Here is a 72,089-nt window from a genome sequence, read left to right on the forward strand (position 1 = left end):
ATAACATCAAAACCCTTCATGGGCATGACAACAAAAGGAAAAGGAAGCCTATGGTCAGCGACCTCTATATCACAACCTCTAACACCATGTTTTAAGATCAACTCACCACCAATAGGCGATACCACACAAATAGGAGATGCTAACTGTGCTAACTCCAATTCCAAAACAGATGCAAATGCAGCAGATACAAAAGAATGAGATGCACCCGTGTCAATCAACACACTAGCAACCGAGTTGCAAAACAGAAAAGTACCTCTCACTACCGATGGAGCCGGTACTAAATCCTGCACGGTAACAGCATACACGCGCCCTGTAGGCCCCATGTAGGAACCCACATTTTTCGTCTTAATCATGTTTATGAGCATCTGTATGATTATGGCTTGTTAAGCTTGCATGTGTATGTTTGTGACTTGTTCTGCTTAAGTGAGTGAGATCCATGCCTTGTTTTGATGCCTTTGTGATTTGTCTAAGTGTTGTGTACTTGCCTTGCTCCTTCCTTGATGTGAAACCTAGGTCACGCCTTGCCTAAGTTATGGTTAGCCGATGTTATGCCAAGCCTAGGTTACGTTACGCCTAGACCATTCCGAGCCGAGGTCATCCTCAGCCTAGAAGTATCTTGGAACCCCTTTGTTGACCTCCATCCTTGCTTTGACGCATTGGCCGAGATGTTACCTTTGCACCCAAGTGATCTCGTCCTGGAGTGGTATGACCTAGACCGAGGTGTGGCACATCTAGGCCAAGATGTGGCACAGCTTAGTCAAGTGTTGTCCTTCCTAGCCGAGGTCATTGTCACCTTAGTTGCCGAAGCCCTTTTGTTAGCCGATGTCACCCCTTGCCGGAGTGCCTTTCCAGGTAGCTTGTTAGATACGCCTTGTTATTAGCCGATGTCATTGCCTCGTCAGAGAGCCCATACCGCTTTACTTGTTGAACACCCTTTCGCCATGCTTTGTCTGGTCTGTCAGCCACCTTTTCAGGGAAAACCCAACCAGTCGCCGTCACGTGTCCCCGCAGAGGGTTAACCCCAGAACCGGGTAAGGGAAACTATCATTTGGTATCATAACCTTGCCTTTTAGAGAGAGAAGCTCTAGGAGGAAGAAGAAGTTTTAGAGTGAGAAAGTAAGTCTTCAAGCTTGATTCCAAGAGATCGAAGCGTTAGATTCGTGTATTGAGGTTAGATCCTTGGCTTACTCTTGTTATTCCTTGTGTTTATCTAACTGCATTGCATGATCGAACCTATTCTGCACGTCATGCATTAAGTTGAAACTGATTTTAGAAAGAGAAAATAATGTTCATACGTTCTTGAAGAAAAAGTCTTGTTTTGATCCGAAAGCTTTCATAGAGAATCATGTTTTCGTGTTTATTTCCGCAAGAACTTCAAGTACGGGTACCCAGGTCCATGTTTTCAAACTCGTAGCATGAAAATCCTAGATTTTGTAATAACAGGTTGTAAATGAACATTCATAATCTTCATGTTTTCGTACTCATGTTCTTCATGTTCATCAGCAGAGGGAAACCCAGAGTTTCCCGACCTCTTTTCCTTGCATGTGGCCCTCGGGGACACACCTCGGCAAGGAGGTGTGGAACCTCAGCCTAGACCTGGTTAGTGCCCAGCATGTTTTTCCGAGATCATTGGTATACATATGAAACTTGTTTGAAAGTGCATTCAATAGGCTTTGCCATGTGTTTGTAGGACTTGGGCTTGTCTCGACCCTGACGTTTGAAGAGCTATGTGAGTGGTATTTTTAATAAGGCTATGTTATACTTGTTTTGATAAATCTCGTTTTGCTTTGTTTTGATGAGAAGTATTTGATTTAGCATGAATGACTATCCCTATTTGTATATCAAACACTATCTTGTTTTGATGACATGTCTTGAAAGTCCTTAGTGCCAGGGGACTATAATGCAACTGCACTCTTGTCTTGAAAGTCCTTAGTGCCAGGGGACTATAATGCAACTGCACTCTTGTCTTGAAAGTCCTTAGTGCTAGGGGACTTTAATGCAACTGCACTCTTGTCTTGAAAGTCCTTAGTGCCAGGGGACTATAATGCAACTGCACTCTTGTCTTGAAATGTCATCGCCCCTTGTAATATGTAGATGTTCTTAACATCCAAGGAACTTGAAAGACCGGCAACGAACTTGATTTTTCCCCTTGATTGTAAAGTATGCTATGTATTGTTTTGAAAGAGATCTTGGATATCAATCATGCAAAAAAAAAAAACCTTTATTTCTAATATCATTCACTGAGTATCCAAGCTCACCCTCTCTATATATATGTAGGTGATGAACAAGAAGGCAATGAGGCCTAGACGTAATGTCGATATGTTTTTGGGTGCACTGCTGACCTGTTTTGGGATTGCATTTTGTACCATCTTGAAGATCATGCTTCTTAGCTTATATTTCATGTGTACTTGTATACGTCGGCTTGAGAAGCCTTTTGGTCAAGATGTATTTTGTATCTTATTTCCTTATTGTATTTAAGTTTTAAGACTTTGTAAAAATGCATGTCATTCCATTGGACTTATGCACAGCTCTCATGGACTACTCCGATTTTTTGTATATATTGCTTCCGCACTTGTAAGCCCCATATTTCATACTCTAATTGTTTGTGATTTTTTGTAAGTCGGCCTTCGGTAACCTCGGATTACTGGCCATCACGCCGCCAAACTACTAGGGGCGGTTTGGGGACGTGACACCCCTGATCTACCTGCTCACCTCTAGGAGCATGCGACTGCTGCACTGACTGGGACGACGAAGCCCCCGGATTGGCCCTCGAGGCCTGCACAGACTGAGCTGGCTGAAATCCCTGCGTCTGTCTAAAACCAGACGCTCCTGAAGTGGCACTCAACTGTGGGCAAAACCTCTTCAGGTGCCTAGGCTATCCACACTGATAACAAGACAAGGGCTGCCCCCTGCCCAAACTCTGACTCTGCGGTCTAGCTGAAGAAGAAGCAGCTCTCTGACCCCCACCCTTCTGCGGGCAAACTGAAACCTTGTGACCCAGCTGGCCACACTTGTAACAAGCAAACTCCCCCTGATTGCCTCTCCCCGAGCCTGCACTCGGCACTGGAAAGGTCGATTTAGAAACTGCACCCTGAGGCTGCTGAGGGTTATAACCCCTCTGTCTCCTGCCATCACCCTGACCATCCTGGCTCCTCTTGGAGCCCCTCTGCTCTTCCTCCTCTTCCTGCATCATAATTTCCATATGAGCAGCAGCATCTACCAGGTGTCTATACTTTCGGATGTAAGACCCACCAACTCTCAACTTGAGGCCCCGCCTCAACTTCCGCTCAAACTCATAGCAACGGCGTTCCTTAGACGCCACCAGTTCAGGTGCAAACCTGGACAGGCTGGTAAAAGTAGCCTCAAACTCGGCCACTGACAAGCCCTGCTGTTTAAGCCGGCTAAACTGATCCCTCAGCTTCTCCCTAGCTGCTGCAGACAAAAACCTCTCCTGGAAAGCATTTATAAACGCATCCCATGTACCCCCAACACGAGCCTTCTCGTACTTCCACCATTGACCCGCATCTCCCTTCAGCTGGAAGGATGCCAAGGTCACTTTCAGTGCTCCGTCCTCGATGCCAAGCATCTCGAACGTCTTACTCATTTGCTCTAGCCACTCATCAGCCTTCAGTGGCTCCTTCGGATCCCCGATAAACTCATCCGGATTAGACTGGAAAAACTCCCTCTTCAAGAAAGAAGGCCCTGCCTCAGCTGCCTGATTCCCAGCTCTAAGAATACCCAAAGCCCCTGCTATCTCTTGTGCCAAGGAACTCATAGCCTGTTGACCCGCTGGCTCAGCCACATTGGCCTGGCCAACTCCTTCCTGCACTGCCGGAATATCATCCGGTAAGGGTACTTCCTGCCTCGCAGGCCTACCACGCCTAGCACCTCTTCCTCGTCCTGACATCCTAATAAAGGTAATACAGAACATTAGCACATTCACAATGTGCCAAAACTAAACACTCACGTCCTAATGCATGGACAACAGTAATTCACTCCACGTAAGCACATAAACACATAAGCACTTACGAATTTCATTTCCGGATAATGATAGTCCCGAGGCGTTACTAGAGTTCCGGTTAGAAACAGCATTGATCAAGTGCTTTTCCAGCAAGACTCCCAGAAACTCAAGGATCCAATCAACATCCTAGAAACTACATTCCATACCCACATAGTCACATAAACATGTTATCAATAAAGCACGTAACATATGACACTACATCTAAGTCTCTATCAAGCGAGACAAACCCATTGTGATACTAATCACTTCCCACGTACCCAAAGTATTCGAACCCAGTACGCTCTGATACCAAGTTGTAACGCCCTCAAAATAATAACATTAAACCATCAATTAAGACATTCATTGACATACAAAATATCCACATTCTTCTATTAATCAGAGTTTCATTACAAAAGTATTACATGTTAACAACAAAAGCAAAGTTCCCTACGGGCTTACAGCTTTCCAAGTTAACACTTGGTTACAACAAAAGAGTGCTAACTCATCTACACATTAAGCCCTCGGCTTGAATATACATGTAATACATCAAAAAGGAATTTAAACAACAAAAATCTGCCCGCCTCTAGCCTCCCAAGCTATGTCCTTGGAGGTGGCATGCTACCTGCACCTGAAAATGATATTCCCATATAGGGTGAGCCACAGCCCAGTAGAAATACACTAAACCAACCATGAACAATGACTAAAAGATTAGCAATTGATAGATGGCCAACACTGATACATCCACATAAATCACATTTTTATGTCAAACGACTTATGAGTCCAAGTTACTTTTCATTTTCTCTTTTTCAATAGATAAGCATATTAGCTCTATCACCATCACAACAGATATGTATAAGAACTATATCCCACATTCACAGATAAGCATATAAGCTACATCCACATTTCACAAAGATAAGCATATTAGCCCTATCTTCACTTCTCTAGACAAGCATATGAGCTGTATCTACACTTCTCAAAGATAAGCATATGAGCTCTATCTTCATTTCTCTAGACAAGCATATGAGCTGTATCTACGGAGTTCATCCCCCATCTCCTCCCAACACTATCCGGTTTAGAGGTACATCCCCCATCTTCCCCTAAACCGCGGAGTACATCCCCCATCTCCTCCTCTACACATAACGTATACAAACACATTAGTTCTATATACAATCACTCAATACATACAGTTAATGTATTCTATCAACCGTCAAATTCCATGACACATTCCATTGATTAGTTTTCATTTGCCTAATCATCATGCATTGTCTACAACAATCACGACTGTCCTCCACCAATAGCCCAAAGCAGTTATTTCTAAGCAGAAAATAAATGCACAAATGGATATTCAATCAACATTTCAATTCGGTGAGTGATAAATAATTCAACTACACCCTTTAACCCCATGCATTCCCAATCTCAACAATCCCATTTCATTTCTCACAATTAATTATCCCAATTAATCAAACAATATAATTAGGTCATTTTCCATAATTAACATTACAACCCTTAGGTCTCATTTTCATCAATGATTCAACATTTATTCCATTTCTCTATGCCAAACATGCATCTAGGTTTATTATAAATAAAACCCCAACTTTTGCAAAGTAACACAAAAGCCCCAAACTTTCACAAAATTACCCAACCAACCCCAACATCTCAAAATACTAAAATTTAGAGACAAAATCCATAGAGAGGAGTAGGATATCCCTACCTCAAATCCGGAGCCCCAAGGGAGAAGATAACAAAACCCAACGTGCTCCAAATCCCGAAATTTTCAGATTAAAATGTAGCCCTCGACGATCAACAACTTTTTTGTAAAGGCCAAAGATGAGCAAATCACTCCTACTTGATCAAATCTAAGAGATAAGGGCCGGTTTTAGAGTGAGAAGCTCTGAAAATGGCTTTTTGGAAAAGTAAGAGAGAGAAAAGATCTTGAAAAAGTGATCCAAAAGTCGGATCTCGGACTTATATAAAAGTTTCCCCGCTCGAGCGTCCAAACCCCCGCTCGAGCGTCACTCACAGACTCCCGCTCGAGCGTCAACAATCCCGCTCGAGCAGCGGATACACACTCCCAGAACTTTTACAGAACCAGGTATCCGCTCGAGCGTCAACCCTCCCCGCTCGAGCGTCACACACAACATCCCGCTCGAGCGTCAAAACTCCCGCGCGAGCGCAGAACACTGCAGAGGAGATACTGGAAGATGGAAAACTACGCTCGAGCGTCGAAAACCCCGCTCGAGCGTGAAGGCCAAAATCTGGGCAACTACTTATGGTTTCTAAACTCAACCAACCTGTAACAAACCTGCCCAACACTTCCTATAACTCAAATACAAAGTAAGAAAGGATGTAAACAAGATAATGATCAACTACCAACATCCACGGACACATGTCCGGGTCACTATACAACAAGGGTAAATCCGGGATCGCTATACTACAAGAGTTGACTGACTTGCTTTATGTTATTCATTTACAATACATGGTAACTTTGTAAGGTTATTTTTAATTTTACTATTATTATTTTTATTTTTATTTTTAAATTTGATGGAGTATGACATACTGTGCTATTCAAGTTTGAAGTCACTAATGTGATTCAATAGGGCTTGATGTTGGTGTACACAATGCTGCTCTGTCACTCTAAAAATAAGTTTGTGATTGTAATATTGAACATAGAAAATACGTAAATGATCTCTTTCCAAACATCAATCGGTTTTAGGTGGGATAATAGAACTTGAAAGTGATTTGAGAGTCCAGTTGTTATCATGAGAGCCTCATTACGAGGGAGAGATTTTTTTTATGATACTAATATCATACTTACCGTCTCCTTTTAGAATGATGGTAGAATAAGTAAGAGTTAATTACCTAAAAGTTTAATTTATAAATATTTATGATAGTCTAGGTTTTATCTAAAAAATTTTAAACTAATAAGCTATATTTAGTAAAATTGATAATATTATCAGTTTTTCTTAATTGAAAAGGTCATGGCTGATTATGGATTGTCATGAATTTCTGTTTCTATATTTTATTACACGTAACTTCTTGGAAATCACCATTTTTACCTAACATCTATATAATAAGACAGGATGGTTTTTGAAAATATGTAAAATGTATCAGAGACACACTTCATTTGAATGGTTTAGATCAATCCTAATGAATATCTAACGGTTGACAGTAATTTGTTTTCCGCCCAAACACACTCTACTCTCTCTCTCTCTCTCCCACGTCTCCTCCCATTTCATCCTTATCTTTATCTCCCTCTTTGTTCCTCTTCTTTATCTCTCCCTTCACTCCGACTGGCTTCAATCAAAGCAGAAAAATATTTCAGTTTTAGATTTTGCCTTCAAAGGCTTGCGAAGAAAGCAGAAAAATATTTCAGGTCAGATTCTCATTTCTGTTTATCATCATCTCCTGTTCTGAACATTTTGGGACTTTTACTTTTTTAAAGACAACTCATTTTGTGTGCATATGTCCTGTTTGTGTCTGTCCATTATTTATTTATTTTTTGTTTCATGCTCTGTGCTGTGAGTTTATAGTCAAGAATAACCACCGTCTTGGCGAAGGAAATTGAACCAAAATCCATTAGATTCGGAGAAGAAACTCGAGTCAGATCAAAGCGTTTCACGGCCAATGCGGTCGCGACCAAATTGAATCCTCTCTTGAGATGGAGATGGATCGACTCCTCCAGATTTGATCAGAAGCGTTTGATCAGGAAACATGCACCTGGACATAGAACCGCACTTTCGTAATTCAGAACATCAACTATTTCAAAACCACTGCCATATATTAATATTCTTACTGGCTTGACATGTGATGTATGAAAATGTCTAAAAACTAAAAAGCCCCAGGTTAGTAATTTGTTTACTTTTTTTAATAATTTTTTTTGAAATGGCGTTGTTATTAATTAATAGTTTAGTATTTGATCGCCTTAATTTCGTATATTGTATATCATTTCCATTCTATCTTGACTTCGTCTTTGATAGCTATAACTTCAGGAAAAAATAATTTGGGGGAAATTGAAAATGGAATTTAGCTATATTTTATATCATTTCCAATCACATGAATTAAACCAAAGGGTTTTCAAATATTTCAGGTGAGATTCTCATTTCTGTTTATCATCATCTGCCATATATTCATATTCTTACTGGCTTGACATGTGATGTATGAAAATGTCTAAAAACTGAATATCCCCAGGTTAGTAATTTGTTTACTTTTTTTAATAATTTTTTTTTTTAAATGGTGTTGTTATTGATTAATTAGTTTAGTATTTGATCGCCTTAATTTCGAATATTTTATATCATTTCCATTCCGTCTTCACTTCGTCTTTGATAGCTATAACTTCAGGAAAAAATAATTTGGGGGAAATAGAAAATGGAATTTAGCAATATTTTATATCATTTCCAATCACATGAATTAAACCAAAGGGTTTTCAAATATTTCAGGTGAGATTCTCATTTCTGTTTATCATCATCTGCCATATATTCATATTCTTACTGGCTTGACATGTGATGTACGAAAATGTCTAAAAACTGAAGAGCCCCAGGTTAGTAATTTGTTTACTTTTTTTAATAATTTTTTTTTGAAATGGTGTTGTTATTGATTAATTAGTTTAGTATTTGATCGCCTTAAATTCGTATATTTTATATCATTTCCATTCCGTCTTGACATCGTCTTTGATAGCTATAACTTCAGGAAAAAATAATTCGTGTGAAATTGAAAATCGAATTTAGCTATATTTTATATCATTTCCAATCACATGAATTAAACCAAAGCGTTTTCAAATATTTCAGGTGAGATTCTCATTTCTGTTTATCATCATCTGCCATACATTCATATTCATACAGGCTTGATATGTGATGTATGAAAATGTCTAAAAACTGAAGAGCCCCAGGTTAGTAACTTGTTTACTTTTTTTAATAATTTTTTTTTTTGAAATGGTGTTGTTATTGATTAATTAATTTAGTATTTGATTGCCTTAATTTCGTATATTTTATATCATTTCCATTCCGTCTTGACTTCGTCTTTGATAGCTATAACTTCAGGAAAAAATAATTTGGGGGAAATTGAAAATGGAATTTAGCTATATTTTATATCATTTCCAATCACATGAATTAAACCAAAAGGTTTTCAAATATTTCAGGTGAGATTCTCATTTCTGTTTATCATCATCTGCCATATATTCATATTCTTACTGGCTTGACATGTGATGTATGAAAATGTCTAAAAACTGAAGAGCCCCAGGTTAGTAATTTGTTTACTTTTTTTAATAATTTTTTTTTGAAATGGTGTTGTTATTGATTAATTAGTTTAGTATTTGATCGCCTTAATTTCGTATATTTTATATCATTTCCGTTCCGTCCTGACTTCATCTTTGATAGCTATAACTTCAAGAAAAAATAATTTGGGGGAAATTGAAAATGGAATTTAGCTATATTTTATATCATTTCCAATCACATGAATTAAACCAAAGGGTTTTCAAATATTTCAGGTGAGATTCTCATTTCAGTTTATCATCATCTGCCATATATTCATATTCTTACTGGCTTGACATGTGATGTATGAAAAGTCTAAAAACTGAAAAGCCCCAGGTTAGTAATTTGTTTACATTTTTTAATAATTTTTTTTTTTGAAATGGTGTTGTTATTGATTAATTAGTTTAGTATTTGATCGCATTAATTTCGTATATTTTATATCATTTCCACTCCGTCTTGACTTCGTCTTTGATAGCTATAACTTCAAGAAAAAATAATTTGGGTGAAATTGAAAACGGAATTTAGCTATATTTTATATCACTTCCAATCACATGAATTAAACCAAACGGTTTTCAAATATTTCAGGTGAGATTCTCATTTCTGTTTATCATCATCTGCCATATATTCATATTCTTACTGGCTTGACATGTGATGTATGAAAATGTCTAAAAACTGAAGAGCCCCAGGTTAGTAATTTGTTTACTTTTTTTAATAATTTTTTTTTTGAAATGGTGTTGTTATTGATTAATTAATTTAGTATTTGATTGCCTTAATTTCGTATATTTTATATCATTTCCATTCCGTCTTGACTTCGTCTTTGATAGCTATAACTTCAGGAAAAAATAATTTGGGGGAAATTGAAAATGGAATTTAGCTATATTTTATATCATTTCCAATCACATGAATTAAACCAAAAGGTTTTCAAATATTGCAGGTGAGATTCTCATTTCTGTTTATCATCATCTGCCATATATTCATATTCTTACTGGCTTGACATGTGATGTATGAAAATGTCTAAAAACTGAAGAGCCCCAGGCTAGTAATTTGTTTACTTTTTTTAATAATTTTTTTTTGAAATGGTGTTGTTATTGATTAATTAGTTTAGTATTTGATCGCCTTAATTTCGTATATTTTATATCATTTTCGTTCCGTCCTGACTTCATCTTTGATAGCTATAACTTCAAGAAAAAATAATTTGGGGGAAATTGAAAATGGAATTTAGCTATATTTTATATCATTTCCAATCACATGAATTAAACCAAAGGGTTTTCAAATATTTCAGGTGAGATTCTCATTTCTGTTTATCATCATCTGCCATATATTCATATTCTTACTGGCTTGACATGTGATGTATGAAAAGTCTAAAAACTGAAAAGCCCCAGGTTAGTAATTTGTTTACATTTTTTAATAATTTTTTTTTTTGAAATGGTGTTGTTCTTGATTAATTAGTTTAGTATTTGATCGCCTTAATTTCGTATATTTTATATCATTTCCACTCCGTCTTGACTTCGTCTTTGATAGCTATAACTTCAAGAAAAAATAATTTGGGTGAAATTGAAAACGGAATTTAGCTATATTTTATATCACTTCCAATCACATGAATTAAACCAAACGGTTTTCAAATATTTCAGGTGAGATTCTCATTTCTGTTTATCATCATCTGCCATATATTCATATTCTTACTGGCTTGACATGTGATGTATGAAAAGTCTAAAAACTGAAAAGCCCCAGGTTAGTAATTTGTTTACATTTTTTAATAATTTTTTTTTTTGAAATGGTGTTGTTCTTGATTAATTAGTTTAGTATTTGATCGCCTTAATTTCGTATATTTTATATCATTTCCACTCCGTCTTGACTTCGTCTTTGATAGCTATAACTTCAAGAAAAAATAATTTGGGTGAAATTGAAAACGGAATTTAGCTATATTTTATATCACTTCCAATCACATGAATTAAACCAAACGGTTTTCAAATATTTCAGGTGAGATTCTCATTTCTGTTTATCATCATCTGCCATATATTCATATTCTTACTGGCTTGACATGTGATGTATGAAAATGTCTAAAAACTGAAGAGCCCCAGGTTAGTAATTTGTTTACTTTTTTTAATAATTTTTTTTTGAAATGGTGTTGTTATTGATTAATTAGTTTAGTATTTGATCGCCTTAATTTCATATATTTTACATCATTTCCATTCCGTCTTGACTTCGTCTTTGATAGCTATCACTTCAGGAAAAAATAATTTGGGGGAAATTGAAAATGGAATTTAGCAATATTTTATATCATTTCCAATCACATGAATTAAACAAAAGGGTTTACAAATATTTCAGGTGAGATTCTCATTTCTGTTTATCATCATCTGCCATATATTCATATTCTTACTGGCTTGACAGGTGATGTATGAAAATGTCTAAAAACTGAAGAGCCCCAGGTTAGTAATTTCTTTACTTTTTTTAATAATTATTTTTTGAAATGGTGTTGTTGTTGATTAATTACTTTAGTACTTGATCGCCTTAATTTCGTATATTTTATATCATTTCCATTCCGTCTTGACTTCGTCTTTGATAGCTATAACTTCAGGAAAAAATAATTTGGGGGAAATTGAAAATGGAATTTAGCTATATTTTATATCATTTCCAATCACATAAATTAAACCAAAGGGTTTTCAAATATTTCAGGTGAGATTCTCATTTATGTTTATCATCATCTGCCATATATTCATCTTCTTACTGGCTTGACATGTGATGTATGAAAATGTGTTAAGACTGAAGAGCCCCAGGTTAGTAATTAGTTTACTTTTTTTAATAATTTTTTTTTTTGAAATGGTGTTGTTATTGATTAATTAGTTTAGTATTTGATCGCCTTAATTTCGTATATTTTATATCATTTCCATTCCGTCTTGACTTCGTCTTTGATAGCTTTAACATCAGGAAAAAATAATTTGGGGGAAATTGAAAATGGAATTTAGCTATATTTTATGTCATTTCCAATCACATGAATTAAACCAAAGGGTTTTCAAATATTTCAGGTGAGATTCTCATTTCTGTTTATCATCATCTGCCACATATTCATATTCTTACTGGCTTGACATGTGATGTATGAAAATGTCTAAAAACTGAAAAGCCCCAGGTTAGTAATTTGTTTATTTTTTTTAATAATTTTTTTTTTTTGAAATGGTGTTGTTACTGATTAATTAGTTTAGTATTAGATCGCCTTAATTTCGTATATTTTATATCATTTCCATTCCGTCTTGACTTCGTCTTTGATAGCTATAACTTCAGGAAAAAATAATTTGGGGGAAATTGAAAATGGAATTTAGCTATATTTTATATCATTTCCAATCACATGAATTAAACCAAAGGGTTTTCAAATATTTCTGCTGAGATTCTCATTTATGTTTATCATTATATGCCATATATTCATATTCTTACTGGCTTGACATGTGATGTATGAAAATGTCAAAAAACGGAAGAGCCCCATGTTATTAATTTGTTTACTTTTTTTAATAATTTTTTTTTGAAATGGTGTTGTTATTGATTAATTAGTTTAGTATTTGATCGCCTTAATTTCGTATATTTTATATCATTTCCATTCCGTCTTGACTTCGTCTTTCATAGCTATAACTTCTGGAAAAAATAATTTGGGTGAAATTGAAAATGGAATTTAGCTATATTTTATATCACTTCCAATCACATGAATTAAACCAAAGGGTTTTCAAATATTTCAGGTGAGATTCTCATTTCTGTTTATCATCATCTGCCATATATTCATATTCTTACTGGCTTGACATGTGATGTATGAAAATGTCTAAAAACTGAAGAGCCCCAGGTTAGTAATTTGTTTACTTTTTTTAATAATTTTTTTTTGAAATGGTGCCGTTATTGATTAATTAGTTTAGTATTTGATCGCCTTAACTTCGTATATTTTATATCATTTCCATTCCGTCTTGACTTCGTCTTTGATAGCTATAACTTCAGAAGAAAATAATTGGGGGGAAATTGAAAATGGAATTTAGCTATATTTTATATCATTTCCAATCACATGAATTAAACCGAAGGGTATTCAAATATTTCAGGTGAGATTCTCATTTCTGTTTATCATCATCTGCCATATATTCATCTTCTTAGTGGCTTGACATGTGTTGTATGAAAATGTGTAAAAACTGAAGAGCCCCAGGTTAGTAATTAGTTTACTTTTTCTAATAATATTTTTTTTTTGAAATGGTGTTGTTATTGATTAATTAGTTTAGTATTTGATCGCCTTAATTTCGTATATTTTATACCATTTCCATTCCGTCTTGACTTCGTCTTTGATAGCTTTAACTTCAGGAAAAAATAATTTGGGGGAAATTGAAAATGGAATTTAGCTATATTTTATATCATTTCCAATCACATGAATTAAACCAAAGGGTTTTCAAATATTTCAGGTGAGATTCTCATTTCTGTTTATCATCATCTGCCATATATTCATATTCTTACTGGCTTGACATGTGATGTATGAAAATGTCTAAAAACGGAAAAGCCCCAGGTTAGTAATTTGTTTATTTTTTGTAATAATTTTTTTTTTTTGAAATGGTGTTGTTATTGATTAATTAGTTTAGTATTAGATCGCCTTAATTTCGTATATTTTATATCATTTCCATTCCGTCTTGACTTCGTCTTTGATAGCTATAACTTCAGGAAAAAATAATTTGGGGGAAATTGAAAATGGAATTTAGCTATATTTTATAACATTTCCAATCACATGAATTAAACCAAAGGGTTTTCAAATATTTCTGCTGAGATTCTCATTTCTGTTTACCATTATCTGCCATATAATCATATTCTTACTGGCTTGACATGTGATGTATGAAAATGTCAAAAAACGGAAGAGCCCCATGTTATTAATTTGTTTACTTTTTTTAATAATTTTTTTTTGAAATGGTGTTGTTATTGATTAATTAGTTTAGTATTTGATCGCCTTAATTTCCTATATTTTATATCATTTCCATTCCGTCTTGACTTCGTCTTTCATAGCTATAACTTCTGGAAAAAATAATTTGGGTGAAATTGAAAATGGAATTTAGCTATATTTTATATCACTTCCGATCACATGAATTAAACCAAAGGGTTTTCAAATATTTCAGGTGAGATTCTCATTTCTGTTTATCATCATCTGCCATATATTCATATTCTTACTGGCTTGACATGTGATGTATGAAAATGTCTAAAAACTAAAGAGCCCCAGGTTAGTAATTTGTTTACTTTTTTTAATAATTTTTTTTTTGAAATGGTGCTGTTATTGATTAATTAGTTTAGTATTTGATCGCCTTAACTTCGTATATTTTATATCATTTCCATTCCGTCTTGACTTCGTCTTTGATAGCTATAACTTCAGAAGAAAATAATTGGGGGGAAATTGAAAATGGAATTTAGTTATATTTTATATCATTTCCAATCACATGAATTAAACCAAAGGGTATTCAAATATTTCAGGTGAGATTCTCATTTCCGTTTATCATCATCTGCCATATATTCATATTCTAACTGGCTTGACATGTGATGTATGAAAATGTCTAAAAACTGAAAATCCCCAGGTTAGTAATTTGTTTACCTTTTTTAATAATTTTTTTTTTTTGAAATGGTGTTGTTATTGATTAATTAGTTTAGTATTTGATCGCCTTAATTTCGTATATTTTATATCATTTCCAATCTGTCTTGACTTCGTCTTTGATAGCTATAACTTCAGGAAAAAATAATTTTGGGGAAATTGAAAATGGAAATTAGCTATATTTTATATCATTTCCAATCACATGAATTAAACCAAAGGGTTTTCAATATTTCAGGTGAGATTCTCATTTCTGTTTATCATCATCTGCCATATATTCATATTCTTACTGGCTTGACATGTGATGTATGAAAATGTCTAAAAACTGAAAAGCCCCAGGTTGGTAATTTGTTTATTTTTTTTAATAATTTTTTTTTGAAATGGTGTTGTTATTGATTAATTAGTTTAGGATTAGATCGCCTTAATTTCGTATATTTTATATCATTTCCATTCCGTCTTGACTTCGTCTTTGATAGCTATAACTTCAGGAAAAAATAATTTGGGGGAAATTGAAAATGGAATTTAGCTATATTTTATATCATTTCCAATCACATGAATTAAACCAAAGGGTTTTCAAATATTTCTGCTGAGATTCTCATTTCTGTTTATCATTATCTGCCATATATTCATATTCTTACTGGCTTGACATGTGATGTATGAAAATGTCAAAAAACGGAAGAGCCCCAGGTTATTAATTTGTTTACTTTTTTTATAATTTTTTTTTGAAATGGTGTTGTTATTGATTAATTAGTTTAGTATTTGATCGCCTTAATTTCGTATATTTTATATCATTTCCATTCCGTCTTGACTTCGTCTTTGATAGCTATAACTTCAGAAGAAAATAATCGGGGGGAAATTGAAAATGGAATTTAGCTATATTTTATATCATTTCCAATCACATGAATTAAACCGAAGGGTTTTCAAATATTTCTGGTGAGATTCGCATTTCTGTTTATCATCATCTCCATATATTCACATTCTTACTGGCTTGACATGTGATGTATGAAAATGTCTAAAAACTGAAAATCCCCAGGTTAGTAATTTGTTTACTTCTTTTAATAATTTTTTTTTTTTTTGAAATGGTGTTGTTATTGATTAATTAGTTTAGTATTTGATCGCCTTAATTTCGTATATTTTATATCATTTCCATTCCGTCTTGACTTCGTCTTTGATAGCTATAACTTTAGGAAAAAATAATTTGGTGGAAATTGAAAATGGAATTTCGCTATATTTTATATCATTTCCAATCACATGAATTAAACCAAAGGGTATTCAAATATTTCAGGTGAGATTCTCATTTCTGTTTATCATCATCTGCCATATATTCATATTCTAACTGGCTTGACATGTGATGTATGAAAATGTCTAAAAACTGAAAATCCCCAGGTTAGTAATTTGTTTACCTTTTTTAATAATTTTTTTTTTTGTGAAATGGTGTTGTTATTGATTAATTAGTTTAGTATTTGATCGCCTTAATTTCGTATATTTTATATCATTTCCATTCCGTCTCGACTTCGTCTTTGATAGCTATAACTTCAGGAAAATTTTTTTTTGGGGAAATTGAAAATGGAAATTAGCTATATTTTATATCATTTCCAATCACATGAATTAAACCAAAGGGTTTTCAATATTTCAGGTGAGATTCTCATTTCTGTTTATCATCATCTGCCATATATTCATGTTCTTACTGGCTTGACATGTGATATATGAAAATGTCTAAAAACAGAAGAGCCCCAGGTTTGTAATTTGTTTACTTTTTTAATAATTTTTTTTTTGAAATGGGGTTGTTATTGATTAATTAGTTTAGTATTTGATCGCCTTAATTTCGTATATTTTATATAATTTCCATTCCGTCTTGACTTCGTCTTTGATAGCTATAACTTCAGGAAAAAATAATTTGGGTGAAATTGAAAATGGAATTTAGCTATATTTTATATCACCTCCAATCACATGAATTAAACCAAAGGGTTTTCAAATATTTCAGGTGAGATTCTCATTTATGTTTATCATCGTCTGCCATATATTCATATTCTTACTGGCTTGACATGTGATGTATGAAAATGTCTAAAAGCTGAAGAGCCCCAGGTTAGTAATTTGTTTACTTTTTTTAATAATTTTTTTTTTTTTTGAAATGGTGTTGTTATTGATTAATTAGTTTAGTATTTGATCGCCTTAATTTCGTATATTTTATATCATTTCCACTCCGTCTTGACTTCATCTTTGATAGCTATCACTTCTGGAAAAAATAATTTGGGTGAAATTGAAAATGGAATTTAGCTATATTTTATATCCCTTCCAATCACATGAATTAAACCAAAGGGTTTTCAAATATTTCAGGTGAGATTCTCATTTCTGTTTATCATCATCTGCCATATATTCATATTCTTACTGGCTTGACATGTGATGTATGAAAATGTGTAAAAACTGAAGAGCCCCAGGTTAGTAATTTGTTTACATTTTTTAATAATTTTTTTTTTAAATGGTGTTGTTATTGATTAATTAGTTTAGTATTTGATCGCCTTAATTTCCTATATTTTATATCATTTCCATTCCGTCTTGACTTCGTCTTTGATAGCTATAACTTCTGGAAAAAATAATTTGGGTGAAATTGAAAATGGAATTTAGCTATATTTTATATCACTTCCAATCACATGAATTAAACCAAAGGGTTTTCAAATATTTCAGGTGAGATTCTCATTTCTGTTTATCATCATCTGCCATATATTCATATTCTTACTGGCTTGACATGTGATGTATGAAAATGTCTAAAAACTGAAGAGCCCCAGGTTAGTAATTTGTTTACTTTTTTTAATAATTTTTTTTTGAAATGGTGTTGTTATTGATTAATTAGTTTAGTATTTGATCGCCTTAACTTCGTATATTTTATATCATTTCCATTCCGTCTTGACTTCGTCTTTGATAGCTATAACTTCAGAAGAAAATAATTGGGGGGAAATTGAAAATGGAATTTAGCTATATTTTATATCATTTCCAATCACATGAATTAAACCGAAGGGTTTTCAAATATTTCTGGTGAGATTCGCATTTCTGTTTATCATCATCTCCCATATATTCACATTCTTACTGGCTTGACATGTGATGTATGAAAATGTCTAAAAACTGAAAATCCCCAGGTTAGTAATTTGTTTACTTCTTTTAATAATTTTTTTTTTTTGAAATGGTGTTGTTATTGATTAATTAGTTTAGTATTTGATCGCCTTAATTTCGTATATTTTATATCATTTCCATTCCGTCTTGACTTCGTCTTTGATAGCTATAACTTTAGGAAAAAATAATTTGGTGGAAATTGAAAATGGAATTTCGCTATATTTTATATCATTTCCAATCACATGAATTAAACCAAAGGGTATTCAAATATTTCAGGTGAGATTCTCATTTCTGTTTATCATCATCTGCCATATATTCATATTCTAACTGGCTTGACATGTGATGTATGAAAATGTCTAAAAACTGAAAATCCCCAGGTTAGTAATTTGTTTACCTTTTTTAATAATTTTTTTTTTTTGTGAAATGGTGTTGTTGTTGATTAATTAGTTTAGTATTTGATCGCCTTAATTTCGTATATTTTATATCATTTCCATTCCGTCTCGACTTCGTCTTTGATAGCTATAACTTCAGGAAAAATTTTTTTTGGGGAAATTGAAAATGGAAATTAGCTATATTTTATATCATTTCCAATCACATGAATTAAACCAAAGGGTTTTCAATATTTCAGGTGAGATTCTCATTTCTGTTTATCATCATCTGCCATATATTCATATTCTTACTGGCTTGACATGTGATATATGAAAATGTCTAAAAACAGAAGAGCCCCAGGTTTGTAATTTGTTTACTTTTTTTAATAATTTTTTTTTTTGAAATGGGGTTGTTATTGATTAATTACTTTGGTATTTGATCGCCTTAATTTCGTATATTTTATATAATTTCCATTCCGTCTTGACTTCGTCTTTGATAGCTATAACTTCAGGAAAAAATAATTTGGGTGAAATTGAAAATGGAATTTAGCTATATTTTATATCACCTCCAATCACATGAATTAAACCAAAGGGTTTTCAAATATTTCAGGTGAGATTCTCATTTATGTTTATCATCGCCTGCCATATATTCATATTCTTACTGGCTTGACATGTGATGTATGAAAATGTCTAAAAGCTGAAGAGCCCCAGGTTAGTAATATGTTTACTTTTTTTAATAGTTTTTTTTTTTTTTTTTGAAATGGTGTTGTTATTGATTAATTAGTTTAGTATTTGATCGCCTTAATTTCGTATATGTTATATCATTTCCATTCCGTCTTGACTTCGTCTTTGATAGCTATCACTTCTGGAAAAAATAATTTGGGTGAAATTGAAAATGGAATTTAGCTATATTTTATATCCCTTCCAATCACATGAATTAAACCAAAGGGTTTTCAAATATTTCAGGTGAGATTCTCATTTCTGTTTATCATCATCTGCCATATATTCATATTCTTACTGGCTTGACATGTGATGTATGAAAATGTCTAAAAACTGAAGAGCCCCAGGTTAGTAATTTGTTTACATTTTTTAATAATTTTTTTTTTGAAATGGTGTTGTTATTGATTAATTAGTTTAGTATTTGATCGCCTTAATTTCGTATATTTTATATCATTTCCATTCCGTCTTGACTTCGTCTTTGATATCTATAACTTCAAGAAAAAATAATTTGGGGGAAATTGAAAATGGAATTTATAGCGATCCCGGATTTACCCTTGTTGTGTAGTGACCCGGACATGTGTCCGTGGATGTTGGTAGTTGATCATTATCTTGTTTACATCTTTTCTTTCTTTGTATTTGTCACGCCCCCAAAATAAACCCATAATAACCATAACATTAACATGCATTTATAAAAGAAAACGAATCATTTGAGTTATTCATCAGAGTATTCTTATTGAAAGACATCACATGTAACATCCTGCATCATCAAATAAATGCCCTAAGGGCTTACATCTTTCCAAGCTAACACTTGGACACAAAAAGGATGAGTACAACTCATTTACAAGTTAAGCCCTAGGCTTGAATGTTTACATGAAATCTCACAAATAACAAAATAAAACATATAACTAAAGACAAGTCTTCAAAATCCCAAACATCAAATCCTTCCAGGCTAAGTCCGTGGAGGTAGCTTATCACCTGAACCTGAAAATGATGTTCCCATAAAGGGTGAGCCACAGCCCAATAGAAAAATACTAAACCAAATATAAGCATTGAATAAAGCTATAGCATTCAATAGATGGTTAACCAAGATAATCAATTTTATCATTAAACAGTCTTATGACACTAATGTCTAAGACACATTTCACTTTCCATTATTATCAACATGGCTCAGAACCTGGCCAAACTTACAACAGTGAATTATATATCATATTCACATTACTTCCAATATCAACAAACAAATGAGACTCATGCTCATATCAAAACACTTCATACTTCCCATTTGATACACATTTTAGTGCTGTATCAATAATCATGTAAAAACACTTCAATAGAATAAGCACACATAAAAATGGTGCTAATGGAGTCCATCCCCTATCTCCTCCCAAACAAAATCCGGTTTAGAGGTCCATCCCCTATCTTCCCCTAAACCGTGGAGTACATCCCCTATCTCCTCCCACACAAAACAATATATGAAAATGCAATGCTCAATCAATACACGTATTTTCTGTATTAATGCAATAGTCAAAATTAATAACTTAACCAATGTGATTAGTTTCAGTTATTCCTAATCCACATGCAATGTCTACAACAATCACGACTATCCTCCACCGATAGCCCAAAACAATTATTTCTAGACTGGAAATAAATATAATAACAATTCAATAGGCGAGTGGTTTAAATTATCCAACTACACCATTTAATCAATGAATTCCTCAATTTCATGCATTTCCCCAATTTCCTTAAATTAATTATACAAATTAATTTATTAATACAACTAGGGTTTTTCCCAAAATTACCAAAGTACTCCCAACATATCAAAATACCAAAACTTAGAACAAAACTTATAGAATGGAGTAGGAAATCCTTACCTTGAAGTGAAGAACTCGAATGGATAAGATGAAGATGAAGACCCAAATTCCAAAGTGCTCCAAACCACCAAACGTTCAGATTAAATGGAAGCCCTCGACTCACTCTAACTTTTTAACAAAGGACTTAGGGTAGAAATACACTCTAAGTAGATCAAACCTAAGAGAGAAGGTGTGTAGGGAGAGGGAAAAGACGGTTCTAGGGTTTTAAAATCAAAAAGGAGATGAAAAATGATCCAGAAAGTCGGATCTCGGATTTTTATACCAGTCGCCCCGCTCGAGCGTGGAAACCCCCGCTCGAGCGCCACTCACAGATTCCCGCTCGAGCGGCCAAACTCCCGCTCGAGCGGCGAATGCACACTCCCAGAAGTTTTTTGCAGACAGGTCCCCGCTCGAGCTCCCAACTCCCCGCTCGAGCGTCACTCACGACTTCCCGCTCGAGCGTCCAATCCCCCGCTCGAGCGGCCAACACTACACAGGAGATACTGGATGGGTGTATTTCCCGCTCGAGCGTCAAAACCTCCGCTCGAGCGGATTAGCAAAAATCTGGGCAACTAGACTTGGTTCCTAAGCTCAACCAACCTGCTCCAAATCTTCCCAACACAACCCAAGACTCAAAATAAGAAAATAATGAATGACAACAACAATTATACAATGACGGAATCTACGGAACCTAAGTCCGGATACAATAATCAAATGGGAAAAGACCGGGGTCGCTATAGTATTTGAGTTATAGGATGTGTTGGGCAGGTTTGTTACAGGTTGGTTGAGTTTAGAAACCATAAGTAGTTGCCCAGATTTTGGCCTTCACGCTCGAGCGGGGTTTTCGACGCTCGAGCGTAGTTTTCCCTCTTCCAGTATCTCCTCTGCAGTGTTGTGCGCTCGAGCGGGAGTTTTGACGCTCGAGCGGGATGTTGTGTGTGACGCTCGAGCGGGGAGGGTTGACGCTCGAGCGGAGACCTTGTTCTATAAAAGTTCTGGGAGTGTGTATCCGCCGCTCGAGCGGAATTGTTGACGCTCGAGCGGGAGTCTGTGAGTGACGCTCGAGCGGGGGTTTGGACGCTCGAGCGGGGAGACTTTTATATAAGTCCGAGATCCGACTTTTGGATCACTTTTTCAAGATCTTTTCTCTCTCTTACTTTTCCAAAAAGCCTTTTTCAGAGCTTCTCACTCTAAAACCGGCCCGTCCCTCTTAGATTTGATCTAGTAGGAGTGATTTGCTCATCTTTGGCCTTTACAAAAAAAGTTGTTGATCGTCGAGGGCTACATTTTAATCTGAAAATTTCGGGATTTGGAGCACGTTGGGTTTTGTCATCTTCTCCCTTGGGGCTCCGGATTTGAGGTAGGGATATCCTACTCCTCTCTATGGATTTTGTCTTTAAATTTTAGTATTTTGAGATGTTGGGGTTGGTTTGGTAATTTTGTGAAAGTTTGGGGCTTTTGTGCTATTTTACAAAAGTTGGGGTTTTATTTATAATAAACCTAGATACATGTTTGGCATAGAGAAATGGAATAAATGTTGAATCATTGATGAAAATGGGACCTAAGGGTTGTAATGTTAATTATGGAAAATGACCTAATTACATTGTTTGATTAATTGGGATAATTAATTGTGAGAAATGAGGAAATGAAATGGGATTGTTGAGATTGGGAATGCATGGGGTTAAAGGGTGTAGTTAAATTGTTTATCACTCACCGAATTGAAATGTTGATTGAATATCCATTTGTGCATTTATTTTCTGTTTAGAAATAACTGCTTTGGGCTATCGGTGGAGGATAGTCGTGATTGTTGTAGACAATGCATGATGATTAGGCAAATGAAAACTAATCAATGGAATGTGTCATGGAATTTGACGGTTGATAGAATACATTAACTGTATGTATTGAGTGATTGTATATAGAACCAATGTGTTTGTATACGTTATGTGTAGAGGAGGAGATGGGGGATGTACTCCGCGGTTTAGGGGAAGATGGGGGATGTACCTCTAAACCGGATAGTATTGGGAGACGATAGGGGATGAACTCCGTAGATACAGCTCATATGCTTGTCTAGAGAAGTGAAGATAGAGCTCATATGCTTATCTTTGTGAAGTGTAGATACAGCTTATATGCTTATCTGTGAATGTGGGATATAGTTGTTATATATATCTGTTGAGAATGTGGATATAGCTTATATGCTTATCTGTGAATGTGGGATATAGTTTTTATACATATCTGTTGAGATGATGATAGAGCTAATATGCTTATCTGTTGAAAAAGGGAAAATGAAAAGTAACTTGGACTCATAAGTCGTATGACATAAAATGTGATTTATGTGGATGTATCAGTGTTGGCCATCTATCAATTGCTAATCTTTTAGTCATTGTTCATGGTTGGTTTAGTGTATTTCTACTGGGTTGTGGCTCACCCTATATGGGAATATCATTTTCAGGTACAGGTAGCATGCCACCTCCAAGGTCATAGCTTGGGAGACAAGAGGCGGGCAGATTTTTGTTGTTTAAGTTCCTTTTTGATGTATTACATGTATATTCAAGCCGAGGGCTTAATGTGTAGATGAGTTAGCACTCCTTTGTTGTAACCAACTGTTAACTTGGAAAGTTGTAAGCCCGTAGGGCATTTTGCTTTTGTTGTTAACATGTAATACTTTTGTAATGAAACTCTGATGTGTAGAAGAATGTGGATATTTCGTATGTCAATGAATGTTTTATTTGATGGGTTTAATGTGATTATTTCGAGGGCGTTACAGAATTTAGCTATATTTTATATCATTTCCAATCACATGAATTAAACCAAAGGGTTTTCAAATATTTCAGGTGAGATTCTCATTTATGTTTATCATCATCTGCCATATATCCATATTCTTACTGGCTTGACATGTGATGTATGAAAATGTCTAAAAACTGAAGAGCCCCAGGTTAGTAATTTGTTTACTTTTTTTAATAATTTTTTTTTGAAATGGTGTTGTTATTGATTAATTAGTTTAGTATTTGATCGCCTTAATTTCGTATATTTTATATCATTTCCATTCCGTCTTGACTTCGTCTTTGATAGCTATAACTTCAGAAGAAAATAATTGGGGGGAAATTGAAAATGGAATTTAGCTATATTTTATATCATTTCCAATCACATGAATTAAACCGAAGGGTATTCAAATATTTCAGGTGAGATTCTCATTTCTGTTTATCATCATCTGCCATATATTCATCTTCTTAGTGGCTTGACATGTGTTGTATGAAAATGTCTAAAAACTGAAGAGCCCCAGGTTAGTAATTTGTTTACTTTTTTTAATAATTTTTTTTTGAAATGGTGTTGTTATTGATTAATTAGTTTAGTATTTGATCGCCTTAATTTCGTATATTTTATATCATTTCCATTCCGTCTTGACTTCGTCTTTGATAGCTATAACTTCAAGAAAAAATAATTTGGGGGAAATTGAAAATGGAATTTAGCTATATTTTATGTCATTTCCAATCACATGAATTAAACCAAAGGGTTTTCAAATATTTCAGGTGAGATTCTCATTTCTGTTTATCATCATCTGCCACATATTCATATTCTTACTGGCTTGACATGTGATGTATGAAAATGTCTAAAAACTGAAAAGCCCCAGGTTAGTAATTTGTTTATTTTTTTTAATAATTTTTTTTTTTTGAAATGGTGTTGTTACTGATTAATTAGTTTAGTATTAGATCGCCTTAATTTCGTATATTTTATATCATTTCCATTCCGTCTTGACTTCGTCTTTGATAGCTATAACTTCAGGAAAAAATAATTTGGGGGAAATTGAAAATGGAATTTAGCTATATTTTATATCATTTCCAATCACATGAATTAAACCAAAGGGTTTTCAAATATTTCTGCTGAGATTCTCATTTATGTTTATCATTATATGCCATATATTCATATTCTTACTGGCTTGACATGTGATGTATGAAAATGTCAAAAAACGGAAGAGCCCCATGTTATTAATTTGTTTACTTTTTTTAATAATTTTTTTTTGAAATGGTGTTGTTATTGATTAATTAGTTTAGTATTTGATCGCCTTAATTTCGTATATTTTATATCATTTCCATTCCGTCTTGACTTCGTCTTTCATAGCTATAACTTCTGGAAAAAATAATTTGGGTGAAATTGAAAATGGAATTTAGCTATATTTTATATCACTTCCAATCACATGAATTAAACCAAAGGGTTTTCAAATATTTCAGGTGAGATTCTCATTTCTGTTTATCATCACCTGCCATATATTCATATTCTTACTGGCTTGACATGTGATGTATGAAAATGTCTAAAAACTGAAGAGCCCCAGGTTAGTAATTTGTTTACTTTTTTTAATAATTTTTTTTTGAAATGGTGCCGTTATTGATTAATTAGTTTAGTATTTGATCGCCTTAACTTCGTATATTTTATATCATTTCCATTCCGTCTTGACTTCGTCTTTGATAGCTATAACTTCAGAAGAAAATAATTGGGGGGAAATTGAAAATGGAATTTAGCTATATTTTATATCATTTCCAATCACATGAATTAAACCGAAGGGTATTCAAATATTTCAGGTGAGATTCTCATTTCTGTTTATCATCATCTGCCATATATTCATCTTCTTAGTGGCTTGACATGTGTTGTATGAAAATGTGTAAAAACTGAAGAGCCCCAGGTTAGTAATTAGTTTACTTTTTCTAATAATATTTTTTTTTTGAAATGGTGTTGTTATTGATTAATTAGTTTAGTATTTGATCGCCTTAATTTCGTATATTTTATACCATTTCCATTCCGTCTTGACTTCGTCTTTGATAGCTTTAACTTCAGGAAAAAATAATTTGGGGGAAATTGAAAATGGAATTTAGCTATATTTTATATCATTTCCAATCACATGAATTAAACCAAAGGGTTTTCAAATATTTCAGGTGAGATTCTCATTTCTGTTTATCATCATCTGCCATATATTCATATTCTTACTGGCTTGACATGTGATGTATGAAAATGTCTAAAAACGGAAAAGCCCCAGGTTAGTAATTTGTTTATTTTTTGTAATAATTTTTTTTTTTTGAAATGGTGTTGTTATTGATTAATTAGTTTAGTATTAGATCGCCTTAATTTCGTATATTTTATATCATTTCCATTCCGTCTTGACTTCGTCTTTGATAGCTATAACTTCAGGAAAAAATAATTTGGGGGAAATTGAAAATGGAATTTAGCTATATTTTATAACATTTCCAATCACATGAATTAAACCAAAGGGTTTTCAAATATTTCTGCTGAGATTCTCATTTCTGTTTACCATTATCTGCCATATAATCATATTCTTACTGGCTTGACATGTGATGTATGAAAATGTCAAAAAACGGAAGAGCCCCATGTTATTAATTTGTTTACTTTTTTTAATAATTTTTTTTTGAAATGGTGTTGTTATTGATTAATTAGTTTAGTATTTGATCGCCTTAATTTCCTATATTTTATATCATTTCCATTCCGTCTTGACTTCGTCTTTCATAGCTATAACTTCTGGAAAAAATAATTTGGGTGAAATTGAAAATGGAATTTAGCTATATTTTATATCACTTCCGATCACATGAATTAAACCAAAGGGTTTTCAAATATTTCAGGTGAGATTCTCATTTCTGTTTATCATCATCTGCCATATATTCATATTCTTACTGGCTTGACATGTGATGTATGAAAATGTCTAAAAACTAAAGAGCCCCAGGTTAGTAATTTGTTTACTTTTTTTAATAATTTTTTTTTTGAAATGGTGCTGTTATTGATTAATTAGTTTAGTATTTGATCGCCTTAACTTCGTATATTTTATATCATTTCCATTCCGTCTTGACTTCGTCTTTGATAGCTATAACTTCAGAAGAAAATAATTGGGGGGAAATTGAAAATGGAATTTAGTTATATTTTATATCATTTCCAATCACATGAATTAAACCAAAGGGTATTCAAATATTTCAGGTGAGATTCTCATTTCCGTTTATCATCATCTGCCATATATTCATATTCTAACTGGCTTGACATGTGATGTATGAAAATGTCTAAAAACTGAAAATCCCCAGGTTAGTAATTTGTTTACCTTTTTTAATAATTTTTTTTTTTTGAAATGGTGTTGTTATTGATTAATTAGTTTAGTATTTGATCGCCTTAATTTCGTATATTTTATATCATTTCCAATCTGTCTTGACTTCGTCTTTGATAGCTATAACTTCAGGAAAAAATAATTTTGGGGAAATTGAAAATGGAAATTAGCTATATTTTATATCATTTCCAATCACATGAATTAAACCAAAGGGTTTTCAATATTTCAGGTGAGATTCTCATTTCTGTTTATCATCATCTGCCATATATTCATATTCTTACTGGCTTGACATGTGATGTATGAAAATGTCTAAAAACTGAAAAGCCCCAGGTTGGTAATTTGTTTATTTTTTTTAATAATTTTTTTTTGAAATGGTGTTGTTATTGATTAATTAGTTTAGGATTAGATCGCCTTAATTTCGTATATTTTATATCATTTCCATTCCGTCTTGACTTCGTCTTTGATAGCTATAACTTCAGGAAAAAATAATTTGGGGGAAATTGAAAATGGAATTTAGCTATATTTTATATCATTTCCAATCACATGAATTAAACCAAAGGGTTTTCAAATATTTCTGCTGAGATTCTCATTTCTGTTTATCATTATCTGCCATATATTCATATTCTTACTGGCTTGACATGTGATGTATGAAAATGTCAAAAAACGGAAGAGCCCCAGGTTATTAATTTGTTTACTTTTTTTATAATTTTTTTTTGAAATGGTGTTGTTATTGATTAATTAGTTTAGTATTTGATCGCCTTAATTTCGTATATTTTATATCATTTCCATTCCGTCTTGACTTCGTCTTTGATAGCTATAACTTCAGAAGAAAATAATCGGGGGGAAATTGAAAATGGAATTTAGCTATATTTTATATCATTTCCAATCACATGAATTAAACCGAAGGGTTTTCAAATATTTCTGGTGAGATTCGCATTTCTGTTTATCATCATCTCCATATATTCACATTCTTACTGGCTTGACATGTGATGTATGAAAATGTCTAAAAACTGAAAATCCCCAGGTTAGTAATTTGTTTACTTCTTTTAATAATTTTTTTTTTTTTTGAAATGGTGTTGTTATTGATTAATTAGTTTAGTATTTGATCGCCTTAATTTCGTATATTTTATATCATTTCCATTCCGTCTTGACTTCGTCTTTGATAGCTATAACTTTAGGAAAAAATAATTTGGTGGAAATTGAAAATGGAATTTCGCTATATTTTATATCATTTCCAATCACATGAATTAAACCAAAGGGTATTCAAATATTTCAGGTGAGATTCTCATTTCTGTTTATCATCATCTGCCATATATTCATATTCTAACTGGCTTGACATGTGATGTATGAAAATGTCTAAAAACTGAAAATCCCCAGGTTAGTAATTTGTTTACCTTTTTTAATAATTTTTTTTTTTGTGAAATGGTGTTGTTATTGATTAATTAGTTTAGTATTTGATCGCCTTAATTTCGTATATTTTATATCATTTCCATTCCGTCTCGACTTCGTCTTTGATAGCTATAACTTCAGGAAAATTTTTTTTTGGGGAAATTGAAAATGGAAATTAGCTATATTTTATATCATTTCCAATCACATGAATTAAACCAAAGGGTTTTCAATATTTCAGGTGAGATTCTCATTTCTGTTTATCATCATCTGCCATATATTCATGTTCTTACTGGCTTGACATGTGATATATGAAAATGTCTAAAAACAGAAGAGCCCCAGGTTTGTAATTTGTTTACTTTTTTAATAATTTTTTTTTTGAAATGGGGTTGTTATTGATTAATTAGTTTAGTATTTGATCGCCTTAATTTCGTATATTTTATATAATTTCCATTCCGTCTTGACTTCGTCTTTGATAGCTATAACTTCAGGAAAAAATAATTTGGGTGAAATTGAAAATGGAATTTAGCTATATTTTATATCACCTCCAATCACATGAATTAAACCAAAGGGTTTTCAAATATTTCAGGTGAGATTCTCATTTATGTTTATCATCGTCTGCCATATATTCATATTCTTACTGGCTTGACATGTGATGTATGAAAATGTCTAAAAGCTGAAGAGCCCCAGGTTAGTAATTTGTTTACTTTTTTTAATAATTTTTTTTTTTTTTTGAAATGGTGTTGTTATTGATTAATTAGTTTAGTATTTGATCGCCTTAATTTCGTATATTTTATATCATTTCCACTCCGTCTTGACTTCATCTTTGATAGCTATCACTTCTGGAAAAAATAATTTGGGTGAAATTGAAAATGGAATTTAGCTATATTTTATATCCCTTCCAATCACATGAATTAAACCAAAGGGTTTTCAAATATTTCAGGTGAGATTCTCGTTTCTGTTTATCATCATCTGCCATATATTCATATTCTTACTGGCTTGACATGTGATGTATGAAAATGTGTAAAAACTGAAGAGCCCCAGGTTAGTAATTTGTTTACATTTTTTAATAATTTTTTTTTTAAATGGTGTTGTTATTGATTAATTAGTTTAGTATTTGATCGCCTTAATTTCCTATATTTTATATCATTTCCATTCCGTCTTGACTTCGTCTTTGATAGCTATAACTTCTGGAAAAAATAATTTGGGTGAAATTGAAAATGGAATTTAGCTATATTTTATATCACTTCCAATCACATGAATTAAACCAAAGGGTTTTCAAATATTTCAGGTGAGATTCTCATTTCTGTTTATCATCATCTGCCATATATTCATATTCTTACTGGCTTGACATGTGATGTATGAAAATGTCTAAAAACTGAAGAGCCCCAGGTTAGTAATTTGTTTACTTTTTTTAATAATTTTTTTTTGAAATGGTGTTGTTATTGATTAATTAGTTTAGTATTTGATCGCCTTAACTTCGTATATTTTATATCATTTCCATTCCGTCTTGACTTCGTCTTTGATAGCTATAACTTCAGAAGAAAATAATTGGGGGGAAATTGAAAATGGAATTTAGCTATATTTTATATCATTTCCAATCACATGAATTAAACCGAAGGGTTTTCAAATATTTCTGGTGAGATTCGCATTTCTGTTTATCATCATCTCCCATATATTCACATTCTTACTGGCTTGACATGTGATGTATGAAAATGTCTAAAAACTGAAAATCCCCAGGTTAGTAATTTGTTTACTTCTTTTAATAATTTTTTTTTTTTTGAAATGGTGTTGTTATTGATTAATTAGTTTAGTATTTGATCGCCTTAATTTCGTATATTTTATATCATTTCCATTCCGTCTTGACTTCGTCTTTGATAGCTATAACTTTAGGAAAAAATAATTTGGTGGAAATTGAAAATGGAATTTCGCTATATTTTATATCATTTCCAATCACATGAATTAAACCAAAGGGTATTCAAATATTTCAGGTGAGATTCTCATTTCTGTTTATCATCATCTGCCATATATTCATATTCTAACTGGCTTGACATGTGATGTATGAAAATGTCTAAAAACTGAAAATCCCCAGGTTAGTAATTTGTTTACCTTTTTTAATAATTTTTTTTTTTTGTGAAATGGTGTTGTTGTTGATTAATTAGTTTAGTATTTGATCGCCTTAATTTCGTATATTTTATATCATTTCCATTCCGTCTCGACTTCGTCTTTGATAGCTATAACTTCAGGAAAAATTTTTTTTGGGGAAATTGAAAATGGAAATTAGCTATATTTTATATCATTTCCAATCACATGAATTAAACCAAAGGGTTTTCAATATTTCAGGTGAGATTCTCATTTCTGTTTATCATCATCTGCCATATATTCATATTCTTACTGGCTTGACATGTGATATATGAAAATGTCTAAAAACAGAAGAGCCCCAGGTTTGTAATTTGTTTACTTTTTTTAATAATTTTTTTTTTGAAATGGGGTTGTTATTGATTAATTACTTTGGTATTTGATCGCCTTAATTTCGTATATTTTATATAATTTCCATTCCGTCTTGACTTCGTCTTTGATAGCTATAACTTCAGGAAAAAATAATTTGGGTGAAATTGAAAATGGAATTTAGCTATATTTTATATCACCTCCAATCACATGAATTAAACCAAAGGGTTTTCAAATATTTCAGGTGAGATTCTCATTTATGTTTATCATCGCCTGCCATATATTCATATTCTTACTGGCTTGACATGTGATGTATGAAAATGTCTAAAAGCTGAAGAGCCCCAGGTTAGTAATATGTTTACTTTTTTTAATAGTTTTTTTTTTTTTTTTGAAATGGTGTTGTTATTGATTAATTAGTTTAGTATTTGATCGCCTTAATTTCGTATATGTTATATCATTTCCATTCCGTCTTGACTTCGTCTTTGATAGCTATCACTTCTGGAAAAAATAATTTGGGTGAAATTGAAAATGGAATTTAGCTATATTTTATATCCCTTCCAATCACATGAATTAAACCAAAGGGTTTTCAAATATTTCAGGTGAGATTCTCATTTCTGTTTATCATCATCTGCCATATATTCATATTCTTACTGGCTTGACATGTGATGTATGAAAATGTCTAAAAACTGAAGAGCCCCAGGTTAGTAATTTGTTTACATTTTTTAATAATTTTTTTTTTGAAATGGTGTTGTTATTGATTAATTAGTTTAGTATTTGATCGCCTTAATTTCGTATATTTTATATCATTTCCATTCCGTCTTGACTTCGTCTTTGATATCTATAACTTCAAGAAAAAATAATTTGGGGGAAATTGAAAATGGAATTTATAGCGATCCCGGATTTACCCTTGTTGTGTAGTGACCCGGACATGTGTCCGTGGATGTTGGTAGTTGATCATTATCTTGTTTACATCTTTTCTTTCTTTGTATTTGTCACGCCCCCAAAATAAACCCATAATAACCATAACATTAACATGCATTTATAAAAGAAAACGAATCATTTGAGTTATTCATCAGAGTATTCTTATTGAAAGACATCACATGTAACATCCTGCATCATCAAATAAATGCCCTAAGGGCTTACATCTTTCCAAGCTAACACTTGGACACAAAAAGGATGAGTACAACTCATTTACAAGTTAAGCCCTAGGCTTGAATGTTTACATGAAATCTCACAAATAACAAAATAAAACATATAACTAAAGACAAGTCTTCAAAATCCCAAACATCAAATCCTTCCAGGCTAAGTCCGTGGAGGTAGCTTATCACCTGAACCTGAAAATGATGTTCCCATAAAGGGTGAGCCACAGCCCAATAGAAAAATACTAAACCAAATATAAGCATTGAATAAAGCTATAGCATTCAATAGATGGTTAACCAAGATAATCAATTTTATCATTAAACAGTCTTATGACACTAATGTCTAAGACACATTTCACTTTCCATTATTATCAACATGGCTCAGAACCTGGCCAAACTTACAACAGTGAATTATATATCATATTCACATTACTTCCAATATCAACAAACAAATGAGACATATCAAAACACTTCATACTTCCCATTTGATACACATTTTAGTGCTGTATCAATAATCATGTAAAAACACTTCAATAGAATAAGCACACATAAAAATGGTGCTAATGGAGTCCATCCCCTATCTCCTCCCAAACAAAATCCGGTTTAGAGGTCCATCCCCTATCTTCCCCTAAACCGTGGAGTACATCCCCTATCTCCTCCCACACAAAACAATATATGAAAATGCAATGCTCAATCAATACACGTATTTTCTGTATTAATGCAATAGTCAAAATTAATAACTTAACCAATGTGATTAGTTTCAGTTATTCCTAATCCACATGCAATGTCTACAACAATCACGACTATCCTCCACCGATAGCCCAAAACAATTATTTCTAGACTGGAAATAAATATAATAACAATTCAATAGGCGAGTGGTTTAAATTATCCAACTACACCATTTAATCAATGAATTCCTCAATTTCATGCATTTCCCCAATTTCCTTAAATTAATTATACAAATTAATTTATTAATACAACTAGGGTTTTTCCCAAAATTACCAAAGTACTCCCAACATATCAAAATACCAAAACTTAGAACAAAACTTATAGAATGGAGTAGGAAATCCTTACCTTGAAGTGAAGAACTCGAATGGATAAGATGAAGATGAAGACCCAAATTCCAAAGTGCTCCAAACCACCAAACGTTCAGATTAAATGGAAGCCCTCGACTCACTCTAACTTTTTAACAAAGGACTTAGGGTAGAAATACACTCTAAGTAGATCAAACCTAAGAGAGAAGGTGTGTAGGGAGAGGGAAAAGACGGTTCTAGGGTTTTAAAATCAAAAAGGAGATGAAAAATGATCCAGAAAGTCGGATCTCGGATTTTTATACCAGTCGCCCCGCTCGAGCGTGGAAACCCCCGCTCGAGCGCCACTCACAGATTCCCGCTCGAGCGGCCAAACTCCCGCTCGAGCGGCGAATGCACACTCCCAGAAGTTTTTTGCAGACAGGTCCCCGCTCGAGCTCCCAACTCCCCGCTCGAGCGTCACTCACGACTTCCCGCTCGAGCGTCCAATCCCCCGCTCGAGCGGCCAACACTACACAGGAGATACTGGATGGGTGTATTTCCCGCTCGAGCGTCAAAACCTCCGCTCGAGCGGATTAGCAAAAATCTGGGCAACTAGACTTGGTTCCTAAGCTCAACCAACCTGCTCCAAATCTTCCCAACACAACCCAAGACTCAAAATAAGAAAATAATGAATGACAACAACAATTATACAATGACGGAATCTACGGAACCTAAGTCCGGATACAATAATCAAATGGGAAAAGACCGGGGTCGCTATAGTATTTGAGTTATAGGATGTGTTGGGCAGGTTTGTTACAGGTTGGTTGAGTTTAGAAACCATAAGTAGTTGCCCAGATTTTGGCCTTCACGCTCGAGCGGGGTTTTCGACGCTCGAGCGTAGTTTTCCCTCTTCCAGTATCTCCTCTGCAGTGTTGTGCGCTCGAGCGGGAGTTTTGACGCTCGAGCGGGATGTTGTGTGTGACGCTCGAGCGGGGAGGGTTGACGCTCGAGCGGAGACCTTGTTCTATAAAAGTTCTGGGAGTGTGTATCCGCCGCTCGAGCGGAATTGTTGACGCTCGAGCGGGAGTCTGTGAGTGACGCTCGAGCGGGGGTTTGGACGCTCGAGCGGGGAGACTTTTATATAAGTCCGAGATCCGACTTTTGGATCACTTTTTCAAGATCTTTTCTCTCTCTTACTTTTCCAAAAAGCCTTTTTCAGAGCTTCTCACTCTAAAACCGGCCCGTCCCTCTTAGATTTGATCTAGTAGGAGTGATTTGCTCATCTTTGGCCTTTACAAAAAAAGTTGTTGATCGTCGAGGGCTACATTTTAATCTGAAAATTTCGGGATTTGGAGCACGTTGGGTTTTGTCATCTTCTCCCTTGGGGCTCCGGATTTGAGGTAGGGATATCCTACTCCTCTCTATGGATTTTGTCTTTAAATTTTAGTATTTTGAGATGTTGGGGTTGGTTTGGTAATTTTGTGAAAGTTTGGGGCTTTTGTGCTATTTTACAAAAGTTGGGGTTTTATTTATAATAAACCTAGATACATGTTTGGCATAGAGAAATGGAATAAATGTTGAATCATTGATGAAAATGGGACCTAAGGGTTGTAATGTTAATTATGGAAAATGACCTAATTACATTGTTTGATTAATTGGGATAATTAATTGTGAGAAATGAGGAAATGAAATGGGATTGTTGAGATTGGGAATGCATGGGGTTAAAGGGTGTAGTTAAATTGTTTATCACTCACCGAATTGAAATGTTGATTGAATATCCATTTGTGCATTTATTTTCTGTTTAGAAATAACTGCTTTGGGCTATCGGTGGAGGATAGTCGTGATTGTTGTAGACAATGCATGATGATTAGGCAAATGAAAACTAATCAATGGAATGTGTCATGGAATTTGACGGTTGATAGAATACATTAACTGTATGTATTGAGTGATTGTATATAGAACCAATGTGTTTGTATACGTTATGTGTAGAGGAGGAGATGGGGGATGTACTCCGCGGTTTAGGGGAAGATGGGGGATGTACCTCTAAACCGGATAGTATTGGGAGACGATAGGGGATGAACTCCGTAGATACAGCTCATATGCTTGTCTAGAGAAGTGAAGATAGAGCTCATATGCTTATCTTTGTGAAGTGTAGATACAGCTTATATGCTTATCTGTGAATGTGGGATATAGTTGTTATATATATCTGTTGAGAATGTGGATATAGCTTATATGCTTATCTGTGAATGTGGGATATAGTTTTTATACATATCTGTTGAGATGATGATAGAGCTAATATGCTTATCTGTTGAAAAAGGGAAAATGAAAAGTAACTTGGACTCATAAGTCGTATGACATAAAATGTGATTTATGTGGATGTATCAGTGTTGGCCATCTATCAATTGCTAATCTTTTAGTCATTGTTCATGGTTGGTTTAGTGTATTTCTACTGGGCTGTGGCTCACCCTATATGGGAATATCATTTTCAGGTACAGGTAGCATGCCACCTCCAAGGTCATAGCTTGGGAGACAAGAGGCGGGCAGATTTTTGTTGTTTAAGTTCCTTTTTGATGTATTACATGTATATTCAAGCCGAGGGCTTAATGTGTAGATGAGTTAGCACTCCTTTGTTGTAACCAACTGTTAACTTGGAAAGTTGTAAGCCCGTAGGGCATTTTGCTTTTGTTGTTAACATGTAATACTTTTGTAATGAAACTCTGATGTGTAGAAGAATGTGGATATTTCGTATGTCAATGAATGTTTTATTTGATGGGTTTAATGTGATTATTTCGAGGGCGTTACAGAATTTAGCTATATTTTATATCATTTCCAATCACATGAATTAAACCAAAGGGTTTTCAAATATTTCAGGTGAGATTCTCATTTATGTTTATCATCATCTGCCATATATCCATATTCTTACTGGCTTGACATGTGATGTATGAAAATGTCTAAAAACTGAAGAGCCCCAGGTTAGTAATTTGTTTACTTTTTTTAATAATTTTTTTTTGAAATGGTGTTGTTATTGATTAATTAGTTTAGTATTTGATCGCCTTAATTTCGTATATTTTATATCATTTCCATTCCGTCTTGACTTCGTCTTTGATAGCTATAACTTCAAGAAAAAATAATTTGGGGGAAATTGAAAATGGAATTTAGCAATATTTTATATCATTTCCAATCACATGAATTAAACCAAAGGGTTTTCAAATATTTCAGGTGAGATTCTCATTTCTGTTTATCATCATCTGCCATATATTCATATTCTTACTGGCTTGACAGGTAATGTATGAAAATGTCTAAAAACTGAAGAGCCCCAGGTTAGTAATTTCTTTACTTTTTTTAATAATTTTTTTTTGAAATGGTGTTGTTATTGATTAATTACTTTAGTACTTGATCGCCTTAATTTCGTATATTTTATATCATTTCCATTCCGTCTTGACTTCGTCTTTGATAGCTATAACTTCAGGAAAAAATAATTTGGGGGAAATTGAAAATGGAATTTAGCTATATTTTATATCATTTCCAATCACATGAATTAAACCAAAGGGTTTTCAAATATTTCAGGTGAGATTCTCATTTATGTTTATCATCATCTGCCATATATTCATCTTCTTACTGGCTTGACATGTGATGTATGAAAATGTGTAAAAACTGAAGAGCCCCAGGTTAGTAATTAGATTACTTTTTTTAATAATTTTTTTTTTGAAATGGTGTTGTTATTGATTAATTAGTTTAGTATTTGATCGCCTTAATTTCGCATATTTTATATCATTTCCATTCCGTCTTGACTTCGCCTTTGATAGCTTTAACTTCAGGAAAAAATAATTTGGGGGAAATTGAAAATGGAATTTAGCTATATTTCATATCATTTCCAATCACATGAATTAAAGCAAAGGGTTTTCAAATATTTCAGGTGACATTCCCATTTCTGTTTATCATCATCTGCCATATATTCATATTCTTACTGGCTTGACATGTGATGTATGAAAATGTCTAAAAACAGAAAAGCCCCAGGTTAGTAATTTGTTTATTTTTTTTAATAATTTTTTTTTTTGAAATGGTGTTGTTATTGATTAATTAGTTTAGTATTAGATCGCCTTAATTTCGTATATTTTATATCATTTCCATTCCGTCTTGACTTCGTCTTTGATAGCAATAACTTCAGGAAAAAATAATTTGGGGGAAATTGAAAATGGAATTTAGCTATATTTTATATCATTTCCAATCACATGAATTAAACCAAAGGGTTTTCAAATATTACTGCTGAGATTCTCATTTCTGTTTATCATTATCTGCCATATATTCATATTCTTACTGGCTTGACATGTGATGTATGAAAATGTCAAAAACCTGAAGTGCCCCAGGTTATTAATTTGTTTACTTTTTTTAATAATTTTTTTTTGAAATGGTGTTGTTATTGATTAATTAGTGTAGTATTTGATCGCCTTAATTTCGTATATTTTATATCATTTCCATTCCGTCTTGACTTCGTCTTTGATAGCTATAACTTCTGGAAAAAATAATTTGGGTGAAATTGAAAATGGAATTTAGCTATATTTTATATCCCTTGCAATCACATGAATTAAACCAAAGGGTTTTCAAATATTTCAGGTGAGATTCCCATTTCTGTTTATCATCATCTGCCATATATTCATATTCTTACTGGCTTGACATGTGATGTATGAAAATGTCTAAAAACTGAAGAGCCCCAGGTTAGTAATTTGTTTACTTTTTTTAATAATTTTTTTTTGAAAAGGTGCTGTTATTGATTAATTAGTTTAGTATTTGATCGCCTTAACTTCGTATATTTTATATCATTTCCATTCCGTCTTGACTTCGTCTTCGATAGCTATAACTTCAGAAGAAAATAATTGGGGGGAAATTGAAAATGGAATTTAGCTATATTTTATATCATTTCCAATCACATGAATTAAACCGAAGGGTTTTCAAATATTTCAGGTGAGATTCACATTTCTGTTTATCATCATCTGCCATATATTCATATTCTTCCTGGCTTGACATGTGATGTATGAAAATGTCTAAAAACTGAAAATCCCCAGGTTAGTAACTCGTTTACTTTTTTTAATAATTTTTTTTTTTTTTTTTTTCGAAATGGTGTTGTTACTGATTAATTGGTTTAGTATTTGATCGCCTTAATTTCCTATATTTTATATCATTTCCAGTCCGTCTTGACTTCGTATTTGACAGCTATAAATTTAGGAAAAAATAATTTGGGGGAAATTGAAAATGGAAATTAGCTATATTTTATATCATTTCCAATCACATGAATTAAACCAAAGGGTATTCAAATATTTCAGGTGAGATTCTCATTTCTGTTTATCATCATCTGCCATATATTCATATTCTAACTGGCTTGACATGTGATGTATGAAAATGTCTCAAAACTGAAAATCCCCAGATTAGTAATTTGTTTACCTTTTTAAATAAATTTTTTTTTTTGAAATGGTGTTGTTACTGATTTGTTAGTTTAGTATTTGATCGCCTTAATTTCGTATATTTTATATCATTTCCATTCCGTCTTGACTTCGTCTTTGATAGCTATAACTTCAGGAAAAAATAATTTTGGGGAAATTGAAAATGGAATTTAGCTATATGTTATATCATTTCCAATCACATGAATTAAGCCAAAGGGTTTTCAAATATTTCAGGTGAGATTCTCATTTCTATTTATCATCATCTGCCATATATTCATATTCTTACTGGCTTGACATGTGATGTATGAAAATGTCTCAAAACTGAAAATCCCCAGGTTAGTAATTTGTTTACCTTTTTTAATAATATTTTTTTTTTGAAATGGTGTTGTTACTGATTTGTTAGTTTAGTATTCGATCGCCTTAATTTCGTATATTTTATATCATTTCCATTCCGTCTTGACTTCGCCTTTGATAGCTATAACTTCAGGAAAAAATAATTTTGGGGAAATTGAAAATGGAAATTAGCAATATTTTATATCATTTCCAATCACATCAATTAAACCAAAGGGTTTTCAATATTTCAGGTGAGATTCTCATTTTTGTTTATCATCATCTGCCATATATTCATATTCTTACGGGCTTGACATGTGATGTATGAAAATGTCTAAAAAGTGAAGAGCCCCAGGTTAGTAATTTGTTTACTTTTTTTAATAATTTTTTTTTTAAAATGGGGTTGTTATTGATTAATTTGTTTAGTATTTGATCGCCTTAATTTCGTATATTTTATATCATTTCCATTCCGTCTTGACTTCGTCTTTGATAGCTATAACTTCAGGAAAAAATAATTTGGGTGAAATTGAAAATGGAATTTAGCAATATTTTATATCACCTCCAATCACATGATTTAAACCAAAGGGTTTTCAAATATTTCTGGTGAGATTCTCATTTATGTTTATCATCGTCTGCCATATATTCATATTCTTACTAGCTTGACATGTGATGTATGAAAATGTCTAAAAACTGAAGAGCCCCAGGTTAGTAATTTGTTTACTTTTTTTAATAATTTTTTTTTGAAATGGTGTTGTTATTGATTAATTAGTTTAGTATTTGATCGCCTTAATTTCGTAAATTTTATATCATTTCCATTCCGTCTTGACTTCGTCTTTGATAGCTATAACTTTAGGAAAACGTAATTTGGGGGAAATTGAAAGTGGAATTTAGCTATATTTTATATCATTTCCAATCACATGAATTAAACCAAAGGGTTTTCAAATATTTCAGGTGAGATTCTCATTTCTGTTTATCATCATCTGCCACATATTCATATTCTTACTGGCTTGACATGTGATGTATGAAAATGTCTAAAAACTGAAAATCCCCAGGTTAGTAATTTGTTTACTTTTTTTAATAATTTTTTTTTTTGAAATGGTGTTGTTATTGATTAATTAGTTTAGTATTTGATCGCCTTAATTTCGTATATTTTATATCATTTCCATTCCGTCTTGACTTCGTCTTTGATAGCTATAACTTCAGGAAAAAATAATTTTGGGGAAATTGAAAATGGAATTTAGCTATATGTTATATCATTTGCAATCACATGAATTAAACCAAAGGGTTTTCAAATATTTCAGGTGAGATTCACATTTCTATTTATCATCATCTGCCATATATTCGTATTCTTACTGGCTTGACATGTGATGTATGAAAATGTCTCAAAACTGAAAAATCCACAGGTTAGTAATTTGTTTACCTTTTTTAATAATATTTTTTTTTTGAAATGGTGTTGTTACTGATTTGTTAGTTTTGTATTTGATCGCCTTAATTTCGTATATTTTATATCATTTCCATTCCGTCTTGACTTCGTCTTTGATAGCTATAACTTCAGGAAAAAATAATTTTGGGGAAATTGAAAATGGAAATTAGCAATATTTTATATCATTTCCAATCACATCAATTAAACCAAAGGGTTTTCAATATTTCAGGTGAGATTCTCATTTCTGTTTATCATCATCTGCCATATATTCATATTCTTACGGGCTTGACATGTGATGTATGAAAATGTCTAAAAAGTGAAGAGCCCCAGGTTAGTAATTTGTTTACTTTTTTTAATAATTTTTTTTTCAAATGGTGTCGTTATTGATTAATTAGTTTAGTATTTGATCGCCTTAATTTCGTATATTTTATATCATTTCCATTCTGTCTTGACTTCGTCTTTGATAGCTATAACTTCAGGAAAAAATAATTTTGGGGAAATTGAAAATGGAATTTAGCTATATGTTATATCATTTCCAATCACATGAATTAAACCAAAGGGTTTTCAAATATTTCAGGTGAGATTCTCATTTCTATTTATCATCATCTACCATATATTCATATTCTTACTGGCTTGACATGTGATGTATGAAAATGTCTCAAAACTGAAAATCCCCAGGTTAGTAATTTGTTTACCTTTCTTAATAATTTTTTTTTTTGAAATGGTGTTGTTACTGATTTTTTAGTTTAGTATTTGATCGCCTTAATTTCGTATATTTTATATCATTTCCATTCCGTCTTGACTTCGTCATTGATAGCTATAACTTCAGGAAAAAATAATTTTGGGGAAATTGAAAATGGAAATTAGCAATATTTTATATCATTTCCAATCACATCAATTAAACCAAAGGGTTTTCAATATTTCAGGTGAGATTCTCATTTCTGTTTATCATCATCTGCCATATATTCATATTCTTACAGGCTTGACATGTGATGTATGAAAATGTCTAAAAAGTGAAGAGCCCCAGGTTAGTAATTTGTTTACTTTTTTTAATAATTTTTTTTTGAAATGGTGTCGTTATTGATTAATTAGTTTAGTATTTGATCGCCTTAATTTCGTATATTTTATATCATTTCCATTCCGTCTTGACTTCGTCTTTGATGGCTATAACTTCAGGAAAAAATAATTTGGGGGAAATTGAAAATGGAATTTAGCTATATTTTACATCACTTCCAATGACATGAATTAAACCAAAGGGTTTTCAAATATTTCAGGTGAGATTCTCATTTCTATTTATCATCATCTGCCATATATTCGTATTCTTACTGGCTTGACAGGTGATGTATGAAAATGTCTAAAAAGTGAAGAGCCCCAGGTTAGTAATTTGTTTACCTTTTTAAATAATTTTTTTTGAAATGGTGTTGTTATTGATTAATTAGTTTAGTATTTGATCGCCTTAATTTCGTATATTATAGCGATCCCGGATTTACCCTTGTTGTATAGTGACCCGGACATGTGTCCGTGGATGATAGTAGTTGATTATTACCTGGTGTACATCCTTTCTTTCTTTGTATTTGAGTTATGGGATGTGTTAGGCAGGTTTGTTACAGGTTGGTTGGGTTTAGAAACCAAAACTAGTTGCCCAGATTTTGACCTGTCCGCTCGAGCGGGGGTTTTGGCGCTCAAGCGGGAATTGCACCCATCCAGTATTTCCTCTGCAGAGTTGTACGCTCGAGCGGGTTGTTGTGTGTGACGCTCGAGCGGGAGGTTTGACGCTCGAGCGGAGACCTGGTTCTGTAAAAGTTCTGGAAGTGTGTTTTCGCCGCTCGAGCGAGATTGTTAACGCTCGAGCGGGAGTCTGTGACTGACGCTCGAGCGGGGCGTTGGACGCTCGAGCGGGGCGACTGGGTTTAAGTTCCGAGTTTTGACTTTTCAAATCACTTTTTCACTTTCTCTTCTCTCTCCTACTTTTCCAAAAACACCATTGTTGAGCCTCTCACTCTAGAACTCTACCTTCTCTCTAGGTTTTGATCTAGTAGGAGTGATTTGCTCATCTTTGGCCTTTACAAAAAAGTTGTTGATCGTCGAGGGCTACATTTTAATCTGAAAATTTCGGGATTTGGAGCACGTTGGGTTTTGTCATCTTCTCCCTTGGGGCTTCGGGTTTGAGGTAGGGATATCCTACTCCTCTCTATGGATTTTGTCTTTAAATTTTAGTGTTTTGAGATGTTGGGGTTGGTTTGGTAATTTTGTGAAAGTTTGGGGCTTTTGTGTAATTTTACAAAAGTTGGGGTTTTATTTATAATAAGCCTAGATGCATGTTTGGAATGGAAAAGTGGAATTAATGTTAAAACATTAATGAAAATGGAGCCTAAGGGTTGTAATGTTAATTATGGAAAATGCCCTAATTACATTGGTCAATTAATTTGTAAAATTAATTGTGAGAAACGAGGAATTGAATTGGAAATGTTGAGATTGGGGATACATGGGATAAAAGGGTGTAGTTGGATTTTTTGTCACTCACCTAGTTGGAAATGTCGATTTTATATCCATTTGTTGCATTTATTTTCTGTATAGAAATAACTGCTTGGGCTATCGGTAGAGGATAGTCGTGATTGTTGTAGACAATGCATGATGATTAGGCAAATGGAAACTAATCACTGGAATGAGTCATTGAGTATGATGATTGAAAGAACACGTCAAACTTATGTGTTGTGTGATGATGTGTATAATTATTGTTTATAGGCATTGTGTTGTGTTGGAGGAGATAGGGGATGTACTCCACGGTTTAGGGGAAGATAGGGGATGGACCTCTAAACCGGATGTTGTTGGGAGGAGATAGGGGATGGACTCCGTAGATAGAGCTCATATGCTTATCTAGTAATGTGTTGACAGAGCTCATATGCTTGTCATTGGAAGTGTGATAGTGCTCATACGCATATCTGTGGAAGTGATGATATAGCTTGTATGCTTATCTGTTGTTGTGTGATATAGCTAGTATGCTTATCTAATATGAAATGGGAAGTGTTTGATATGAGTTACTGTCTCATATGAGTTGTTTGGCCAGGTTCTGAGCCATGGTTGAAATTTGAGAATTGAAAGGAATTGGAAAAATGAGTTGTAATATGAACTTGTATATCATGAAAATGTAACGTGTGATAAGGGAAAGTATCAGTGTTGACCATCTATCAACTGCTAATCTTTTAGTCATTGTTCATATTTGGTTTAGTGTATTTCTACTGGGCTGTGGCTCACCCTATATGGGAATATCATTTTCAGGTGCAGGTAGCATGCCACCTCCAAGGACGTAGCTTGGGAGGTTGGAGGCGGACACACTTTTGTTGTCTCTTTTTGATGTATTACATGTAAATTCAAGCCAAGGGCTTAATGTGTAAATGAGTTAGCACCCTTTTGTTGTAACCAAGTGTTAACTTGGAAAGCTGTAAGCCTTTAGGGCATTTGCTTTTGTTGTTAACATGTAATACTTTTTGTAAAGAAACTCTGATGAATAGAAGAACGTGGAATTTTTATATCAATGCATGTCTATATTGATGGGTTTAATGTTGTTTTTTTTGAGGGCGTTACATATATTTTATATCATTTCCATTCCGTCTTGACTTCGTCTTTGATAGCTATAACTTCAGGAAAAAATAATTTGGGTGAAATTGAAAATGGAATTTAGCTATATTTTATATCACTTCCAATCACATGAATTAAACCAAAGGGTTTTCAAATATTTCAGGTGAGATTCTCATTTCTGTTTATCATCATCTGCCATATATTCATATTCTTACTGGCTTGACATGTGATGTATGAAAATGTCTAAAAAGTGAAGAGCCCCACGTTAGTAATTTGTTTACTTTTTTTAATAATTTTTTTTGAAATGGTGTCGTTATTGATTAATTAGTTTAGTATTTGATCGCCTTAATTTCGTATATTTTATATCATTTCCATTCCGTCTTGACTTCGTCTTTTATAGCGATCCCGGGTTTACCCTTGTTGTACAGAGATCCGGACATGTGTCCGTGGATGTTGGTAGTTGATTAGTATCTTGTTTACATCCTTTTTACTTCGTATTTGAGTTATAGGATGTGTTGGGCGGATTTGTTTCAGGTTGGTTGAGTTTAGAAACCAAAACTAGTTGCCCAGATTTTGGCTTGTCCGCTCGAGCGGGGGTGTTGGCGCTCGAGCGGGGAATACACCCATCTAGTATTTCTTGTGCAGTGTTGTACACTCGAGCGTGGGTTTGGCCGCTCGAGCGGGGTTGTGTGAGTGCCGCTCGAGCGGAGAGTTGGACGCGCGGGCGGAGACCTGGCTCTGTAAAAGTGCTAGGAGAGTGCATCCGGCGCTCGAGCGGGAGTTTGGCCGCTCGAGCGGGAGTCTGTGAGTTACGCTCGAGCGGAGTGTTCTACGCTCGAGCGGGTCGTCTGAGTTTAAGTTCCGTGTTTGGACTTTTCAAATCACTTTTTCACTTTCTCTTCTCTCTCTTACTTTTCCAAAAACACCATTGTTGAGCCTCTCACTCTAGAACTCTACCTTCTCTCTAGGTTTTGATCTAGTAGGAGTGATTTGCTCATCTTTGGCCTTTACAAAAAAGTTGTTGATCATCGAGGGCTACTTTTTAATCTGAAAATTTCAGGTTTTGGAGCACGTTGGGTTTTGTCATCTTCTCCTTTGGGGCTCCGAATTTGAGGTAGGGATATCCTACTCCTCTCTATGGATCTTGTCTTTAAATTTTAGTATTTTGAGATGTTGGTGTTGGTTGGGTAATTTTGTGAAAGTTTGGGGCTTTTGTGTTATTTTACTAAAGTTGGGGTGTTATTCGTAATAAACCTAGATGCATGTTTGGCATAAAGAAATGGAATAAATGTTGAATCATTGATGAAAGTGGGACCTAAGGGTTGAAATGTTAATTATGGGTAATGACCTAATTACATTGTTTGATTAATTGGGATAATTAATTGTGAGAAATGAGGAAATGAAATGTTGATTGAATATCCATTGTGCATTTATTTTCTGTTTAGAAATAACTGCTTTGGGCTATCGGTGGAGGATAGTCGTGATTGTTGTAGACAATGCATGATGATTAGGCAAACAGAAACTAATCAATGGAATGTGTCATGGGATTTGACGGTTGATAGAATACATTAATTATATGTATTGAGTGATTGTATATAGAACCAATGTGTTTGTATACGTTATGTGTAGAGGAGGAGATGGGGGATGTACTCCGCGGTTTAGGGGAAGATAGGGGATGTACCTCTAAACCGGATAGTGTTGGGAGAAGATAGGGGATGAACTCCGTAGATACAGCTCATATGCTTGTCTAGACAAGTGAAGATAGAGCTTATATGCTTATCTTTGTGAAGTGTGGATATAGCTTATATGCTTATCTGTGGATATTGTTGTTATACATATCTGTTGTAGAATGTGTATATAGCTTATATGCTTATCTGAGAATGTGGATATTGTTGTTATACATATCTGTTGAGAATGTGGTTAGTGCTTATATGCCTATCCGTTGAAAAAGGGAAAATGAAAGGTAACTTGGAGTCATAAGTCGTATGACATAATATGTGATTTATGTGAATATATCAGTGTTGGCCATCTATCAATTGCTAATCTTTTAGTCATTGTTCATGGTTGGTTTAGTGTATTTCTACTGGGCTGTGGCTCACCCTATATGGGAATATCATTTTCAGGTGCAGGTAGCATGCCACATCCAAGGACGTAGCTTGGGAGGCTAGAGGCAGGCGGACTTTTGTTGTTTTGTTCTTTTGATGTATTACATGTATATTCAAGCCAAGGGCTTAATGTGTAGATGAGTTAGCACTCTTTTGTTGTAACCAAGTGTTAACTTGGAAAGCTGTAAGCCCATAGGGCATTTTGCTTTTGTTGTTAACATGTAATTCTTATGTAATGAAACTCTGATGAATGGAAGAATGTGGTTATTTCATATGTTAATGAATCTCTTAATTGATGGGTTTAATGTTATTATTTTGAGGGCGTTACAACTTGGTATCAGAGCATACCGGGTTCGAATACTTTGGGTATGTGGGAAGTGATTAGTATCACAATGGGTTTGTCTCTTGGTAGAGACTTAGATGTAGTATCATATGCTATGTGCTTAAATGATAGCATGCTTATGTGACTATGTGGGTATGGGATTTACTTTATGGGATGTTGATATGATCCTTGGGTTTCTGGGAGTCTTGCTGGAAAAGCACTTGATCAATGCTGTTTCTAACCGGAACTCTAGTAACGCCTCGGGACTATCATTATCCGGAAATGAAATTCGTAAGTGCTTATGTGTTTATGTGCTTACGTGGAGTGAATTACAGTTGTCCATGCATTAGGATGTGAGTGTTTGGTTTTGGCACATTTGTGAATGTGCTAACTTTCTGTTTTACCTTTATTAGGATGTCAGGGCGAGGAAGAGGTGCTAGGCGTGGTAGACCTGCGAGGCAGGAAGTATCGTTACCGGAGGAGGTTCCGGCAGTACAGGAGGGAGTTGGCCAGGCCAATGTGGCCGAGCCAGTGGGTCAGCAGGCCATGGGTGCCTTGGCCAGAGAGATAGTAGGAGCTTTGGGTATTCTTAGAGCTGGGAATCAGGCAACTGAGGCAGGGCCTTCTTTCTTGAAGAGGGATTTTTTTCGGTCTAATCCGGATGAGTTTATCGGGGATCCGAAGGAGCCACTGAAGGCTGATGAGTGGCTAGAGCAAATGAGTAAGACGTTCGAGATGCTTGGCATCGAGGACGGAGCACTGAAAGTGACCTTGGCATCCTTCCAACTGAAGGGAGATGCGGGTCAGTGGTGGAAGTACGAGAAGGCTCGTGTTGGAGGTACTTGGGAGACGTTTGTGAATGCTTTTCAGGGGAGGTTTTTGTCTGCAGCAGCTGGGGAGAAGCTGAGGGATCAGTTCAGCCGGCTTAAACAACAGGGCTTGTCAGTGGCCGAGTTTGAGGCTACTTTTACCAGTCTGTCCAGGTTTGCACCGGAACTGGTGGCGTCCGAGGAACGCCGTTGCTATGAGTTTGAGCGAAAGTTGAGGCGGGGCCTCAAGTTGAGAGTTGGTGGGTCTTATATCCGAGAGTATAGACACCTGGTTGATGCTGCTGCTCATATGGAGATTATGATACAGGAAGAGGAGGAAGAGCAGAGGGGCTCCAAGAGGAGCCAGGATGGTCAGGGTGATGGCAGGAGACAGAGGGGTTATAACCCTCAGCAGCCTCAGGGTGCAGTTGCTAGATCGACCTTTCCAGTGCCGAGTGCAGGCTCGGGGAGAGGCAATCAGGGGGAGTTTGCTTGTTACAAGTGTGGCCAGCTAGGTCACAAGGTTTCTGTTTGCCCGCAGAAGGGTGGGGGTCAGAGAGCTGCTTCTTCTTCAGCTAGACCGCAGAGTCAGAGTTTGGGCAGGGGGCAGGCCTTGTCTTGTTATCAGTGTGGACAGCCTGGGCACCTGAAGAGGTTTTGCCCGCAGTTGAGTGCCACTTCGGGAGCGTCTGGTTCTAGGCAGACGCAGGGTTTTCAGGCAGCTCAGTCTGTGCAGGCCTCGAGGGCCAATCCGGGAGCTTCGTCATCCCAGTCTGTGCAGTAGTCTTTTGCTCCGAGAGGTGAGCAGGTAGACCAGGGGCCTACGGGGCGCGTGTATGCTGTTACCGAGCAGGATTTAGTACCGGCTCCATCAGTAGTGAGAGGTACTTTTCTGTTTTGCAACTCGGTTGCTAATGTGTTGATAGACACGGGTGCATCTCATTCTTTTGTATCTGCTGCATTTGCATCTGTTTTGGAGTTGGAGTTAGCACAGTTAGCATCTCCTATTTGTGTGGTATCGCCTTTGGGTGGTGAGTTGATCCTGAAACAGGGTGTTAGAGGATGTGATATAGAGGTCGCCGACTATAGGCTTCCTTTTCCGTTTGTTGTCATGCCCATGAAGGGTTTTGATGTTATTTTGGGTATGGACTGGCTATCGTCATACCGGGCTGTTATCGATTGCTACCGCCAGAGGGTCACGTTGTGTACCTTGAGCGGGGAGTGGTTCCATTTCTTGGGAGACCGGTTTGGTAGTGTTTTGCCACCGGGGTTTGATTCGGGAGGGCGAAGTGAGCTTAGTGGTCTACTTGCTAGCTTTGAGAGTAGTGAGTGTGGTGAGACCCAGATTGTGTTGCCGAGGGTGGTTTGTGAGTATTCGGATGTCTTTCCCGAAGATCTTGTTAGTTTGCCACCTCACCGAGAGATAGAGTTCTCTATTGATTTAGTGCCCGGCACGGCGCCGATTTCTATGGCACCTTATCGTTTTGCTCCAGCAGAATTGGTTGAGTTGAAAGTTCAGCTCCAGGAATTGTTAGATAAGGGCTTTGTTCGCCCTAGTGTTTCGTCGTGGGGAGCACCAGCCCTCTTTGTTAAAAAGAAAGATGGTGCCTTGAGATTGTGTATTGACTATCGGAAGTTGAATCGGGCTACGGTTAAGAATAAGTACCCTATGCCCCGTATAGATGATTTGTTTGACCAGTTGAAGGGTTCCCGTTGTTTCTCTAAGATAGACTTGAGATCGGGTTACCACCAGTTGAGGGTCAGGGAAGAGGATATTCCGAAGACGGCATTCCGTACGTGGTATGGCCATTATGAGTTTTTGGTGATGCCATTTGGGCTTACCAATGCACCGGCAGTCTTTATGGACTTGATGAACCGGATCTTCCGGGAATTCTTGGATCGGTTTGTAGTCGTTTTTGTGGACGACATCCTTATCTATTCGCCTTCTGAGGAGGAGCACGAGGCACACTTGAAAGTGGTGCTTGAGTTACTTAGAGCCCATAGGCTGTATGCCAAGTTTGGGAAGTGTGAGTTCTGGCTGAGGGAAGTCAAATTCTTAGGCCACGTGGTATCCGGGGAAGGGGTGTCTGTTGATACATCCAAGGTTGAGGCAGTGCAAGATTGGGCACAGCCTAAGAGTGTGTTTGAGATCCGCAGTTTTCTGGGATTAGCTGGGTATTACCGTCGGTTTGTGAAAGATTTCTCCAGGTTAGCGTCACCGTTGACTAGACTGACTCGGAAGGGAGTCAAGTTTGTGTGGAGTGAGACTTGTGAAAAGTCGTTCCAAGAGCTGAAAGTTAGATTGACCACCACTCCGGTGTTGATTATTCCGGAGAGAGGGTTGGGTTATGCGGTTTATTGTGATGCCTCACGAGAGGGTTTGGGTTGTGTGTTGATGCAAGAGGGGAAAGTGGTAGCTTATGGCTCACGTCAGTTGAAAATACATGAGAAGAATTACCCTACACACGACCTAGAGTTAGCAGCAGTGATCTTTGCCTTGAAAATCTGGAGGCACTACCTTTATGGTGAGAAGTTCAAGGTATTCTCGGACCATAAGAGTTTGAAGTATCTGTTTACACAGAGAGACTTGAATCTGAGGCAGAGGAGATGGATGGAGTTCATCGAGGATTATGATTTTGAGTTGCATTATCATCCGGGAAAGGCCAATGTTGTGGCCGATGCCCTTAGTAGGAAATCCATTAGTGATGTAGCTAGTATAGCCATCCGGGAATGGGAGATGTTTGGAGCACTTGGCGAGTTTGATTTGCTACTGAGCGAATCTGTTGAGGCTACGGCCTTGTTTTCTGTTGTTGCGCAGCCTACACTTGTAACTAGAGTGTTAGAGGCGCAGAGAGGTGACCTTGAGGTAGAATCCCTCCGAGAGAAGATCTCCAGTGGGAAAGTTGAGAAGGGTTTGACGGTGTATCCTGACCTGAGTGTGAGATACCGAGACCGTTTGTTTGTACCGGAGTCTTGCCGTAAGGAAGTACTCCGAGAGTTTCACCATTCGCGCCTTGCGGTGCATCCGGGAGGTACTAAGATGTATCAGGATTTGGGTCGCCAGTTTTGGTGGCGAGGTATGAAGAGAGATATGGCTGTTTTCGTATCGAAGTGCCTTACTTGCCAGCAAGTGAAGGCCGAGCATCAGAGGCCAGCGGGTTTGTTGCAACCCTTGCCTATTGCCGAGTGGAAATGGGAGCATGTCACTATGGACTTCGTTGTAGGTCTTCCGAGGACTCAGCGGGGTAGTGATGCTATTTGGGTGGTTGTAAGACCGGTTGACTAAGTCGGCGCACTTCATTCCTATGCGCGTGAGAGATTCGGTAGATCATCTGGCTGACTTGTATGTTCGGGACATAGTGAGATTGCACGGGGTCCCAGTGACGATCGTCTCAGATAGAGATCCTCGTTTTACTGCTAGGTTGTGGCAGAGTTTGCAGAGTGCCTTGGGCACTAAGTTGACTTTTAGTACGGCTTATCATCCTCAGACTGACAGGCAGTCCGAGCGTACTATTCAGATCCTCGAGGATATGCTTCGGGGTTGTGTCTTGGACTTCAGTGGGACGTGGGAGAGGCACTTACCCTTGGTAGAGTTTGCCTACAACAACAGTTTTCAGTCTAGCCTTGGTATGGCACCGTTTGAGGCCTTGTATGGCTGACCGTGTAGGTCTCCAGTTTGTTGGGCCGAGGTGGGTGATACACCTTTGTTGGGTCCGGAGTTGGTTAGGGAAACGACGGAGAAAGTTGAGCTTATCCGTAGGAGGCTTGTTACAGCCCAGAGTCGAAAAAAGAGTTATGCCGACCGTAGGAGGAGGCCTTTGGCGTTCGAGGTAGGTGATCATGTCTTTTTGAAGATATCACCTAGGCGAGGTTTGATGAGGTTTGGGAAGAGTGGGAAGTTATCCCCTCGGTTTATTGGTCCGTTTGAGATCCTTGAGAGGATTGGCAAGGTTGCTTATTGGTTAGCCTTACCACCGCAGTTGTCCAGAGTGCATGACGTGTTTCATGTGAGTATGCTTCGAAAGTATGAGCCAGATCCATCACATGTATTGGATTGGACTGATTTAGAGGTAGATGAGGATGCCTCGTATGAGGAGAGACCGGTTCGGGTCTTGGATAGGCGGGATCAGGTCCTGCGTGGCAAGACCATTCCTTTGGTGAAAGTCTTGTGGAAACATCACGGAGTGGAGGAAGCCACTTGGGAACGTGAGTTGGAAGTTCGCGAAAAATATCCGGGCTTGTTTGTTGATATGTAATCTTGTATCTAAATTTTGAACTATTGTTGAACTTAAGAACTTTTATATATGTCTTAAGTTGTGAAACATTGAAAATGTTTTGGTTTATCGGAAGTATGTTTTGGAACATGCCTCATATGGAAGTTGAATGTAACATTATATATGTTGAATATATTGTTGAAATTAGAAAGATAATGCATAGTGTTGATGCATGTTGAAAGTACATATGTTGTTTACATATTGTGAAATGCCCCTTGTTTAAGGGATGAGATGACCGGTAATGGGTCGAATTGTTGAATGTTAAAATGTAACATTGTTTAAAATGGAGGAAAACCTGTTTTCAAAAAAAAAACTTGTGCTTAATTTCGGGGACGAAATTCTTTAAGGGGGGGAGGTTATAGCGATCCCGGGTTTACCCTTGTTGTACAGAGATCCGGACATGTGTCCGTGGATATTGGTAGTTGATTAGTATCTTGTTTACATCCTTTTTACTTCGTATTTGAGTTATAGGATGTGTTGGGCGGATTTGTTTCAGGTTGGTTGAGTTTAGAAACCAAAACTAGTTGCCCAGATTTTGGCTTGTCCGCTCGAGCGGGGGTGTTGGCGCTCGAGCGGGGAATACACCCATCCAGTATTTCTTGTGCAGTGTTGTACGCTCGAGCGTGGGTTTGGCCGCTCGAGCGGGGTTGTGTGAGTGCCGCTCGAGCGGAGAGTTGGACGCTCGAGCGGAGACCTGGCTCTGTAAAAGTGCTGGGAGAGTGCATCCGGCGCTCGAGCGGGAGTTTGGCCGCTCGAGCGGGAGTCTGTGAGTTACGCTCGAGCGGAGTGTTCTACGCTCAAGCGGGTCGTCTGAGTTTAAGTTCCGTGTTTTGACTTTTCAAATCACTTTTTCACTTTCTCTTCTCTCTCTTACTTTTCCAAAAACACCATTGTTGAGCCTCTCACTCTAGAACTCTACCTTCTCTCTAGGTTTTGATCTAGTAGGAGTGATTTGCTCATCTTTGGCCTTTATAAAAAAGTTGTTGATCATCGAGGGCTACTTTTTAATCTGAAAATTTCGGGTTTTGGAGCACGTTGGGTTTTGTCATCTTCTCCTTTGGGGCTCCGAATTTGAGGTAGGGATATCCTACTCCTCTCTATGGATCTTGTCTTTAAATTTTAGTATTTTGAGATGTTGGTGTTGGTTGGGTAATTTTGTGAAAGTTTGGGGCTTTTGTGTTATTTTACAAAAGTTGGGGTGTTATTCGTAATAAACCTAGATGCATGTTTGGCATAGAGAAATGGAATAAATGTTGAATCATTGATGAAAGTGGGACCTAAGGGTTGAAATGTTAATTATGGGTAATGACCTAATTACATTGTTTGATTAATTGGGATAATTAATTGTGAGAAATGAGGAAATGAAATGTTGATTGAATATCCATTGTGCATTTATTTTCTGTTTAGAAATAACTGCTTTGGGCTATCGGTGGAGGATAGTCGTGATTGTTGTAGACAATGCATGATGATTAGGCAAACAGAAACTAATCAATGGAATGTGTCATGGGATTTGACGGTTGATAGAATACATTAATTATATGTATTGAGTGATTGTATATAGAACCAATGTGTTTGTATATGTTATGTGTAGAGGAGGAGATGGGGGATGTACTCCGCGGTTTAGGGGAAGATAGGGGATGTACCTCTAAACCGGATAGTGTTGGGAGAAGATAGGGGATGAACTCCGTAGATACAGCTCATATGCTTGTCTAGACAAGTGAAGATAGAGCTTATATGCTTATCTTTGTGAAGTGTGGATATAGCTTATATGCTTATCTGTGGATATTGTTGTTATACATATCTGTTGTAGAATGTGGATATAGCTTATATGCTTATCTGAGAATGTGGATATTGTTGTTATACATATCTGTTGAGAATGTGGTTAGTGCTTATATGCCTATCCGTTGAAAAATGGAAAATGAAAGGTAACTTGGAGTCATAAGTCGTATGACATAATATGTGATTTATGTGAATATATCAGTGTTGGCCATCTATCAATTGCTAATCTTTTAGTCATTGTTCATGGTTGGTTTAGTGTATTTCTACTGGGCTGTGGCTCACCCTATATGGGAATATCATTTTCAGGTGCAGGTAGCATGCCACCTCCAAGGACGTAGCTTGGGAGGCTAGAGGCAGGCGGACTTTTGTTGTTTTGTTCTTTTGATGTATTACATGTATATTCAAGCCAAGGGCTTAATGTGTAGATGAGTTAGCACTCTTTTGTTGTAACCAAGTGTTAACTTGGAAAGCTGTAAGCCCATAGGGCATTTTGCTTTTGTTGTTAACATGTAATACTTATGTAATGAAACTCTGATGAATGGAAGAATGTGGTTATTTCATATGTTAATGAATCTCTTAATTGATGGGTTTAATGTTATTATTTTGAGGGCGTTACATTTTGATAGCTATAACTTCAGGAAAAAATAATTTGGGGGAAATTGAAAATGGAATTTAGCTATTTTTTATATCACTTCCAATGACATGAATTAAACCAAAGGGTTTTCAAATATTTCAGGTGAGATTCTCATTTCTGTTTATCATCATCTGCCATATATTCATATTCTTATTGGCTTGACATGTGATGTATGAAAATGTCTAAAAACTGAAGAGCCCCAGGTTAGTAATTTGTTTACTTTTTTTAATAATTTTTTTTTTTTGAAATGGTGTTGTTATTGATTAATTAGTTTAGTATTTGATCGCCTTAACTTCGTGTATTTTATATCATTTCCATTTCGTCTTGACTTCGTCTTTGATAGCTATAACTTCAGGAAAAAATAATTTGGGTGAAATTGAAAGTGGAATTTAGCTATATTTTATATCACTTCCAATCACATGAATTAAACCAAAGGGTTTTCAAATATTTCAGGTGTGATTCTCATTTCTGTTTATCATCATCTGCCATATATTCATATTCTTACTAGCTTGACATGTTGTAAGGACCCACATTCACATCTTAGTCTTGCTTGCATACGTTTATATAATCCTGTCTTGCTAAGTTTGAATTCATAAATCTTGCCTTGTTTTGCCTAAGTGTGTTGCATGTTTGTTTCCTTTCTGCTGCTTGATGCCTAGGTCACGCCAAGCCTAGGTTATGTTAAGCCTAGATCATTCCAAGCCGAGGTCATCCTCAGTCTAGAAGTATCTTGGAACCCCTTTGTTGACCTCCACCTTTGCTTTGACATATTGGCCGAGATGTCATTATCTGGGCCGAGGTGTGAATCACCAAGGCCGAGATGTGTATTATCTAGGCCGAGATGTTACCTTTGCACCCGAGTGATCTTGTCCTGGAGTGGTATGACCTAGACCGAGGTGTGGCACATCTAGGCCAAGGTGTGGCGCAGCTTAGTCAAGTGTTGTCCTTCCTAGCCGAGGTCATTGTCACCTTAGTTGCCGAAGCTTTGTCTTTAGCCGATGTCATCGCTTGCCGGAGTGCCTTACCGTGTAGCTTGCTAGATACGCTTTGTCAGAGACTTGTCTTGTCAATCTATCACCTTTTTGAAGAGAACCAACCAGCCGTTGCCACGTGTCCGAGCTGAGAGTTAAGTCAGCCGGCAGAGAGAGAAACCCCTCATTTGTTCCTAAACTTGTTTGAAGAGAAGAGAGAGAGAAGCTCTAGAAGATGGAGAAGAGTTCTTGAGAGAGAGTGGATTTCCAAGCTTGATCCCTAGAGATCGAACCGTTAGATTCGTGTTCTAAGGTTAGATTCTTGATCCGCTCTTGTCATCCTTTATGTTCATGTTATTGCATTGCATGATTGAATATGATTTGTAAGCCATGCATTGCTTTGAAGTTCGGATTTAGAAAGAGAAAATAGCATTCATGTGTTCTTCAAGAAAAGTCATGTTTTGATCCGAAAGCTCATGCCAAGATCCGTGTTTTTGTGTTTGTTCTTGCATGATTTTCAAGTATGGGTACCCAGGTCCATGTGTTCTAACTCATGGCATGAAATCCCAGATTTTTGTAACAAGTTACGATCTTGCATTCATCTTTCTCATGATCATGTTCATCATGTTCTTCATGTTCTTCAAAGGGAAACCCAGGTTTTCCCGACTTTGCTTTTGAATGAGGCCATCGGGACCACACCTCGGCAAGGAGGTGTGGGATCTCGGCAAAGACCTGGTTGGTACCCAGCATGTCTTCCTGACATGTAAAACAGTGTTTTGACTTCCTGCATGTTTTCCCGAGATTATTTGCATGCATGTGAGACTTGTTTTGAGAAGTATGTTCAGTATGCTTGCTATGTGTTTGTAGGACTTGGACCTTTGCCTTGACCCCGACGTCCCAAGAACTAGTGTGAGTGGTATTTTTAATAAAGTTATGTTCTTAAGGTTTTGATAAAGCTTTGCCTTGTTTTGATAAAAGTATTTTGTTAAGCATGAATGATATCCCTATTTTATGTATCAAGTATAAGCTTTGTTTTGGGTGACATTCTTGGAACCGTCCTTTCGTGTTAGGGGACGTTAAGCCTATGTAACATAGTCCTTCCGTGCTAGGGGACTTTAAGCCTAAGTAGCATAGTCCTTCCGTGCTAGGGGACTTTAAGCCTAAGTAGCATAGTCCTTCCGTGCTAGGGGACTTTAAGCCTAGGTAGCACCGTCCTTTCGTGCTAGGGGACGTTAAGCCTAAGTAGCACCCTTGTTAAGATATCGGCCACCGACGGACTATGAACGGGTGTGCTCAATGCCGAGGTTACGCTTTTGTTTTGCTCGGAATGTCATCACCCCATGTTTTAAGTCAATGTATGTTAAGTATTCCAAGCAAGTTTTGAAAGACTAAGATTTGATTGATGTTTTGTTACAAGTCAAGCTAAGTTACGTTATGAATGGTTTTGATGATGTTATACTATGTATTGTTTTGAAAGGATCTCGGGTATCATTCATTTAACCCCTTTATTATTTATGCCATTCACTGAGTATCCAAGCTCACCCTCCCTATGTATATATGTAGGTAACAAGCAAGAAGTCGGCTACGCCGAGATGTGTGTTTTGTATGCATGTTTGGTCGGCTGTAAGGATGTCGGCAATCTGAAGATTTTGTATTCTTGATTTGTATTTCATGTGTTATATTTATGTCGGCTTGAGAAGCCTTTTGCCAAGATATAATATGTACTTTTGTACTCAAGTTTTAAAGCTATGTAAAGATGTATGCCATTCCATTTGACTTATGCACTGCTCTTATGGACCACTTGTATTTTGATTTATCGCTTCCGCATCTGTGAGCCCCGTATATTATACTCTGATTGTGTGTGAATTTTGGAAGTTGGCCTTCGGTAATTACGGATTACTGGCCATCACGGCACCAAACTACTAGGGGCGGTTTGGGGTCGTGACACATGTGATGTACGAAAATGTCTAAAAACCGAAGAGCCCCAGGTTAGTAATTTGTTTACTTTTTTTAATAATTTTTTTTTGAAATGGTGTTGATATTGATTAATTAGTTTAGTATTTGATCGCCTTAATTTCGTATATTTTATATCATTTCCATTCCGTCTTGACTTCGTCTTTGATAGCTATAACTTCAGGAAAAAATAATTTTGGAGAAATTGAAAATGGAATTTAGCTATATTTTATATCATTTCCAATCACATGAATTAAACCTATAGCGACTCCGGTCTTTTCCCATTTGATTATTGTATCCGGACATAGGATCCGTAGATTCTGTCATTGTATAATGGTTGTTGTTGTCCCTTATTTTCTCATTTGGAATTATAGGATGTGTTGGGCAGGTCTATTTCAGGTTGGTTGGGTTTAGAAACCAAGTGTTGCTGTCTAGAATTTTGGATCTTCGCTCGAGCGAGGAGTTTGTCGCTCGAGCGAGCTGTTGTTTTTGGTTCTTCGCTCGAGCCGGGGTTTGGTAGCTCGAGCGAGAGGTGGCGTCCAGTTTGGACCTGTAGCTTTGCATTCTTGGCTCGAGCGAGATTTTCTTCGCTCGAGCGAGTTAGTTCGTTCTTCGCTCGAGCAATAGTTCCTTCGCTCGAGCGTGTGTCTGGTTGCAGACCTGAGGGTTTGAGTTCTTCGCTCGATCGAGTTTTCTTTCGCTCGAGCGAGCCTTTGGGTTGTTGCCTCGAGCAAGGCTTCCTTGGCTCGAGCGTAGTTTCTCTGTGTCTGGTCGCTCGAGCGACCAAGTCTTCGCTCGAGCGAGCCTGTCCAGTTTATATACGCAGCAGCGGGTTTTGATCAGTCTTTTTCATATTCTTTTTGGTTCCAAACCCTAGGTCCGACTTCTCTCTCTCCCTACTCACCTTCTCTCTTAGATTTGATCCATTTAGGGTGTGTTTCTACCCTAGATCCTTCATTAAAAAGATAGAGTGAGTTGAGGGCTTTCATTTAATCTGAACATTTGGCGATTTGGAGCACATTGGTTTTTGGGCACTCATCTCTGTCTTCGCCATTTGAGTTGTTTTCTTTGAGGTAGGGATTTCCTACTCCATTTTATAAGTTTTGTTCTAAGTTTTGGTATTTTGATAAGCTGGGGTTACTTTGATAATTTTGGGAAAAACCCTAGTTGTTTAAATTAATTAATTTGCATAATTAATTTAAGGGAATTGGGGAATTTGGTTAAATTCATGAAATTGGGAAATTTATTGCTTAAATGGTGTAGTTGGGTAATGTAAATCACTCGCCCATTGAATTGTTGATATACTTATTTCCAGTCTAGAAATAACTGTTTTGGGCTATCGGTGGAGGATAGTCGTGATTGTTGTAGACATTGCATGTGGATTAGGAATAACTGAAACTAATCACAATGGTTAAGTCATTAATTTTGACTATTGCATTGACACAGAAAATACGTGTATTGATTGAGCATTGCATTTGCATACATTGTTTTGTGTGGGAGGAGATAGGGGATGTACTCCACGGTTTAGGGGAAGATAGGGGATGGACCTCTAAACCGGATTTTGTTTGGGAGGAGATAGGGGATGGACTCCATTAGCACCACTTTTGTGTGTGCTTATTTATATTGAAGTGTTTTATTGATACAGCACTAAAATGTGTATCAAACTGGAAGTATGAAGTGTTTTGATTTGAGCTTGAGACTCATTTGTTTGTTTGTTGACATTGGAAGAACGTGAATACAATATATATATAATTCACTGTTGTAAGTTTGGCCAGGTTCTGAGCCATAATGATAAAGTTGGAAAGTAAAACGTATCTTACACAATAGTGTCATGAGACTGTAAAATGAAGTAATTGATTATCTTGGTTAACCATCTGTTGAATGCTATTGCTTTATTCATTGCTTATATGTGGTTTAGTATATTCCTACTGGGCTGTGGCTCACCCTTTATGGGAACATCATTTTCAGGTTCAGGTGATACGCTTCCTCCAAGGACTTAGCTTGGAAGGACTTGGATTTTGAAGACTATTTCTAGTTATTTGTTTTTCATTGTTAGTACATGTAAACACTCAAGCCTAGGGCTTTATTTGTATTTGAGTTAGAACTCATATTTTTGTGTCCAAGTGTTGGCTTGGAAAGATGTAAGCCCATAGGGCATTAAATTTGATGTTATATGTAATGTTTTCGTTTAGTAATACTCTGATGAATGGTTTAATAAATTATTTTCTTTAAATAATGCATGTCAATGAAGTGTATATAATGGGTTTAATTTGAGGGCGTTACAACTTGGTATCAGAGCGTACTGGGTTTGAATACTTTGGGTACGTGGGAAGTGATTAGTATCACATTGGGTTCGTCTCGTTTGATAGAGACTTAGTGTAATGTTTTATGCTTATGTGATAACATGTTTATGTGATTATGTGGGTATGGATTGTAGTTTCTAGGATGTTGATTGGACCTTGAGTTTCTAGTAGTCTTGTTGGAAAGGCACTTGATCACTGCTGCTTCCAACCGGAACTATAGTAACGCATTGGGACTATCATTATCCGGGAATGAAATTCGTAGGTGCTTATGTGATTATGTGCTTACGTGGAATGAATTATTGTTGTCCAATGCATTAGGACGCGAGTGTTTAGCTTCGGCACATTTATTAATGTGCTAATGTCTTTGTTTCCTTTATTAGGATGTCAGGACGAGGACGAGGACGCGGTAGGCGTGGTAGGCCGGGTAGGCAGGAGGTGCCTGTGCCAGAGGAAATTCCGGTAGTTCAGGAGGGAATTGGCCAGGCCAACGTGGCTGAGCCAGTAGGCCAGCAGGCTATGGGCGCTCTAGCCCGAGAGATAGCAGGGGCATTCAGGGAGTCAGTAGGCATTCTCAGAGCTGAGAATCAAGCTCGGGATGTTGCTGCAGATGCAGGACCTTCCTTTCTGAAGAGGGAGTTCTTCCGGTCTAATCCGGATGAATTTGTGGGTGATCCTAAAGAGCCGCTTAAGGCAGATGAATGGCTCGAACAGACAACGAAGACGTTTGAGATGCTTGGCATCGAAGACGAAGGGTTGAGAGTGACCTTGGCATCATTCCAGTTGAAAGGGGATGCGGGTCAGTGGTGGAAGTTTACTAAGGGTCGTATAGGAGGTACGTGAGAGGCTTTTGTGAATGCTTTCCAGGAGAAGTTCTTATCTCCAGCAGTTAGAGAGAAGCTGAGGGACCAGTTTTGTCAGCTTAAGCAGTCGAGTTCTTCAATGGCCGAGTTTGAGGCTGCATTTACTAGCTTGTCCAGGTTTGCACCTGAGTTGGTGGCGTCTGAGGAACGCCGTTGTATTGAGTTTGAGAAGAAGTTGAGGCGTGGCCTCAAGCTGAGAGTTAGGGGAACTATGATTCGGGATTATGGGTGTATGGTTGATGCTGCAGCCCATATGGAGATCATGATGCAGGAGGAGGAGGAAGGACAGAAGGGCTCCAAGAGGAGTCAGGATGGTCAGAGTCATGGTAGGAGACAGAAGGGTTTTAATCCTCAGCAGTCTCAGGGTAGCTTTTCTAGATCGACTTTTCCTGTGCCGAGTGCTAGTTCGGAGAAAGGCAGTCAGGGAGACATTACCTGCTTCAAGTGTGGCCAGCTGGGCCACAAGTCTCCAGTTTGTCCTCATAGGGGAGGAGTTCAGAGAGCAGCATCTTTTTCGGCTCGATCTCAGAGCCAGAGTCAGGGTAGAGGCCAGCCACTCTTGTGTTATCAGTGTGGTCAACCAGGGCATATGAAATGGTATTGCCCGCAGTTGGGTGGCGCACCTGGTGCATCTGGTTTGAGGCCGATTCAGGGTCAGCAGCCAGCTCAGTCAGGTCAGGCCTCGAGGGCCAATCAGGGGGCTTCATCGTCCCAGTCGGTACAGCAATCCTATGCTCCTAGGGGTGAGCAGGTTGATCAGAGGTCTTCTGGGCGCGTGTACGCTGTTACCGCACAGGATCTTGTGCCAGCACCATCAGTTGTGAGAGGTACCTTCTTGTTTTGCAACTCGGTTGCTAATGTTTTGATTGATACGGGTGCATCTCATTCCTTTGTGTCTGCTGCATTTGCATCTGTTTTGGAGTTGGAGTTAGCACAGTTAGCATCTCCTATATGTGTAGTGTCACCTCTTGGAGGTGAATTGATTTTGAAACAAGGTGTTAGGGGTTGTGATATAGAGGTTGATTATCATAGAATCCCATTTTCCTTTGTAGTTATGCCTATGAGGGGCTTCGATGTTATTTTGGGTATGGATTGGTTATCGTCATACCGGGCAGTTATTGATTGCTACCGCCAGAGGGTCACTTGTTGTACCGTGAGTGGAGAGTATTTTCATTTTCTGGGGGACCGGGTTGGTGATGTGTTGCCACCGGGGTATGTTCCACGAGGACGGAGTGAGCTTAGTGGTCTACTTGCTAACCTTTCGATTAGTGAGGATGATGAGACTCAGATTGTGTTGCCAAGGGTGGTTTGTGAGTATTCGGACGTTTTTCCCGAGGATCTTGTTGGTTTACCACCGCATCGAGAGATTGAATTCTCTATTGACCTAGTGCCCGGCACGGCGCCGATTTCTATGGCACCTTATCGTTTTGCCCCAGCCGAGTTAGTTGAGTTGAAGATTCAGCTCCATGAGTTACTAGACAAGGGTTTTATTCGTCCTAGTGTTTCGCCGTGGGGAGCACCGGCCCTCTTTGTTAAAAAGAAAGGTGGTGCTTTGAGACTTTGTATAGATTACCGGAAATTGAATCGGGCTACGGTTAAGAATAAGTACCCTATGCCTCGTATAGATGATCTGTTCGATCAGTTGAAGGGTTTCCGTTGTTTCTCGAAAATAGACTTGAGATCGGGTTATCATCAGTTGAGAGTCAGGGAGGAGGATATTCCAAAAACGGCATTCCGTACGCGGTATGGCCACTATGAGTTTCTGGTGATGCCATTTGGGCTCACTAATGCACCGGCAGTTTTTATGGATTTGATGAACCGGATATTCCGGGAATTTTTAGATCGTTTTGTAGTCGTCTTTGTGGACGACATCCTTATCTATTCACCTTCTGAGGAGAAGCACAAGGAACACTTGAGAGTGGTGCTTGAGTTACTTAGAGTCCATAAGCTTTATGCTAAGTTTGGGAAGTGTGAGTTCTGGCTAAAAGAGGTCAAGTTCTTAGGCCATGTCGTTTCTGGGGAAGGTGTGTCTGTTGATACATCCAAGACTGAGGCAGTGCAAGATTGGGCACAGCCTAAGAGTGTGTTTGAGATCCGCAGTTTTCTGGGGTTAGCTGGGTATTATCGTCGGTTTGTGAAAGATTTCTCCAGATTAGCTTCGCCTTTGACTAGATTGACTCGGAAGGGAGTCAAATTTGTATGGAGTGAGACTTGTGAAAAGTCGTTTCAGGAGTTGAAAGTTAGACTGACCACCGCTCCAGTATTGATTATTCCGGAGAGAGGGTTGGGTTATGCAGTCTATTGTGACGCCTCACGAGAGGATCTGGGATGCGTGTTAATGCAGGAAGGGAAAGTAGTTGCCTATGGCTCACGTCAGTTGAAAATTCACAAGCAGAATTACCCTACGCATGATCTAGAGTTAGCAGCTGTGATATTTGCCTTGAAGATTTGGAGGCATTATCTTTATGGTGAGAGATTTGAGGTATTCTCGGATCATAAGAGTCTGAAATATTTGTTTACGCAGAAAGACTTGAACATGAGGCAGAGGAGGTGGATGGAATTTATAGAGGATTATGACTTTGAGTTGCATTATCATCCGGGAAAGGCCAATGTGGTGGCCGATGCCCTTAGCAGGAAACCTGTTGGTGACATAGCTAGTATAGCCATCCGAGAATGGGAGATGTTGGGTGCACTCGGGGAGTTTGATTTACTTTTGGGCGAATCCGTTGAGGCTGCGGCCTTGTTTTCTGTTGTTGCACAGCCTACACTTGTGACTCGAGTGTTAGAGGCTCAAAGGGGTGATCTTGAGGTAGAATCGCTTCGTGAGAAGATTTCCGGTGGGAAGGTTGAGAAGGGTTTGACGGTGTATCCCGACCTGAGTGTGAGATACCGAGACCGTCTGTTTGTGCCAGAGTCTTGTCGAGAGGAGGTACTCCGAGAGTTCCATCATTCACGCCTTGCGGTGCATCCGGGAGGCACTAAGATGTATCGGGATTTGGGTCGCCAGTTCTGGTGACGGGGTATGAAGAGAGATGTGCCAGCTTTCGTATCTAAGTGCCTTACTTGTCAGCAAGTGAAGGCCGAACATCAGAGGCCAGCGGGTTTGTTGCAACCCTTGCCTATTGCCGAGTGGAAGTGGGAACATGTCACTATGGACTTCGTTGTGGGTCTTCCGAAGACTCAGCGGGGTAGTGATGCTATTTGGGTAGTTGTGGACCGGTTGACTAAGTCGGCGCATTTTATTCCTATGCGTGTTAGAGATTCAGTCGATCATCTTGCCGATTTGTACATTCGGGACATAGTGAGATTGCACGGGGTCCCAGTGACGATCGTCTCAGATAGAGATCCTCGTTTTACTGCCAGGTTGTGGCAGAGTTTGCAGAGTGCCTTAGGCACTAAGTTGACCTTTAGCACGGCCTATCATCCACAGACTGATGGACAGTCCGAGCGTACTATTCAGATCCTTGAGGATATGCTTTGGGGTTGTGTTCTAGACTTTAGTGGGTCGTGGGAGAGGCACTTCCCGTTGGTGGAGTTTGCCTACAACAACAGTTTCCAGTCTAGTATCGGTATGGCACCATTTGAGGCCTTGTATGGCCGACCGTGTAGATCTCCTGTTTGTTGGGCCGAGGTGGGTGATGCACCTCTGTTGGGTCCGGAATTGGTGAGGGAAACGACGGAGAAAGTTGAGCTTATCCGTAAGAGGATTGTTACAGCGCAGAGTCGTCAAAAATCTTATGCCGACCGTAGGAGGAGACCTTTGGTGTTTGAGGCGGGTGATCATGTCTTTCTGAAGATATCACCTAGACGGGGTTTGATGAGATTTGGGAAGAGCGAGAAGTTGTCCCCTCGGTTCATTGGTCCGTTTGAGATCCTTGAGAGGATTGGCGAGGCTGCTTATCGTTTAGCTTTCCCGCCGCAGTTGTTCGGAGTACATGACGTGTTTCATGTGAGTATGCTTCGGAAGTATGAGCCGGATCCATCACATGTGTTGGATTGGACCGATTTAGTGGTTGACGAGGATGTTTCGTATGAGGAGAGACCGGTTCGGGTCTTGGATAGGCGGGATCAAGTTTTGCGAGGCAAAACCATTCCTTTGGTCAAAGTTTTGTGGAAACATCACGGAGTGGAGGAAGCCACTTGGGAACGTGAATTGGAAGTCCGCGAGAAATATCTGGACATGTTTGTTGATTTGTAATCTTATAATTAGATTCTGTAATATTATCGAACTTAAGAGCCTTACATATGTCTTAAGTTGTAAAACATTGAGTATGTTTTAGTAAAAGGGTGTATCTTGAAACTTGCATCATTATAGAAGTTTAGTGTAACATTGCATCTGTTGAGTACATTGTTGAATGGGTTGTATATATATCATGCGATTGAATATGATATGAGAATTGTTAACATTGAAAGGAATAATGCATAATAAATGATACAGGTTGAAATATATGTTGTTTTATATGTATATTGTGAGATGCCTCTTGATAAAGAGATGAAATGACCAGTTTTGGGTCAAGATGTTTACTAATGAACTGTCTAAAAAAAAAAAAAAAAACTGTTTTCAAAAAAAAAATTTATGCTTAATTTCGGGGACGAAATTCTTTGAAGGGGGGGAGGTTATAGCGACCCAGGTCTTTTCCCATTTGATTATTGTATCCGGACATAGGATCCGTAGATTCTGTCATTGTATAATGGTTGTTGTTGTCCCTTATTTTCTCATTTGGAATTATAGGATGTGTTGGGCAGGTCTATTTCAGGTTGGTTGGGTTTAGAAACCAAGTGTTGCTGTCCAGAATTTTGGATCTTCGCTCGAGCGAGGAGTTTGTCGCTCGAGCGAGCTGTTGTTTTTGGTTCTTCGCTCGAGCCGGGGTTTGGTAGCTCGAGCGAGAGGTGGCGTCCAGTTTGGACCTGTAGCTTTGCATTCTTGGCTCGAGCGAGATTTTCTTCGCTCGAGCGAGTTAGTTCGTTCTTCGCTCGAGCAATAGTTCCTTCGCTCAAGCGTGTGTCTGGTTGCAGACCTGAGGGTTTGAGTTCTTCGCTCGATCGAGTTTTCTTTCGCTCGAGCGAGCCTTTGGGTTGTTGCCTCGAGCAAGGCTTCCTTGGCTCGAGCGTAGTTTCTCTGTGTCTGGTCGCTCGAGCGACCAAGTCTTCGCTCGAGTGAGCCTGTCCAGTTTATATACGCAGCAGTGGGTTTTGATCAGTCTTTTTCATATTCTTTTTGGTTCCAAACCCTAGGTCCGACTTCTCTCTCTCCCTACTCACCTTCTCTCTTAGATTTGATCCACTTAGGGTGTGTTTCTACCCTAGATCCTTCATTAAAAAGATAGAGTGAGTTGAGGGCTTTCATTTAATCTGAACATTTGGCGATTTGGAGCACATTGGTTTTTGGGCACTCATCTCTGTCTTCACCATTTGAGTTGTTTTCTTTGAGGTAGGGATTTCCTACTCCATTTTATAAGTTTTGTTCTAAGTTTTGGCATTTTGATAAGTTGGGGTTACTTTGATAATTTTGGAAAAAACCCTAGTTGTTTAAATTAATTAATTTGTATAATTAATTTAAGGGAATTGGGGAATTTGGTTAAATTCATGAAATTGGGAAATTTATTGCTTAAATGGTGTAGTTGGGTAATGTAAATCACTCGCCCATTGAATTGTTGATATATTTATTTCCAGTCTAGAAATAACTGTTTTGGGCTATCGGTGGAGGATAGTCGTGATTGTTGTAGACATTGCATGTGGATTAGGAATAACTGAAACTAATCACATTGGTTAAGTCATTAATTTTGACTATTGCATTGATACAGAAAATACGTGTATTGATTGAGCATTGCATTTGCATACATTGTTTTGTGTGGGAGGAGATAGGGGATGTACTCCACGGTTTAGGGGAAGATAGGGGATGGACCTCTAAACCGGATTTTGTTTGGGAGGAGATAGGGGATGGACTCCATTAGCACCACTTTTGTGTGTGCTTATTTATATTGAAGTGTTTTATTGATACAACACTAAAATGTGTATCAAACTGGAAGTATGAAGTGTTTTGATTTGAGCTTGAGACTCATTTGTTTGTTTGTTGACATTGGAAGAATGTGAATACGATATATATATAATTCACTGTTGTAAGTTTGGCCAGGTTCTGAGCCATAATGATAAAGTTGGAAAGTAAAACGTATCTTACACAATAGTGTCATGAGACTGTAAAATGAAGTAATTGATTATCTTGGTTAACCATCTGTTGAATGCTATTGCTTTATTCATTGCTTATATGTGGTTTAGTATATTCCTACTGGGCTGTGGCTCACCCTTTATGGGAACATCATTTTCAGGTTCAGGTGATAAGCTTCCTCCATGGACTTAGCTTGGAAGGACTTGGATTTTGAAGACTATTTCTAGTTATTTGTTTTTCATTGTTAGTACATGTAAACACTCAAGCCTAGGGCTTTATTTGTATTTGAGTTAGAACTCATATTTTTGTGTCCAAGTGTTGGCTTGGAAAGATGTAAGCCCATAGGGCATTAAATTTGATGTTATATGTAATGTTTTCGTTTAGTAATACTCTGATGAATGGTTTAACAAATTATTTTCTTTAAATAATGCATGTCAATGAAGTGTATATAATGGGTTTAATTTGACGGCGTTACAAAACCAAAGGGTTTTCAAATATTTCAGGTGAGATTCTCATTTCTATTTATCATCATCTGCCATATATTCATATTCTTACTGGCTTGACAAGTGATGTTTGAAAATGTCTAAAAAGTGAAGAGCCCCAGGTTAGTAATTTGTTTACTTTTTTAAATAATTTTTTTTTTTGAAATGGTGTTGTTATTGATTAATTAGTTTAGTATTTGATCGCCTTAATTTCGTATGTTTTATATCATTTCCATTCCGTCTTGACTTCGCCTTTGATAGCTATAACTTCAGGAAAAAATAATTTGGGTGAAATTGAAAATGGAATTTAGCTATATTTTATATCACTTCCAATCACATGAATTAAACCAAAGGGTTTTCAAAGATTTCAGGTAAGATTCTCATTTCTGTTTGTCATCATTTGCCGTATATTCATATTTTTACTGGCTTGACATGTGATGTATGAAAATGTCTAAAAAGTGAAGAGCCCCAGGTTAGTAATTTGTTTACTTTTTTTAATAATTTTTTTTTGAAATGGTGTCGTTATTGATTAATTAGTTTAGTATTTGATCGCCATAATTTCGTATATTTTATATCATTTCCATTCCGTCTTGACTTCGTCTTTGATACCTATAACTTCAGGAAAAAATAATTTGGGGGAAATTGAAAATGGAATTTAGCTATATTTTATATCACTTCCAATGACATGAATTAAACCAAAGGGTTTTCAAAAATTTCAGGTGAGATTCTCATTTCTGTTTATCATCATCTGCCATATATTCATATTCTTACTGGCTTGACATGTGATGTATGAAAATGTCTAAAACTTGAAGAGCCCCAGGTTTGTAATTTGTTTACTTTTTTTAATAATTTTTTTTTTTGAAATGGTGTTGTTATTGATTAATTAGTTTAGTATTTGATCGCCTTAACTTCGTGTATTTTATATCATTTCCATTCCGTCTTGACTTCGTCTTTGATTGCTACAACTTCAGGAAAAAATAATTTGGGTGAAATTGAAAGTGGAATTTAGCTATATTTTATATCACTTCCAATCACATGAATTAAACCAAAGGGTTTTCAAATATTTCAGGTGTGATTCTCATTTCTGTTTATCATCATCTGCCATTTATTCATATTCTTACTGGCTTGGCATGTGATGTACGAAAATGTCTAAAAACTGAAGATCCCCAGGTTAGTAATTTGTTTACTTTTTTTAATAATTTTTTTTTGAAATGGTGTTGATATTGATTAATTAGTTTAGTATTTGATCGCCTTAATTTCGTATATTTTATATCATTTCCATTCCGTCTTGACTTCGTCTTTGATAGCTATAACTTAAGGAAAAAATAATTTGAAGGAAATTGAAAATGGAATTTAGCTATATTTTATATCATTTCCAATCACATGAATTAAACCAAAGGGTTTTCAAATATTTCAGGTGAGATTCTCATTTCTGTCTATCATCGTCTGCCATATATTCATATTCTTATTGGCTTGACATGTGATGTATGAAAATGTCTAAAAACTGAAGAGCCCCAGGTTAGTAATTTGTTTACTTTTTTTAATAATTTTTTTTTGAAATGGTGCTGTTATTGATTAATTAGTTTAGTATTTGATCGCCTTAACTTCGTATATTTTATATAATTTCCATTCCGCCTTGACTTCGTCTTTGATAGCTATAACTTCAGGAAAAAATAATTTGGGTGAAATTGAAAATGGAATTTAGCAATATTTTATATCACTTCCAATCACATGAATTAAACCAAAGGGTTTTCAAATATTTCAGGTGAGATTCTCATTTCTGTTTATCATCATCTGCCCTATATTCATATTCTTACTGGCTTGACATGTGATGTATGAAAATGTCTAAAAACTGAAGAGCCCCAGGTTAGTAATTGGTTTACTTTTTTTAATAATTTTTTTTTGAAATGGTGTTGTTATTGATTAATTAGTTTAGTATTAGATCGCCTTAACTTCGTATATTTTATATCATTTCCATTCCGTCTTGACTTCGTCTTTGATAGCTATAACTTCAGAAGAAAATAATTGGGGGGAAATTGAAAATGGAATTTAGTTATATTTTCTATCATTTCTAATCACAAGAATTAAACCGAAGGGTTTTCAAATATTTCAGGTGAGATTCTCATTTCTGTTTATCATCCTCTGCCATATATTCATATTCTTACTGGCTTGACATGTGATGTATGAAAATGCCTAAAAACTGAAAATCCCCAGGTTAGTAATTTGTTTACTTTTTTTAATAGTTTTTTTTTTGAAGTGGTGTTTTTATTGATTAATTAGTTTAGAATTTGATCGCCTTAATTTCGTATATTTTATATCATTTCCATTCCGCCTTGACTTCGTCTTTGATAGCTATAACATTAGGAAAAAATAATTTGGGGGAAATTGAAAATGGAATTTAGCTATATTTTATATCATTTCCAATCACATGAATTAAACCAAAGGGTTTTCAAATATTTCAGGTGAGATTCTCATTTCTGTTTATCATCATCTGCCATATATTCATATTCTTACTGGCTTGACATGTGATGTATGAAAATGTCTAAAAACTGAAGAGCCCCAGGTTAGTAATTGGTTTACTTTTTTTAATAATTTTTTTTTGAAATGGTGTTGTTATTGATTAATTAGTTTCGTATTAGATCGCCTTAACTTCGTATATTTTATATCATTTCCATTCCGTCTTGACTTCGTCTTTGATAGCTATAACTTCAGAAGAAAATAATTGGGGGGAAATTGAAAATGGAATTTAGTTATATTTTCTATCATTTCTAATCACAAGAATTAAACCGAAGGGTTTTGAAATATTTCAGGTGAGATTCTCATTTCTGTTTATCATCCTCTGCCATATATTCATATTCTTACTGGCTTGACATGTGATGTATGAAAATGTCTAAAAACTGAAAATCCCCAGGTTAGTAATTTGTTTACTTTTTTTAATAGTTTTTTTTTTGAAGTGGTGTTTTTATTGATTAATTAGTTTAGAATTTGATCGCCTTAATTTCGTATATTTTATATCATTTCCATTCCGCCTTGACTTCGTCTTTGATAGCTATAACATTAGGAAAAAATAATTTGGGGGAAATTGAAAATGGAATTTAGCTATATTTTATATCATTTCCAATCACATGAATTAAACCAAAGGGTTTTCAAATATTTCAGGTGAGATTCTCATTTCTGTTTATCATCATCTGCCATATATTCATATTCTTACTGGCTTGACATGTGATGTATGAAAATGTCTAAAAACTGAAAATCCACAGGTTAGTAATTTGTTTACTTTTTTTAATAATTTTTTTTTTGAAATGGTGTTGTTATTGATTAATTAGTTTAGTATTTGATCGCCTTAATTTCGTATATTTTATATCATTTCCATTCCGTCTTGACTTCGTCTTTGATAGCTATAACTTCAGGAAAAAATAACTTTGGGGAAATTGAAAATGGAATTTAGCTATATTTTATATCATTTCCAATCACATGAATTAAACCAAAGGGTTTTCAAATATTTCAGGTGAGATTCTCATTTCTATTTATCATCATATACCATATATTCATATTCTTACTGGCTTGACATGTGATGTATGAAAATGTCTAAAAAGTGAAGAGCCCCAGGTTAGTAATTTGTTTACTTTTTTTAATAATTTTTTTTTGAAATGGTGTTGTTATTGATTAATTAGTTTAGTATTTGATCGCCTTAATTTCGTGTATTTTATATCATTTCCATTCCGTCTTGACTTCGTCTTTGATAGCTATAGCTTCAGGAAAAAATAATTTGGGTGAAATTGAAAATGGAATTTAACTATATTTTATATCACTTCCAATTACATGAATTAAACCAAAGGGTTTTCAAATATTTCAGGTGATATTCTCATTTCTGTTTATCATCATCTGCCATATATTCATATTCTTACTGGCTTGACATGTGATGTATGAAAATGTCTAAAAAGTGAAGATCCCCAGGTTAGTAATTTGTTTACTTTTTTTAATAATTTTTTTTTGAAATGGTGTTGTTATTGATTAAGTAGTTTAGTATTTGATCGCCTAAATTTCGTATATTTTATATCATTTCCATTCCGTCTTGACTTCGTCTTTGATAGCTATAACTTCAGGAAAAAATAACTTGGGGGAAAGTGAAAATGGAATTTAACTATATTTTATATCACTTCCAATCACATGAATTCAACCAAAGGGTTTTCAAATATTTCAGGTGAGATTCTCATTTCTGTTTATCATCATCTGCCATATATTCATATTCTTACTGGCTCGACATGTGATGTATGAAAATGTCTAAAAACTGGTTTTGTAACGCCCTCAAAAATAATAACATTAAACCCATCAAATAAGACATTCGCTGACATATGAAATAACCACATTCTTTTATTCATTAGAGTTTCATTACAAAAGTATTACATGTTAACAACAAAAGCAAATGCCCTATGGGCTTACAGCTTTCCAAGTTAACACTTGGTTACAACAAAAGAGTACTAACTCATTTACACATTAAGCCCTTGGCTTGAATTTACATGTAATACATCAAAAAGAAAACGACAAAAGTATGTCCGCCTCTAGCCTCCCAAGCTATGTCCTTGGAGGTGGCATGCTACCTGTACCTGAAAATGATATTCCCATATAGGGTGAGCCACAGCCCAGCAGAAATACACTAAACCAACCATGAAGAATGACTAAAAGATTAGCAATTGATAGTTGGTCAACACTGATACATTCACATAAATTACACATTTATGTCATACGACTTATGAGTCCAAGTTACTTTTCATTTTCCCTTTTTCAACAGATAAGCATATAAGCTATATCCACACTCTCAACAGATATGTATAACAACAATATCCCACATTCACAGATAAGCATATAAGCTGTATCCACACTTCACAAAGATAAGCATGTAAGCTCTATCTTCACTTCTCTAGACAAGCATATGAGCTGTATCTACGGAGTTCATCCCCTATCTTCTCCCAATACTATCCGGTTTAGAGGTACATCCCCCATCTTCCCCTAAACCGCGGAGTACATCCCCCATCTCCTCCTCTACACATAACGTATACAAACACATTGGTTCTATATACAATCACTCAATACATACAGTTAATGTATTCTATCAACCGATAAAATCCATGACACATTCCATTGATTGGTTTCCGTTTTCCTAATCATCATGCATTGTCTACAACAATCACGACTATCCTCCACCGATAGCCCAAAGCAGTTATTTCTAAACAGAAAATAAATGCACAAATGGATATTCAATCAACATTTCATTTCCTATATTCAATCAACATTTCATTTCCTCATTTCTCACAATTAATTATCCCAATTAATCAAACAATGTAATTAGGTCATTTTCCATAATTAACATTTCAACCCTTAGGTCCCATTTTCATCAATGATTCAACATTTATTCCATTTCTCTATGCCAAACATGCCTCTAGGTTTATTGTGAATAAAACCCCAACTTTTGTAAAATAACACAAAAGCCCCAAACTTTCACAAAATTACCAAACCAACCCCAACATCTCAAAATACTAAAATTTAAAGACAAAACCCATAGAGAGGAGTAGGATATCCCTACCTCGAAGTTTGAGCCGAAAAGGAGATGAAGACTCGAAGATCAACGTGCTCCAAATCCAAACTTTTTCAGATTAAATCAAAGCTCTCAACGCCCTCTATCTTTTTAACAAAGGCCCTAGGCTAGA

Source organism: Camellia sinensis, chromosome 9 (assembly GCF_055761805.1).
Source record: "Camellia sinensis isolate YWXY chromosome 9, ASM5576180v1, whole genome shotgun sequence".
Taxonomy (NCBI): Eukaryota; Viridiplantae; Streptophyta; class Magnoliopsida; order Ericales; family Theaceae; genus Camellia; species Camellia sinensis.